Below are 72,089 nucleotides of genomic sequence, written 5' to 3'. Positions count from 1 at the left end.
ACTTCTTTTTGCCAAATATCTTTATTTACTGTAAACAACTCTTGATTTTATACTGTTTTCTTGCACATTTCCATGTCTTAAGTGCCCAAATTTTATATATTATATTTATATTTAATTTTATAGGGTTGCTGTATAACACCTAACAGCATTTGGATTTCAGGAAGGATTACTGATTGATTTTGTGCATTTGATATCTAACGAAGAGGTTAATTAATGTTTTCATATATTCACAAATTACATAAAAGCGCTATGATTAATCTACATTACATTCGGAACCGATTTTATAAACTCAAATTATCCATGATTTCCTTCTAAAGTTCAACAGGAACCAGAAATCCTTTGATTTTTTAACTCTGCTGAATTTTCACCGATCCCCAAATAAACATCAGTAACTCTACCCACAATGCCCTGCACCCAGAATGCCCTTCTGATTGAAACAGAACCAAAGCGATGTCAGGAGAATGAGAGGACAGTGTTCATGCATCACTTGTTGTTGGTGCAGTAGTTTGCGTAGTTACTGCAGGCCTTCTTCATGTCGGTGAGAAATGCAGGGACGCCCGTCTGAGGTGAAAACACACATTCATCAACACCGTTACACCAATAAATGCACATCAAATCAAATCAAGTATATTTGTATAGCGCTTTTCACAATACAGATTGTATCAAAGCAGCTTCACAGTATTAAAATAAAATAATACAACAAAGTTTGTTTCTAGTGGAATTTATTGATTGATAGAATAAAATTAAATATCCCCAAAATATCCCCAACTGAGCAAGCCAAAGGCAACAGTGGCAAGGAACCGAAAAAACTCCATCAAGCGGCCTAATGGTGTCCTAAAACTCCATCAGGTGACCTAATGGAGAAAAAAAAAACCTTGGGAGAACCCAGGCTCAGTCGGGGGCCAGTTCTCCTCTGGCATTTATGAACTAGAGGCCGGATTGTAGTTTGAAACTGTGAGATTAACAATATTATATGAATGCCTGGCTGAAAAGATGCGTCTTTAATCTAGTTTTAAACTGGGAGAGTGAGTCCGAGCAACGAACAGTATCAGGAAGGCTATTCCAGAGTTTTGGAGCCAAATGTGAAAATGCTCTCCCTCCTTTGGTTGATCTGGATATCCTAGGTATGACCAAAAGCCTTGAATTTATTGATCTTAAAGAGCGCGATGGATTATAGGGTGATAGAAGATCCGCTAAATAGACTGGAGCTAAGCCGTTTAGGGCTTTATAAGTCAGTAGCAATACCTTGTAATTAATACGGAACTTTATAGGTAGCCAATGTAGTGATGATAAAATCGGTGTTATATGATCATATTTTCTTGATCTAGTAAGAACTCTAGCGGCTGCATTTTGGACTAACTGTAGCTTGGTTATTGAGGATGCAGGACAACCGGCCAACAAAGCATTACAGTAATCTAGTCTTGAGGTCATGAATGCATGAACTAACTTTTCTGCATCAGAAACTGATAGCATATTACGTAGCTTAGCAATGTTTCTAAGGTGGAAAAAGGCTGTTTTTGTAACATACGAAAACATACGTAACATAGTTGCAGTCTAATATAACACCCAGGTCTTTTACTGTAGAGGATAAAGTAACAGGACATCCTACGATGTCAAAGTTGTATTGTGAGAGGTTCTGTGGGCGGTTTTTTGAACCGATAAGTATTACCTCTGTCTTGTCTGGATTTAATAATAGAAAATTACGCGTCATCCAATCTTTTATATCTTTAACACACTCTGTCAATTTGGATAATTTAGCGTTTTCATCCGGCCGTGATGAAATATATATTTGAGTGTCATCAGCATAACAATGGAAACTAATTCCATGTTTCCTTATAATATTTCCAAGTGGCAGCATATATATTGAGAATAACAGAGGGCCTAACACAGATCCCTGCGGCACTCCATAGTTTACTGGAGTTATGATCGATTTTTCTCCATTTAAATAGACAAAATGGTAGCGGTCAGATAAATATGATCTAAACCAGCTTAATGCTTGTCCTTGAACACCAGTATAATTTTGTAGTCGATCTAAGAGTATTGTGTGATTTATAGTATCGAACGCAGCACTTAGATCCAGTAAAACTAGTATTGAGATACAGCCTTGGTCAGAAGCTAATAGTAAATCATTTGTGATTTTAACGAGCGCAGTTTCAGTGCTGTGATGCGGCCTGAAACCAGACTGAAACTTTTCATAGATATCATTTTCTTGCAAGAAAGAGCCCAGTTGAGTGGACACAACTTTTTCTAGTATTTTAGACATAAAAGGTAGATTTGAAATGGGTCTATAATTTGCTAGATTATGCGGGTCTAATTGTGGTTTCTTAATGAGAGGTTTTATCACTGCCAGTTTAAATGTTCTTGGAACATGACCTAAAGATAAAGTTAATAATATTGAGGAGAGGCTCTTCCACTACAGGTAACACTTCCTTCAGTAGTTTAGTTGGTATAGGATCTAATAAACATGCTGTTGTTTTAGATGAAGTGATAAGTTTATTTAACTCTTTTTGTTCTATAGTTGTAAAGCACTGTAATTGTTCTTGCGGGGGGATAATTGAGGCTGAATTATAAGGTGCGATTGAGGATTGAACGTTTACAATTGTGGTTCTGATGTTTTCTATTTTCTCAGTGAAGAAGTTCATGAAATCATTACTACTAAACTGTAACGGGATATTTTGTTCGGGTGACGTCTGTTTATTTGTTAGTCTAGCCACGGTGTTAAATAAAAACCTAGGATTGTTTTGGTTGTTTTCTATTAGTTTGCGGAGGTGCTCAGCCCTGGCCGCTTTTAGGGCCTTTTTATAACGTGACATACTGTCTTTCCACGCGATTCTAAAGACCTCTAAATTAGTTTGTTTCCATTTACGCTCTAAATTACGGGTTTCTCTCTTTAGAACATGCGTAGTATTATTGTACCATGGTGCTTTAATTTTCTCTGTGACCTTTTTTAATCTAACGGGTGCAACAACATCCAATGTTCTAGAGAGAATGGTGCTCATAGTGCTAGTTAGTTCTTCTAGTTCATCTGTTTGTTTGGGTTCAGGCAGCAGCTGAGACAGATCAGACAAGCAACTCGAGAAATTATCTATGGTGGATGGAAGGATTGATCTGCCTGGTCGAAAACGTGGCGCCGCATGACATATTACAGCAGTACGTAATATGCAAGTTACCAAGTAATGATCAGTGACATCATCACTTTGTGGAATGATATCTATATCGGTTGGATCGGTTCCATATGATATAATTAAATCGAGTGTGTGATTAAGACGATGAGTTGGTCCGGTGACGTTTTGTTTGACCCCAAATGAATTTAATAAATCTATAAACGCAGTCCCTAACGCATCATTTGGATTATCTATGTGTATGTTAAAATCTCCAACAATTAATGCTTTATCTACATTGACCAATAGATCTGAGAGAAAATCTGCAAACTCTTTTAGGAAATCAGCGTAAGGCCCAGGCGGTCTATATACGGTAGCCAAGGCTAGAGATAATATGGATTTTTTTCTAACATCTAAGAGCGTAACATTTAGTACAAGTATTTCAAACGAAATAAACTTATAACCCGTTTTCTGAGTAACATTGAGAATATCTCTATAGACCGCTGCAACACCGCCGCCACGACCAATCAGACGGGGTTCGTGCTTATAGGAGTATCCAGATGGAGTAGACTCATTTAGACCGAAATAATCATTAGGTTTAAGCCAAGTTTCAGTAAGGCAAAGCACATCGAAGCTATTATCCGTGACTATTTCATTTACAATAACTGCCTTAGGTGTGAGTGATCTAATGTTTAGAAGACCTAGCTTTAGAAATTGTTTTTGGTTACTAATAGCAACATTTTCTGGTTTAATAACAATTAGATTTTTTCTAGATCCTGCAGTAGAATTATTATTTGATCTCACTAAACGAGGAATAGACACAGTTTCTATGCAATGTTCTACACTATTTATATCAGTTAATTTGGTGCAGCAGAGACTATGATTTGAACTTTTGGTTACTAGTCAAAAGGTATTTAACATTTTGGAGATGTTATCTGACAGAAGATCCGATCCGAATCTGCTTGGGTGTAAGCCATCAGCACGGTAAAGCCTAGGACGCTCCCAAAACAGATTCCAATTATTTACAAAGAGCAGTTTCTGCTCATTGCACCATGACATTAACCATTCATTTAGCGCGAATAATCTACTAAACTTTTCATGACCTAGTCGGTACGTGGGAAGCGGTCCTGACACAATGATCGTTATATCAGGCGATGTGCTGCGTACCGTATCGATCAGATTCCTGAAGTCTTTCTTCAGAACCTCTGTCTGTCGCAGCCTGATATCGGCCCCTCCCGCGTGCAGGACCACAGTTCCGACGCGCTCGTTCAGAATCTCGGGAACGTGAGCAGCGATTTCAGAAACACGAGCACCAGGAAAGCAGTGACTATGCACCTTACTTTTATTTAACGTAGCTTGTACGTGTCGAACGATGGAATCACCGATGATCACAGCATCGCGTTCTGTTTCGCGAAGAGGGGAGAAGCGGTTTTGTGTGGATATCTCGAAAACCGGGAGGGTCGGAGAGAGTCTTCTTGGTCTAGACCTGACTCGCGTCTTCCGCTGCGGAAATATCCAGGCTTCGTGGTGGCATGTTGGAGCCGGCGTAAACGAGACCATAGCTGATCGCGGCCTCGACGCTCGTGACCGATGCTGAGTAACGCACGGAGTAGACGAGGTCGGAGTCAGCGGGTTAGTAACGTTGATCACTGATTTGTGTGCATCGGCGCGTGATGTTTCAAGAGCTAACCGCCGGTCTATCAGCTCGGCTTTTCTCACTAAAAGGTCGTGGATCTGTTTCTCAACAGCTTCCAGCTCAGACTGCAACGCGTGTAGCTCAAATGTGTCCTCACCTGCACCAAAAGGTAGACTACTTACATCTGATATATTCGCCATTTTAACAGATGGACAGTAAGTTAAGTTAGCAACGACGCTACCAGTGATGCTATCAATATTAATACTAATTTATGACTGAAGTCTTGGATATAATCCGTCTTTTTAGTGGTACCGGTGTAGAGTAGACGCACGATAGGCGAAAAAATGTTTGTTTGTAAGTGAGTGTGGAGAAGACGCGTTCAGCCGTGATCCACAGGAGTAACCTATAAGAGTATCCGACGTTGGATCACTAATGACATGAATGAATGAATGTACAGCCGGCTCACCTTTGCTGCCCAGTTCACCAGCCACGTCGGGATCATTCCTCCGGGATTATCAAAGTAGTTCATGAACACTGGAATATGATTCAAACACACATAGTTGCAGGTGAGCAGGAGTATATTACGTGAGTGTGTGTCTGAGTGAATGTGAGTGTGTGTGTGTAAGTGACTGAGTGTGTGCGCGTGAGTGTGTGAGTGACTGAGTGAGTGAGCATTGAGTGTGTGAGTGAGTGAGTGAGAGAATGAGTGAGTGACAGTGAGTGAGTGAGTGAGTAAGTGACTGACTGAGTGAGTGAGTGACTGAGTGAGTGAGTGAGTGAGTGAGAGAATGAATGAGTGAGTGAGTAAGTGACTGACGGAGTGAGTGACTGACTGACTGACTGACTGACTGACTGAACGAACGAGTGTGTGCGTGAGTGTGAGTGAGCAAGTGAGTGTGTGAGTGACTGACTGACTGAACGAGTGTGTGCGTGAGTGTGAGTGAGTGACTGAGTGAGTGAGCAAGTGAGTGTGTGAGTGACTGACTGAGTGAGTGAGTGAGAGAATGAGTGAGTGACTGAGTGAGTGAGTGAGTGACTGAGTGAGTGACTGACTGAGTGAGTGAGTGAGTGACAGACTGACTGACTGAGTGAGTGAGTGACAGACTGACTGACTGACTGACTGATTGAGTGAGTGAGTGAGTGACTGACTGAGTGCCTGAGTGAGTGGGAGAATGAGTGTGTGTGTATGTGTGTGTGTGTGTGAGTGACTGACTGAGTGAGTGAGTGACAGTGACTGAGTGAGTGAGTGAGTGAGTGAGTGGGAGAATGAGTGTGAGTGAGTGAGTGAGTGAGTGAGTGCCTGAGTCACTGTGTGTGCGAGTGAGTGAGTGACTGAGTGAGTGGGAGAATGAGTGTGTGTGTGTGTGTGTGTGTGTGTGTGTGTGTGTGTGAGAGAGAGTGAGTGAGTGAGTGAGTGAGCAAGTGAGTGTGTGAGTGAGTAAGTGACTGACTGAGTGAGTGAGAATGAGTGAGAGAATGAGTGAGTGACTGAGTGAGTGAGTGAGTGAGTGAGTGAGTGACTGACTGACTGACTGAGTGAGTGAGTGACAGACTTACTGAGTGAGTGACAGACTGACTGACTGAGTGAGTGAGTGACTGAGTGCCTGAGTGAGTGGGAGAATGAGTGTGTGTGTGTGTGTGTGTGTGTGTGAGTGAGTGAGTGAGTGAGTGAGTGAGTGACAGTGACTGAGCGAGTGAGTGAGTGACAGACTGACTGACTGACTGACTGAGTGAGTGAGTGAGTGTGTGTGAGTGAGTGAGTGAGTGCCTGAGTCACTGTGTGTGCGAGTGAGTGAGTGACTGAGTGAGTGGGAATGTGTGTGTGTGTGTGTGAGACAGTGAGTGAGTGACAGACTGACTGACTGACTGACTGAGTGAGTGAGTGAGTGAGTGACTGAGTGCCTGAGTGAGTGGGAGAATGTGTGTGTGTGTGTGTGTGTGAGAGAGTGAGTGACTGACTGACTGAGTGAGTGACAGTGACAGTGACTGAGTGAGTGAGTGACAGACGTGACTGACTGACTGACTGACTGACTGAGTGAGTGACAGTGACTGAGTGACAGACTGACTGACTGACTGACTGAATGAGTGAGTGAGTGAGTGACTGAGTGAGTGGGAGAATGAGTGTGTGTGTGTGTGTGTGTGTGTATGTGAGTGAGTGAGTGAGTGAGTGAGTGAGTGACTGAGTGCCTGAGTGAGTGGGAGAATGAGTGTGTGTGTGTGTGTGTGTGTGTGTGTGTGTGTGAGAGTGAGTGACTGACTGAGTGAGTGAGTGAGTGACAGTGACTGAGTGAGTGAGTGACAGACGTGACTGACTGACTGAGTGAGTGACAGTGACTGAGTGAGTGAGTGAGTGACAGACTGACTGACTGACTGAGTGAGTGAGTGAGTGAGTGAGTGAGTGGGAGAATGAGTGTGTGAGTGAGTGAGTGAGTGAGAGTGTGTGTGAGCGCGTGTGTGCGCGCGCGTGTGTCTGTACCTTTGGTCCCGCCAGAGCCATCGCTCTCCATGGCCAGACTCTGTTTGTAATCTTTGACCCGGATCACGCCTCTCTTCTCTGCACACTGAGGCACACACGAGCTCTTGGCTAAAACCACCCAGATCTTCCGTCCTCCCGCGTCCAGATCCCGGCGCTCACGCACATACACATACTCAAGAGGGTTAAGGGCTCACCGAGAGAGAACTGCTGATTTATTTCAATCAAATATTATCATAAATGAAGAAATATTATTTTTCTGACACTGGTCAGCATGAATCTGTCCCGCACACACACACACACACTGTATTTTCCGAGCATTTGTCTGTAGGATACATCCCTGTTGGACAGAGTTAATGGATATTTCACCTCCCAGTATATGGCTTTCTGCCCGCTGTAGTCTTTCTCGTGCAGCTCTGAGGACGACACACACACACACACACACACACACTCAGTGTGAGTACTTGCACACTTACAGTAAGGTTTCATGTTGATGTTAACATTAGTTAACTAAATTATTTAACATTAACTAACAATGAACAATACTTCTACAGCATTTATTAATCTTAGTAAATGTTAATGTCAAGCTGTATCCATTAATATTAGTTAATAGTTTGTTTTTCTCCTAGAAACAAACTTTTTGTTGCATTATTTTCCTGTTATCACTGTAAAGCTGCTTTGAAACAATCTGCATTGTAAAAAGTGCTATATAAATAAAGGTGACGTGACGTAATATACTCGAAACTAAGGAGAACAACTGCTGCATTTGTAATGTGCAGAAAAATGCTGTAAATATGTGTAAACATATATATAGCTCACTGTCAGCTCATGATAGCCAATGCATTAACTAATCTTAACAAATGAGACCCAGTGTTACCCAGAACCTAAACTACATACATTTACACACAGTTCAAGAGCAAGTTATTATGAGAGGAATATGTTTCGGATGAGAAGAGTGAAAGATGAGTTATGAGACACAATCACAGAGATGGGTGATATGAACAAACTCTATCACTGTATCACATTCATTTCACATCAAGGTTAAGGGTTTACATCATGATATTAGTTAATTTTGTGAGAAATTAAACATGAAAAATGCTTTATATATTAATGAAATAACCTATATAACATAAACAGCCTAATTTTGATAAATATATTTTACAAATTAAAGCTACACTTATGCTAATCTTAATGCAACACTATTAAATGTCATTTTAGAGACTTCTTCTTGCTTCTGATTTAATGGCAATAGTTCAGGAGGACCGTTTTCAGTTCCAGCATGCCTCAAAGTGACATCCGCGTCAGGTGTGGAAGAACTAAAACCAGACCTGAACCTCTCCTGAACTCTAGATCTGGACACCGTCTGCGAGTCTGATCCCATCATGCAACCTCACTCTCACTGAGAGCAAATCCATGTCCAACATCTAACATCTTCCCAGAAGCCTGGAAGCGATCAGGAACGACGAGCGTTTCAGGGTTTGAATTCAAAGTCACGTAAAAACAGCTTCATATTATTAAACAGTTGAGTTCAAAACTGACTTGTATTATAAAACGGACGTTGAAAGCATGAGATCCCACCCTTCCTTCAGTGCGTCTCCAAAGCCACGCCACCTCAAAACACATGAACACACACAGCAGAGTCTGCAAAGCATTACGAGACTGCATTACATGACCTTTTGTCTCAAAGCACACATTACATAACAACATGAACATATACTTGTAGAGCTCTAGTTTTACCACCTGACTGCTGCAGATTCATTTCGGCATTGATAGTGTTGCCATAGAAACGCAAAATATATATGTACATGTTTTAATATTTAGACCACTTGTATTATTGATTGCTATCAGGATTTTTTTTTTGTTTGTTTATGAAAAAATGCCTACCCTACCTTTAATGTTAGTTAATAAAAAATATCCATGTTTGTGTTAGTTCACAGTGCATTAACTAATGTTTACAGATAGAACTTTTGATCTTAAAAATTTACTAGTAAGTGTTAACTAACTAAGATTATAAAATGCTGTAGAAGTTCAAATGTTAACAAATGAAATTGTAAAGTGTTGCCATAAACTTGAACTTAAAGATATATAGAAAACTTAAACTCATTTTATTTCAGCTGTTGCTTACACTTAATTTGGTAACACTTTATTTTACAGTGTCCTTGTTACATGTACTTACCATAGTAATAACCGTAAATTATGCATAATTACATGCAACTAACCCTCAACCAAATCCTACCCTAACCCTATAGTAAGTACATGTAGTTGCTTAATTACACTGTAACAATGACACCTTAAATAAAGTGTAACCCTTTAATTTAAGGTGACGTAGTTATTTTTTACTTACTCTAGTAAGTACTAAGTAATATTACTTAACTACATGTACTTGCTATAGAGTTACAGTTAAGGTTTGGTTTAGGGTTAGTTACTTGTAATTATGCATAATTTACAGTTATTACTATAGTAAGTGGATGTAGTAACGTGTAACTACGTCACCTTAATGTAAAGTGTTACCCAGACAGTTGCCAAGTTGAAATTTGGCATTTTCGTTTAGTTGAACTTGATGTACTAAAATAACCACAGCTTGAGATTAAAAAAAATATACAGACATGAAAAAAAAAAAAAACTAATAAAAATGATAAAATACAACAAATTTACTAAACCTTTCAAATGAAAATTACAACCGAAAATATAAAAATGGTTAAAAATGGTTAAAAACTATGCTACAAAAAAAAATAAAAAATGATTTAACACTGTTGAGCAGAAAAAGACTGGCAGGCGTGTTTTTTCCAGGTCTGAACGGGTCAATCTAGCGTTTCACAGATGATGTATTCAGCGAACAAGGGTGGAGGCTCGTGATTGTAATCAGAAGCGATTCATGACTGATTTAACCCAAACCACATTTCACTGCTCTGGTGGTCCGACACAAGATTCATACTAGTGATTGAAATTACACAACAATGTTCAGTGAAATTATACATGCGAACAAAGACATGGTGTTCAGATAAAAGAACAAAACAAGTCCTGTAGTTCGACAAACATTTATGATGATGACACTGCAGCGTGAAACAATAAGAACTGTAAACGCTTGTCTTGCAATCAAGATCTGGAGGTCAGTTTGTGCTATTGTGTGTGTACATCAGTGTTTGGATGGGCTTTCTCCAGTTATACCACAGGAAAGCACACAGGGGGACACTAGAGGACATACATCAGGACTTAAGCACAAACGCTGTCAGATGCATGAGGCTTTTCGTGAAAGATCAGCTCAAACACATGCGTACAGGGTCCGTCTGGAGCCAGAGATGTGCTTCCAATAAAACAGCACTCCACCCTCACACACACACAGCTATTCACGGTCTGTTTGTGTTTGCGGGAAATACACCACCCTGCCATGTCATGTTTCAAACATGAAGAAAACCAAATGGCTTCAAAAGCTAGTTTCTTGTCAAATGCACACTCGTGCAACTACACAAGAAGTCCAGGATAAGAAAAAAATAAAAAGATGTGTCAAAATAATAATGAATTATGAAATCGCCGGTGAAATCTTTTGGAGAGCAAAAACAGCTTTCATGTCCTAAACTCAAGCACAAAACAAAGTGATTTTTAAAGATGGTTTAATAGTTCCCAGATCCTGAGAGAACACAACATGTACACGTTTGTCGAATAAAACGAGCTCCGTATTGATGATTACCAATGTTAACATTGTTTAAATGGTCATTTTATTTAAAACACAATTTCCTGAGCTTTTTTCGAAATGCAATGCAATACTTCAACGCAAAAGTCTTTCCCTAGATCACTTAACTATATCCTGCAAAAAGGTTATGGCATCACAACTACGAGCTCATAAACATCACTCATTGACCTCCCACATTTACATATTAACAACCATGTAAAACAACTGATAAATGACCATGTGAACTACAGTACGTGGGCAAAGATCATTCAAGTCTTAAAGGCAAAGTATCAAAAACTGTAAGTTTAATTATAATGCATCCAGGTCATTTTTGACCTGGAATAGATTTCTAAAAAATGTCTAAGAAACACAGTTTTTAGTATGGGAACCAAACTTTGATGTGTCAAGACTATATAAACTGTGGCTTTAAACATGAAATTTTGCCACATTTTATGAGTTGAATTTGAAGTACTACAGTGAAATACATTTAGAATCTCACACTTTTTAGGAGTGAATTTTGAATTTCTGAAACATGAATCTGCACACAGACAGAAAAAAAAAAGTAGACATAAATAAACTACAAATAAACTTCAGCAAAAGTTAGTCTATAGTACATGTGGGAAAAGTCCACTTTCACTCTGTTGCCACCTATTGATCACCCATTGCAGCATGAGAAACTGATGATCTTTGTCATCATAAAAGTGAAAGTTTATTCAAGCAAACTGGGTGTACATTTGGAAAACATCCAAGTAATGTTATTTTGATATTGGTTTGCTGGAAAATTGAAAAATGTTTGCATCATAAGTGTCAGAGAGGGAGAAAATGGTCATAAATAACTCATTTATAACTGTTTTTAACTTCATAACTAGTCTTCAGTGGAACACTACATGCTATAATGCTATAAACTGCATGTAGGCCACATTAAACATGACATCACACCTCCTGGTTTCCTGAGCTTATTGGTGCTTTTCCATCTCATTTTTAACTATTAACACTTTTGATTAAACAGTAAACACGTACTGATTGAGATTTAATGTTGTTGCAAAAAAAGGAGATTCAAAGTACAAACCTGCTCAATGTACAGAAATCTGATCCAGGGTCAGTTTCTGCCTTTCACATGCTAACGGTTGAGCTTACTGTATATAGACTGCAGGATCTGATTCTGGACCAGTCCACTGAGAAACTCGATACATAAAGGCCTGTTCTGTATATAGGCCCCATTTACACTGCATGGTTCAAGTGACCCAATTCCGATTTTTTCCTCTCATGTGGCACAGATCGGATATGACCGGCGAACGTGTAAGCAGAAAAAGCACATGGATTCCCATATTCTCAGATCGGTTTCAGGCCTCACTCATATGTGGAAATAAATCGGATATGAATCGGATACGTGCATTTGCGTGTGCCATGTAAGCAGACAAATCGGATATTCCCCAGTAAATGGGGTCAACTCAGGTGGACACCAACTGTGATCACATGACTTATGAGGCTCAACACAGTGGAGTATTTTTTTCTCCGGCTTACGAGAACAATGTTTTGCTGACCTTTGAAAATAGTGCGGAAAGCAAAACCCTGGATAATTAGAGATGCGCAGTTGAGCTCCAACATCACCCGAATCCGCAGCCAAAAACAAATCATCCACCCGCCACTCACCCGCACCAATAATTTTCTGATTTAAGTATCCGCACCCGATGGTCAAAACACTATTATTCTTGTGTTGTTACGCGTGAGGATAAATGGATGATCATTACTCCCTTGAAACTTAAACTGGAATGGAACATGCTCATATTTTAGAGAATGTAATTAATATTTTCGTTAATAATGATTTACCATATCCACCCGCGACCCACCCAAAATTAATCAGAATGTTATTTTTAATTCTTGACCCGCCCGATCCGCGGATTATCCGCAGAGCCCCCGCGGATATAACCGTGATCCGCTCATCACTATAATCATTTTGTCTGCTTTTGCATCCATTGCATATCGAGCTGTTTTACAAATAGTTTTACTTGTTTTACTATTTTCCGGGTCAGAACATCTACATTGGGTTGTTTTCGGCAGTGTATAGTGTGAATGCAAATATCGGATACTGGTCACTTTTAAAAAGATGATGTAAGCGGGTCGTCAAAAAAAATCGGATATAGTCAGCAAATCAGAATTGGGCATCAAGACCTGCAGTGTAAATGCAGCCTAAGTCTCAAGCATGGACGTCTGATGCATATGGCACACTTAACTAGAAACACTTGAGGATTTTCAAAGTCGCCATCTGATTGGTTGAACCCTACAGGACTTCCGGGAGACGCGTGTGTCGCGTTCTTTAACGGTCCGCATGAAAACAAAGCAGTCGTGAAGCCAAACCCCCTCATGGAAAAAGAAAACTGTCATGTTTACAACTGTGACAATGAGCGCTTATTAGGATCAAATAAATGCAGGATTTTCAAAAGTATGTGAAGTTTGTAAAGTTCGCGGCATAGGCTCTTTAAAATACGTCCAAGAGTTTTACACATCTGTTATTGTAGGGACATCGAGGCTACATTCTCACGCCTTTAAACATGACACGGAACAAAACCAGCTGTGATTGGTTGCTTTACATGTCAGTCAGACGGCCTCTGGATGGTCCTTGGCCAATGAACGCTGCGATCGAGTCCAGATCTTCTGCCTACATGAGACTAGTACTGTATAAACCACATCACTATCAAACAACACAGCACGTTCAACACACACAACAATGACAGAACAAACACTGGGTCAGTCTACTGGGACACTACATGTACATGACGTACCAGTCCAGTTCCCTGCGTATGTGAACGGATCTGACCACCATCAAGAGGAGAAGCTTCAGAGTGTGGAAAAACATTAGAAAAAAATATAAAAAACAACCCATATGATGCATTTCAAGAGGGCGCCAGTTTATTTGAGCTACACAAGAGTAAGTTAACATAACTTTAAGACACTTAATACTCTGTAATATTATCAATATGGCTGAACACTGTCAGATGAGAACAAAGCGTGAGATGAATAATTAACCTATTGTCTTCTGTAGAGATGCTTTAGCCGAATTAGTTTCATAATTAACGCACTTTGCAACATGGACACAGTTATTGAACTGAAGTGAATAAACATTGAACTGACTTGAGCAAAACGACACTGTCATTTTAGAGCTGCTTTACAGCAGAATTTGAATTTGTGTCACATTTGATGAAGTTGCATCAATGATTCTGTATTTTTCCTGTTTATTACTGTAGAAAATGAATAAAGCTGACGTGACTTGACTAACGTTTTTTTACCCATAACAAAAGCTTGTTTGAGTTGTTCTGCTACAGAAATGGGTGTATCACCTATAATCTCTTCAATGATGATTCATGAGCGTAGGAATCTGTCTAAACCTGCTTTACGAGTAATACTGAGAGTCAAACTATCACGACACTGAGACTGAAGGGTGAATGCTAACGAAATAATGGTTTTCATGAAGATGTTTGATCGTGACTTCTGCAGTCCTGCTCATGATTACCTTTGGCATAGGAGTCCCAGTGTCTCCTGTAGTTGAGATCCATGTAAACATCTGCGAGGAGATCTGGAGAGCAGCTGGCCAGAGAACCGAACACTTTGTACTCGTACAAACCTGTTTCCTGTTCAACACGACATCAAAGACGAAAGCATCACAAACACATGCCACATCACAGCCAGAGCCTGTACTACTGAACAAGCGTCGTGAAATGTGAATGACTGATGTGATGTTTTACATGTCATGCACTAGATGGGAAACTGATCCTATAGTGCATGAAAACAGGATCTCTTGAATGAATCCGTCATGGTTACTTTTGCTTGTGGGTTTTGCTTATAAATCACTTAAAACATCTGGATCTTTTATGGGTGATTTTGGTCATTTCATCCACACAGAGCCAAATAGTGTTATAGAACTTTTAAATACTGTATATTACCAACCCAATGCAATGGGTGTGTTTATAATACATATTGTGTTAATTATTATATAACAGAAAGGTTCAGTTGTAAATCACTGCACTGCCACTAGATTCACCCATTCAATTAGGTTTTATATTATAGCATATACTCATTTTAAATAGTCACACTTTCAACTCAGAAAACATTTATCAGGGTTGTCTTATTTTGATGATACTGAAATGATAGTTAATTATAACAAAAATATTTAGGTGGATTAAATCAAAATGCACAACAACTGCTTTAGAAAACAAGCATGTCTGTGTTTTAACTTCCTATTCTAAATTGAACTTTTAAAATGCATGGATTATGACAACATATGTGACAACTAGCCCCGGTCTGCTGCTTTTACAGTGAGTTTGAAGCTTATGATTATGTTATCGTTATATATCATCAAGTACAGTATGTCCAATATTATATAGAACATTTACGTTGGACATTGTATTATGCTGTTATGCCTAAAATAATAATCAAACGCATGTTATATATATACTATTCCATGTTATGCATGATGTTACAGATCAGATTGCATTGCACTGGATTGTTTTGATTGTGCACAGGGCGCGTGCGCATTGAGTCATTCATCAAATATTCACCTTGTTATAAAGTCTGTATATTTTGACGTTCATGGTCTCGGTGAAGAACTCCCAGCCTCCGTCGAGCATCGGCTGGTCCAGCTCGGTCCAGGCCTGCTGAAACTCCTCATCGCTGAACAGCAGAGCCATGATGTTTCCGTGTTCAGCACAAGAGTCAGGAATCATGTGTGTGAACGCGGGCGCTGACGTCAGAGCGCAGCTGATCGCGCGCCACGTGCTCGCGCTCACGCTGTTCGGTACACGCTTACAAGAAAATTAAGAGTATATAAATGTATATATTAATATGATTATTATATATTAAGGCAGATAATTATATATATATATATATATTTTTTTTTTTTATTTTTTTTTTTTTTAGAAGAAGTCTCTTACATCAAGGCTGCATTTATTTGATTAAAAATACAATCTACAACAAAAAAACAGTAATATTGTGAAATATTCTTAAAATGTAAAATATCTGTTTTCTATGTGAATATATAGTAAAGTGTAATTTATTCCTGTGATCAAAGCTGAATTTTCAGCATCATTACTCCAGTCTTCAGTGTCACATGATCCTTCAGAAATCATTCTAATATGATGATTTGATGTTCAAGAAACATTTCTGATTATTATCAATGTTGGGCTGTGGGCAATGGGGGCTGAAAAAAATACATTTATTCAGCAAGGATGCATTAAATTGATCAAAAGTGACAGGAAAGACATTTATAATGATAAAAAGATTATATTTAAAATAAATGCTGTTCTTTTGAACTTTCTATTCGTTAAACAATCCAAAAAAAAAAAAAAATTACACAATTGTTTTCAACATTGATAATAATAAGTAATATGTCTTGATCATCAAATCATCATGTTAGAATGATTTCTGAAGGATCATGTGACACTGAAGACTGGAGTAATGATGCTGAAAATTCAGCTTTGATCACAGGAATAAATTACATTTAAAAATATATATTCAAATAGAAAACAGTTATTTTACATTTTAATAATATTTCCCAATATTACTGTTTTTTATATTTTTAATAAAATAAATGCAGCCTTGGTGAGCAGAAGAGACATTAAAAATTGTACCGATCAAAAACTTTTGACTGGCAGTGTACATTTATATATATATATATATATGATTTTTTTTTTTTTTTTGTGCCAGTCAGCCGTTCATTATCTCAAAATAAACTCTGGCCGGGTGGTCAGGAGCCTGACATGAGACATTCGTCTGAGAGCCTCTGTTAGTAACCCAATGCTGTAACCTTTGTTACCAGATGATACTCTATACCTACAGCCTGTTACAAGACAGACCAGCTCAAATATTTATACTCCACCATTCATAACAGGCCCATCAATTCATCAGAAATGGGCAGTGTGTCATAATAGTTGTGAAAGTGTAATAAAATAAAGGGTTAGATTCAAGCTGATAGGACAGAACCTGTAATGAAACATCGAAAAACATATATCAACTAAAAGATACATTGAAGAACCTTTATGTTTAGGAGTGTTTGTATAAAATCTGTTCATTAAAGAACGGTTTGGTGAGAATTGCATTGAATGAACTCAAATGAACTCAAGCAAGATACAAAACTGGAGCCGAATGACCAAACCCTCAGTGTCTCTGCTGTCAGTCAGAGACCCGAGCGATGTCCGTCAGCGCGTGCTGCATTTGAGGAAAGATTTCCTCCGGGAAGGAAGACTGTAGACAACACCCTGTATCGCATTACAAGAAAAGAAAAAAAAGCAGAAAAACACATTTGATGCTTGAGTCACACATAAGAGCAGAAGGCAAGAGCCAATTCAAACCACAAACGCATTCAAATTCACATTGACGCATATTCAAATGTATGTCAAAATACACACTCACAGAGGTTGTGCAGTGATTTACAGGCAACCTCTTCCAAATGAAAATACATATAAATGTAAATTTTATCAGTATTCATATCTAAACAATGAAAATGTGTAAGTGTGTATAGGTGTGAAACAAATGTTTTGTAAGATGTTGCAATAAATACATCCAGAACTAAATACACACATATTATTAAGACACACAACTTCCTCAAGGGATGCTTTTAAAACACTACTTGTGTGCTAGACATGCACATAAACACAATTCACTGTTCTGAAACTAATTTGAAGCATTTAAGTCTTTAAATCCAAAGTTTTTTTTTTGAGAAACAATTCAGAATATTTAAATATTAATATTAAATACATTTTTAGACCTATTATGCTTTTTTTTTTTTTTTTACATTTTCAGCATTCTTCAGCGTGTGATGTTGCTGTCTGAGCATGAAAAAGGTCTGCAAAGTCCACTTTTTTATGCCCTTCCCTCGCTAACTTCACTCCGTCTCATTCACTCGGATTGACGTCATTGCTTACGTTGCATGAGCGCCCACTACTGGCGGAAACATTGCGATGTGTTTAAATGGAGCGCACCAAGCCCTTGATCACTTGTGGGTAAATTCACAATCGTCACAATCGTGTTGCATTGTGGTCTATGGATCTGCCTGAAGTGTACATATTGATTAGATTTGCTCCCTCTGTCAAATTCAAGGGGTCGAGGGTCTGTCCAAATAAAATTGCCTCATCCACTTGACGCAACCCATGCCCCTCCAGCGGGAGTTATTCTCTATATGAGTGTCACTGTTTCTGAACTCCCTGAAACACCTCTATTGAGTCTTGAGTTTTCCTCTGGAAAAGAACACATCACAATTTTCCTCATTTAAAGTCCCCCTTTGGTGAAAATCAAGCTTTTTATGTTGTTTATATGTCTATTTGGTGTTTTTAATGTGCTTTAAGACAAACCATGTGTAAATTCATAAGTCGACACCATTGCTGAGTATTTTCTGCTTAAAACTGCAGTGAATCAAAGACAGTCTCAAAAACACGGTTTGAAATCGCTGGTGTTTCTGACGTCACAAACTACCTTGTAACCAATCAGATCAACGTGTGATCGTCAACCAGTGGATCTCTGAGCTGCTGTGAGTGAGTGGAGGCGGGGCTCATTTGCATATTCATTGAACCGTGTATACTAAATGAGGCAAGGGTGTCGAGTTACATTCAAGCTATTTTAAGGTATGAAGAATTTTTCAAGGATAAAACGTTTAACCCTCTGAGGTCTGAGCTGTTTTCTGGGCCCTGGAGGTGTTCTGACATGCTCTGACATTTCTGGTTATTTCTGTTACTTGTGACATTTTCATGGCTAAAGTCTAATTACACTGTATTCAGCACAAACTCTGCTACAATAATATATCAGCAGCATGTATGTAAAAGTTTGTAGTTTTGAGATAATGACATTTATGCGTGGTTTTTGAAAATACAAAAAAAAATTCTCACTGAAATAAGGCCATGAAACCCATACTGATTATTTCTTCACAAGACTTTTGAAAATTGTATGACGTAGCCTAGAATATTTGCTGCAAAACTATGTGAAAATCACCCTGACTGCTCATTCAGATAAGACAATATATTGATTTAAAAAATTTACGACGTGTTTTGTGTGAAAAAGCCTTATGCGAGAGCTCATTAATATGTAAGCTTTTCTCACCTGAGAAAGACAAAGAACCTCCCCTAACGGCCCTATTAGGAGCTATCAGGCCCCTATCATTCTGAGCAACCTTGCACAATACTGTAAATGAGGAGATTTAAAAAATAATGGCTTTTAAATTGTTTGGATTTATTTACAACACAACATAATCCAAAGATACACAACAAATGCCAAAAAAGCACTTCAAAGACAGAGACCTTTGTGCCATTCCTAAAAACATTGTACATACCTTTCATTTCCAAGATTTTCACTTTACCATGTTCACGTACTGAGACTCATGTGAATGTTGAAGTCCTCAGTGGCATCTGGGACCTGAAAAAAAAAAAAAGTGAACATACTGATATCAAGAGAAAGGCCTGCACGATTTTGGAAATAAATATTAGATTTTTCTGGTTAAAATTGCTTTTTAAAATTCCTTTTTAAAATTCACAGAATACACACACACACACACGTTTCCAACGATATATAATATAATGAACACCAGGTTTGTTGTGCCTTGTAGGCATAAGGTATATGCGCAGTGCGGATAAAATAATAATAACAATAAATAACCTATAGCAGCCTATAAATCTTCCAAAAGAAGCTAGAGAAAAATATATTGATTATCATGTTACTTCAAATGTTTCCATCCGTTATGATGATATGAAATGAGATAATAATAAAAACATGAAGCCGTTTGGTGCGTTTTGCTTTCATCCAAAATATGATACATTCAAACGCGATCGCTTGCAAAATATGATACATTCAAACGCGATCACTCTCAAATATAAAACATTATGGTTACCATAAACATATCTATGTTTGAGCAGATATCCACAAACACAGTAAACACATATGATACATTCAAACGCGATCGCTTGCAAAATATGATACATTCAAACGCGATCGCTTGCAAAATATGATACATTCAAACGCGATCGCTTGCAAAATATGATACATTCAAACGCGATCACTCTCAAATATAAAACATTATGGTTACCATAAACATATCTATGTTTGAGCAGATATCCACAAACACAGTAAACACGGGTCTAAATATTATAATATTCCCCATATATCTAGCAACAGTTCAGCTGCAACGTGACATTTATGCAACAATAACAAACTAATATGTAAGAATTTCTTACCTTATCTTTCTTGTCTTCAAATCGCGTTCTTCTTCTTCTGAGGTAGCCTAAATCCAATGTAAGCTCAGGCACGTCTTTCAAACTCGACGAAAAGTGAAGTGAAGTGTTTTGTTGTTGAGGTAACGAGCGCGTTCGCGTTCCATGTGGAGATTTGCATGTGAATATCTTTTGCGCGAGTAGGCGTGGCCAAATTAACTGTAATGAGCAAGCGTTTGAGAAGCTGGACATCTTGTTGGTTTTATACAAATTACTTAAACAGAGAATATTTGTTTTCGTTTTGAATCCGATCATTTAAAAGTACACACTTAAATGTTTATAAAGGTATATGGCTCATAAATGTGTGACAAGTATTCGCTGAGTTTTGTTTCAGTTTATAGACGTGCTCAAGAAAAAAAAGTTCACCGCGACGGAGAGGCAGAACGCACACCCTGTTTATTTTCTTTATTTTACAAAAGCACAATGTTTTGATTTGATTGTAAGTGGACACATACAAAAGGAGAAATATCACAGATTCTTTTTTTATATTTCTTTTTTCTGTATGACCATAAATGATGGAGTAATTTAAGTTTATAGTGCTACAATGTGGAGAAAATCCGGCAAAACGCGTCGGCGCGTTTGTCGACCTCAGAGGGTTTTAAATATGTCATTTTGGTGATCAAAGATGAGTTTTAAGGGTTAAAATGATTGACTACAGGGGGACTTTAAATAATTCCCGCAAAATAAAGAGGTGTGGCGGCCTGGTTGAGTTAGTAGTGTGTTGAAGCACGCAGTTATGGTAAGGGGCGTGACATTTCCTAAACACACACTTGAAGCACTTGACCAATCACAACACACTGATCCAGCCGGCCAATCAGAGCACAGTGTGCTTTTTAGAAGGAGGGGCGAGACAGGAACTAAACAGAGCGTTACTGACAGACAGGGAAGAGAGGTGCTGCAACAATGTCAAACATGAGAAAACAATATTTTTGGAACATTCATGCGTGAAAATCGATTCTAAAAGAACCAAAAAACAAAATCAAAACTTTGTAAAAGGGCAGAATATGCCATTTTTAAAGCTGCAAAGTTATACTGTCATTAATTATACCCAAACACACTGACAAAGTTCTATAGTTCCTCTCAATGAACTTTATTACATGACCATCACTGCAAACCACCAGCACATATCATGCAGCAGATGACATGGTTCACAAAGCTTACGCCCCTCCCCGTGTGTTCAGACTGAAGCAGCGTTAGTTCACATGGAGGAGGAGGAACTCAGACACACTTCTAGTGAATGAGACCTGCACACACAGTCAGTCTCCAACACGCTTCAAGAGAAGGAGATCTCTAGAAGCAGCCTGTGTTTGGACTATAACGGGACTTTAACGCCTTCGCTTTGCTGTACAGGATCTTCAGAGGGCAGGATGGAAAACACGTGCGAGGTGAATGACTTGACCCTGTCTCAGATTACCTTCATGCATGCTCCAAACTCATTATTTCACATTCATAAAATATTAGTGGATTACATTAGTGAATGTTTCTGCTGCCTTCATGCATGCAGTTTCTGATATATAGCTAGTGGAATACAAGACCTTTAATGTCGGTTTCTCAAAAACATTAAGTTTTAATGTAAATGCAATGATAATATAAAGATTATATGTTATTTTAAGTCACCAAAACAAAAGTTTTATCACTCACTATAATTCACTCACTATTATCACTTTATAATTCACTATAAATATAAAGCAATACATATACTGTATTTGCCATATTAAGTGCACAAATGCACTTATTTGAAAGATTTTAACACCCTTTAAAAGCTCAAAAACATTCAAGAGCATTAACGTATCATTTTATATTTTATGACTATATCTACTTTTATGACAACTGATTATAAACAAGATTTTAGCAGTTCTGAATGAAAATAATATTAACTTGGTTTAGTTTGGGCAAATGCAATTTTCTGTCTGCTACTCTATTCAGATTTGTTTTATTGTATTGTGTTTTTGCTATAAAGAAACAGTGTTACTACCCTCCATGACAGCCAATTTTTTATTAAATTTTGTCAAAAAAGTGTATGGTCAGTTTAGGGTAAAAACTAAAAATGCAACAATATCCACCAGTTTATATTGATTGTAAAGATCTCGTGTAAATGTAAAAGTATTGAGGTGAATCTGAAGCACATGAGGGTTAAAATCCAGGCTAAGTTGTGCAGCTGTAATGCGTAACAGTCAGAGAGAAGTGTCACGGGCGTTTGGCAGCTCTGTTGACCCTCTTAAGAAAAAGAAAAAGCCCCTTGAGAAATGACTGTTAATTTATACGGCACTCGTGTTTCATGGGCCGGTTTGTAATGTCATATTGTGAGCTCTCCAGGGAATGTGGCAGCTCTCTTTGCGTCATTCAGACGACGGTCAGCCTGCGTCTGTGGTCAGAAAGTGGATCTGGGGGCTCTTCCCGCTTGAAAACCAAAACAACTCTACAGACCTGCCCTGCGCTCGCATGTGTTTACTCCCTCAACCATCACTATTACTATTGCTCATACATCGAGTTAGGGCTTTGTTTAGATCATTAAGTATTGCACTTGAGTGTGTAACGCATTCTGCATCCTATAAACAAACAAACACCATTAGCAACCAACCTAGCAACACACAAAAACATTCAAAACACCCTAGCAACTACTTAGAACACCATAGCAATTGCAGAGCAATGCAATGACAACCAGACCAGGGGTGCGTTTCCCGAAAGCATCGATAGCCAACTATGGTCACAAGTTCTGTCGTCATCAGCATAGTTCAACGAGTCTGTGTTTCCCGAAAACATCGTTCTGACTAACGTACGCAAACAGCATCGCAAAGTTGTGTGGTTGGAACGACAGCTCTCGACCTGTGCTTAGATAGTTTTTTGTTTGCCTGACATGTGGACTTAATAAATCCTTATCTAGAGCAAAATAAGCAAGCTGACATTCAGTACAACCTGTCTCTTTCATTTAGAATACGTAAAAATGTAATTTACGTATTTTAGTTTGTCAAGAGATTTAAAGCGCTGTTTTTGAAGAGTGCGCATGTGTGAACATGCTCTAGAACGTAAGAACGAGCCTATGATTGAATCTAGAAATAAAGCAAAATTGCTGAGAAAAATTAGAAATAGTCCTCAGATGCCACGTCCGTAAATTTATAGCAAAACATCTATCGTTAATTCGATCTCAAACAGATTCATTAAAAGTAGTTATTACTCCACCACGTGTGTGACATCATTAACCAATGTGGTTGAACGACCAATTTGCGACAATATGGTTTCGGGAAACACATTGGAATTTGAAGGGTAATAGAAACACGGCTAGTGATGCAAACTTATTGTTCGGCCTCCAAAAATACAGCAGTGCTCTCTTGCTTATTCTTAGAAAGGTTTTAAAACCATTTTCACATTGTATAAAACCCTGTAACTAAACTCGCATTGCTTTTCCTACAGGTGTGGAAACGGTGAGAACAATAGAGAGTAGAGACGGCTCAGACTGCGGCTGATGCCTCGAAACACACTGACCCTTGACCCTGCGATGCCCACCGAGCTTGTGAAAGACACCATGACGATCCCCGGAGCTCCCGAACGAATCCTGGCCGAGAAAACCAACAACAACGAGCCACCGGCAGTCATCATTCCTCTGGTCAACGAGGTGCAGTTGACGGCGGCCACCGGGGGAGCCGAGCTGTCCTGCTACCGGTGCACCGTCCCGTTCGGCGTGGTGGTCCTGATCGCCGGGATCGTGGTAACCGCCGTGGCCTACAGCTTCAACTCTCACGGCTCCACCATATCCTACTTCGGACTGGTGCTGCTCTCGGCCGGGCTGGTGCTGCTCGCCTTGAGCGCCGTCTGCTGGAAGGTCCGGATGGAGAGAAAGAAGGAGAGAAGAAGAGAGAGTCAGACAGCCCTGATGGCCCATCAGAGGAGCATCTTCGCCTGATTTGGACACAAGCACGGACTCCAAAAACCTTCACGATGAATGAGTCAAACCATCGTTACACTCACATTTTGGGACAATGTCCAGATGTTTTGCCCCCAGTTCAGACCAACCGAGTGACGGGATTTCACGAATGGGTCTCAGAATGAGCGTTCGGAGCATTTAATCGAGACAGACTTGCAGCTGCATGCGTCCAGATGTCGAGACACAGCTGCACTGCAACAAAAAAAAAAAAGCAAAAAAAGCTTTTCTTACTCAGTATTTTCGTCTTGTTTTCCATTACAAATACCTTAGATCAAGGTACATTTACTTGAGATGCAAAATTACTCAAGATATTAAGTCAAAATGATTTATGCAGTTTATGCTTAAAACAAGAAAGGTCAGAAAAATGATCTAGTTTTCCATTTACTTTTCTCATCCAATTGACAAATATTTGATTTTGTGTCAAGGATAAACACTTAATTTTGATACATTTTTCAGAAAACAAGACTTACGGCCAGATTCAATAACAGCTTATGTCAGCGCTAACCCTCTTTGGCGCTAAAAAAAATACTGTTAGGTTTTACTAAATACACACAGTAAAAAGCTGAAAAGGCGTGGATAGTTATTTTTGACCTTATTGCATATGCATTTGTAGGAGTTTCCCTTTCAGATGCAATATTTATGGGAAGAGAGTATATAAGGTTTGCGCTCGTCAATTTACTGGTATTTGTGCCATTATTTACCACCCAAAAAAGCATGTCTTAAACCAGACGCTAATTTGCGCTGCTCTTGGTAGATTGTAGTCTTGAGTTATCGTCCACGAATGAACACGTCGCAATATTCCTCATTTAAATTATTCCCGCCAAAGGCATACGGTAAATAAAGAGTTGATGTCTGGTTGAGTTGTTGAAACTCGCGGTTATATGGGCGTGACATTTAAGAAACGCGCACAAAGCTGTTAGCCAATCACAACACACTGGTCCAGCCGACCAATCAGAGCACATTGAGCTTTTCAGAAGGAGGGGCTTCATAGAGACAGGAAGTAAACAGAGCGTTACTGACAGACTGGGAAAAGAGGAGCTGCAACAATGGAGAATATGTAAAAAATAATGTTTTTTGAACATTCAAGCATGAAAACCTATTCTATTAGAGCCCAAAAAGGGCAAAATATGCCCTTTTTAAGTCATTTTGCTTTTCAAGTAAATGTATCTTGATTTAGGAATGTTTAGATATTTGACTTGGAAAACAAGACAAATACTATGTACAGTAAGAAAATATTTTTTGGCAGAGTGGGACAACGGTTACGCTCGTTTTCACAACCTTACAGCTTCTGACGGGCCGCAGCGCTAGCCAACCTTTCAAGTGGTTTGTCAGCGCTTTCTTTCTTTTTGTTTTCTCCTCAGTCTCTTTTGCCTGTCAGGCAGGACCGTTCTGTTATCTGGGACGCGGGCCAAGGCAAAATTAAGACCAGTAACCGCTGTGCAAACCCAGAGACGGGAAGTGCCGTATTAATCCACGGCTGCTTCCTGTCCGGTCGGATTAATGGAAAGACGCACTTTGAGACATAAAGGAAAGGGAGGACAATGAGGAAATGAAGAACAATGATTTTTTTCTTCATTGAGAGCGTTTTTCTGACACCCAGCTACTTTATATGTCACTTTCGTGGACGTACGGTACTTATATCACTAGTGTTATGATGTATAAACAACAATGGGCTGGAAAACCAGATGCTATTAGTTTCTTTTATTGAGTTTATTTTGTTTATATTCTTGTGCTTCGGACTATGACGACAGACATATGACATGCTCTGACTTGAGCGGTATGTGAAGTAACTTAAAAAGACTGATAACCGCATTTAAGATGACAGTATTATGTGTATTTGAGCACTTTTGATAATTTTAACAAAATGAAAATCGTGAATCATTGATTTCAGGTGCTTATGTTTGATGGGAGAATGCAAAGAATGTGTCTTAATAACAATTCAGTTTCAAATTATTGTATGATTGTAATCGTCATAAGTGTCGTTGGAAATGTTATATCTGTAAGCTGTTGACAGAACTATTTTTAATAAACTCCTGTGCAAACAGAATATGTTATCTTGTGGTATCATGTGGAGTGAGTGATTTCAAAATCATCTGAATATACAAATATTCTGCCATCTAATATAGTTAATTAAACTGTAAACCTCATAGCAACTGTTGCATTAAAGTTGAATGTGTCAATATATTTGTGCATTTTACAGACTGCTGAAGCATCCATTTTAAAAGCCGAATGATAAAACAAACTGTTATGACTTTGAACTCTGACAGAATGCGCCGCACTGAAGTCTAGGCGACTGGCTTTAATTATTCCTCCAGTCACTCTTGCTGTTTCTTTGAAGTCTCAGTTAAAGAGCGCTTTGGGTCGGGTCGATTGTAACAAGCTTTCTCATGTGAGTAAAACTTTCAATAATGAATGGAAGGAAATGTTTTTTTCTTTTACAGTCCACATTGTGTTCCTGGATGATCCAGACTTCACTACACATATAGTTTATTGCTTTATTGTTTATTGATTTGAGTAGTGAATTTGAAAGGCAGATTTTTTTAGCAAGACTGTGTGGTTGTTTACAAGGTCAAGCATCACTATTGTGGTCTATGGTCAAATCCAATTAACATTTTAAGTTTGTTGTTTTGCAAACTGTTTGTTTTCAAATTCACCTTAGAAACGCCCTGGCAACTACCCTGAACACCCCAGCAACCGCATAGCAACGCTCTCTCAACCCACTCAAATCACTTTAAAAACAGTAATGCAATTATGCAACGCCCTGGCAACTACCCGGAACACCCTAGCAACCGCATATCAATGATCTCACAACCACGCAATTCACTTTAGAAACAGTAAAGCAACGCCCTGGCAACTACCCTGAACACCCCAGAAACCGCATAGCAACACTCTCTCAACCCACTCAAATCACTTTAGAAACAGTAATGCAATTATGCAACGCCCTGGCAACTACCCGGAACACCCTAGCAACCGCATATCAATGATCTCACAACCACGCAATTCACTTTAAAAACAGTAAAGCAACGCCCTGGCAACTACCCTGAACACCCCAGCAACTGCATAGCAATGCTCTCTCAACTGGCGCACATTTCTTTAGAAACAGAAAAGCAACACCCTGGCAACTACCCTGAACACCCTAGCAACCGCATAGCAATGCTCTCTCAACCCACTCAGATAACTTAGAAACATTAATAGAAACGCCCTGACAACTACCCTGAACAACCTAGCAACCGCATAGCAATATTCTAACCACTGAGAACACCATAGCAACACCTTGGAAACAACCTACAATGCTTTGGCAGATTTTGGCAAGCAAAATGTAAAAGAAAGACAAATACACATTACATAGCACATGTAGCTCACTAAACATAAAACACACAGATTTCGTATTTCCGTCATGAACTGACAAACAGAAATGTTCTATTTGTGTAAAAGCACAAAACAACAACAGTCCATTAGAGCAGTACAGCTGTAGTCCCCAGACTCGACCAGCTCTATAGGTGATGGGTTGTGGCCTTGAACTGCTCGCTTCGACATGGCGGTTTAAAATAGCCAGACTTAAGAGACGTATTTATAGGCAGCATTTGCGTTGCTATGCGTTTCCCTGACACCAGACACTACAACTCAATGGTTTGCTTGCGTCAGAGCAGCATCCACGACACACTTCGTCAGATTCGATAGCCAGCGTCCCTCACGACCTGGTGAACACACAGCACAGAAGAGATGGGCTGACACCCGACACATACAGTAGATCAGATGTTTGACGCCCAGGACCAGGTCTTCTTCTCTCCACGGGAAGGTCTGGAAAGACCTTTGGAGAAATAAAAATAAACACAAATGAGACCAGTGTTATTTCATACTACTGTATTATTTATTCAGATTTTGAAGTAGCTATTATTTTTATGTTTTCAGTTTTTATTCTAACTTAAGTTTTGGTCATTTTGTTGTACTTTTGTCATTTGTATTGGTTTTTAGAATTTCGGTTTAGATTTAATTATATATTTTTTCTATATTTTTTAGTTTTTGTGAATTTAGGATTTCAAGTGCTAAAGTACAAAAGTACAACCACTTAACCACCCTGAATACCCTAGCAACTGGTTAATACCACCAAGCCACCACCCATAGCAACTGTTTAACAACCACACAGAACACTCTAGCAACTGCTTAAAAACCAACCAGAACACTCTAGCAACCACTTAACCATAGATAACACCTTAGCAACTGCATAGCAACCATACAGAACACCCAAGCAACCACTTAACCACCCAGAACCCCCTAGCAACCACTTAACCACCCTAAAAACAATAGCAACCACTTAACCACTCTGAACACCCTATCAACCAGTTAACCATCACCCAGAACACCCTAGCAACCAATTAGCCACCACCCAGAACACCCTAGTAAACACTTAACCACCTCAAACACCCTAGCAACTACTTCACCACCACCCTGAACACCCTAGCAACTGTTTAACAACCATCCAGAACATTCTAGCAACCACCTAACCACCCAGCACACTCTAGCAAACACTTAACCACACTTAAAACCTTGGTTAACAACCACCCAGGACACTCTAGCAACTGATAAAAACCAGCCAGAACACCCTAGCAACCAGTTAACCACACAATAGCAACCAGTTAACCACACAATAGCAACCGCTTAACCACCCTGAACACCCTAGCAACTGGTTAACACCACCAAGCACACCCATAGCAACTGCTTAAAAACCAACCAGAACACTCAAGCAACCACTTAACCATAGATAACACCTTAGCAACTGCATAGCAACCATACAGAACACCCAAGCAACCACTTAACCACCCTGAAACCCCTAGCAACTGCTTAACAACCAGGCAGAACACTCTAGCAACCACTTAACCACCCCAAACACCCTAGCAACTGGTTAACAACAACCCAGAACACTCTAGCAACCACTTAACCACCCCAAACTCCCTAGCAACTGGTTAAAAACAACACAGAACACTCTAGCAACCACTTAACCACTCCAAACTCCCTAGCAACTGGTTAACAACAACCCAGAACACTCTAGCAAGTGCTTAAAAACCAGCCAGCAGACTCAAGCAACCACTTAACCATAGATAACACCTTAGAAACTGCATAGCAACCATATGGAACACCCAAGCAACCACTTAACCACCCTGAAACCCCTAGCAACTGCTTAACAACCAGGCAGAACACTCTAGCAACCACTTAACCATCCCAAACTCCCTAGCAACTGGTTAACAACAACCCAGAACACTCTAGCAAGTGCTTAAAAACCAGCCAGAAGACTCAAGCAACCACTTAACCACAGATAACACCTTAGCAACTGCATAGCAACCATACAGAACACCCAAGCAACCACTTAACCACCCTGAAACCCCTAGCAACTGCTTAACAACCAGGCAGAACAATCTAGCAACCACTTAACCACCCCAAACACCCTAGCAACTGGTTAACAACAACCCAGAACACTCTAGCAACCACTTAACCACCCAGCCAGAACATTCTAGCAACCAATTAAACACCCTAAATACCCTAGAAACTGGTTAACAACCACCCAGAACACCCTAGCAACCGTTTAACAACCAGGCGGAACACTCTAGCACCCACTTAACCACCATGAACACTCTAGCAACTGCTTAATAAACACCCTGAATACTCTAGTAACCACTTTAACACCCTAGCAACCACCTAACCACCCAGGAAGAACAAAAAAACAAGAACTGGAAAATTTTTCTGACTGAACTTTTCAAGTGGAATATTTGTGAATTAAAGAATATTACATCTGTGATATTTCATTCCTCATGCTGTGTAGCCAAACCCTCAAGACATTTAATAAGCAAAAGGCTGAGGGAAACATGTGGTTTAACTCTAGCATCTCTCTGTCTTTGAGTTTCATTTGATTAAATGGACTCATGCAACTTATAGAAGCACCAGGGGGTTCCTGAACACAACCCAAGATCTCTGTCTGTTGAAAGATCACTGCTGTGGCCCCGGGGACAGGTCTCACAGTGAGGGGTGGCTCAGCGTTTGGGCCTCAGCACGACATCACTTCCCCCAGCCGTTTCTTCACCTGACTTTGAGAAATCAGAAGGTCGAACGAGCTCATCCGGTCCTGCCAGCAAACAATAAACCACAGCAATTTACTTTGGAACAAAATAACCCAGGGCTACATTAACCCAGGGTTAAATGCTCAGTACTATGTCAACGAACAACCATGCAAAGAATCCCCTGTTTTCCTTCTCTGAGCTCCATCAGCTTGTATTCGTCTCTGCTTTGGGCTCTTGTCTAACCTTTGACATCCTCTAAATAAGAGCAGAGTGAACTAGAGTAAATGGTTTCTGTGTTAATGCAGTGAGAAAGACCTTTAAAAGGAGTTTCTATTCATGAATGAAATACACTGTGCTTCACCTCCTACAGCGGCTCCGCTCTTTAAACACGAGAATGAGAAGCTGTTCCTTGCAGGAATTCTTTTGCTTTGCCCATAAAAGTTGGCGAAACACTAAAACGTTATCTGTCATCCTGCAGTATTGTGTTTCTAAGAGAGCGAAGCATCACTCCTGCTGTTCTGAGCTTCAATTCAACACATTGCAAGCAAAAAAAAAAAAAAAACTGAACTGAGGAGTTTAGAAAGCTATAGATCTGCTTAAGTGTCTCGTAGAGAGACAGGACGGCCAATTAATGCTCTGAAAACTCTGTCATGGTTTCAGGGATGGAAGATCTCAGCGTGGGATCACTGCACTTCCCGTGCCAGACAGTTCCTGGCAGTGACATGACTTTGAACCGGCATGCATTCAGGAGGAAGACTGAATAAAACACATCTGATCTCACCGATCTGAGCGATTCATCTCAGTTAAAAACAAAAGTTACTGTCATCCATTTCACTTTATTCACTTTGACAGGGTGACTCCCTAGTTCTCTTCCTTTATTTGATTGTGAATAAAAGCCAAAGAACAGGAAGGAAGGAATAAGAGAATGTGAGGTTTTCATTATAGCCTTGAAAATAAACTCAAGGCCTTTGACTTTGCAGCATTTTGAACTCTGAAATGCACTTACGGTGTTGCAACAGAGATCTTCATTTCAAAAGAAAGAGCTGGCAGACCTTTTTGTCTCTGGTTGAAAGTTGAGAAATCGAGTGAAACTCAAGGGAAATAAATATGACCGAAATATCTATTTAATGTCTCAATTGTATTGCCATGAGACTAAATGCATCCTGCTTCTCAGATGCTTCTCCTGGGTAAAAAGTCCCCAATCTCACATGCATCCTGTCAGAACAGATCTCAAAACAGTCTCAAACCGCTCAGATTTGCCAAGAAACCAAAGACAACGATCTCAATATTAAGTCAAACATTTCAAATAATCTGAACTGCTCTTCGACATAACTTGTATGCAGTATCTATCTAAACTCTTTATGTTTTAGGAGGAACATCGGCAACAGCATTGATACTTAATATGTAACTGGGAAGAACATAGAAGGAGGCATGTTTGAGCTAAACAGAACAATTACTAATTTAAATGACAAAAAGATACCAAAGAGACCATTTTTTTGCGTTTAAATACAAAAGATTGGCACAACTGTTCAGTGAAATTCACAATGTCATAATCCACAGTGAATACACAGTGATTTCTCAACTTTCATCAGGAAAATTTCTTTGGAAGCAAAGTTCACAAAGAAAGATTGTTTTGCTCAAATGTTATGTTAACTAGGCTCATTATACATGTGTTTTGTTCATGTTCATTTTGTTTTGCCTTTCCATCAAATCCTTTAAGATTCAGCTTTGCAACCTCCTGGAACCCAAAGACTTGTGGTTTCCTGCACACTGCCTGGCGGGTCATGGCAATAACGGCCCCCCTCTGACCCACTCGGCATCCCAGGGAGGATGCACAGTCCCGGGCAGGATTCAGTTTTGAAGGTCCTTGCACACTGAGTCCGAAATTCTCATCCAAAATTTCTGCACGTTAAAAAATACATACAATCTCACGTTGTGTCAATCACATTAACCAATTAAGCCTCCGAAACCTTTATCCGTCATAAAAAAATTCGGATCAGGTTGAATTTTCGTTGTTTTTGCATCCGTAGCAAGCATTTTGAGAGGTGTTTTGACAACTCAGAGCCATCAAATGATGAATACGGAAAAAAAAACGTAAATTTCGGACTCACTGTAAATGGACCTTGAGTCTGGTTCTCAGGCGGTTGTGTGATGGACTGTACTCAGGTTTTGAACCATTTCAAACACAGACCTCTAGAGAAGCAAACCAGTGCATAGTTTGCTGCTGGCAGCCCAGAGAAGTGCACCTTAGCAGGCTTGAATGTAGGAATTGATGGCCGGCTAAAGAACAAAGTGCGGGCTCGGGGGAGACTTCAACCCCCTCTGACCCACTCAGGCATCCCAGAGTTCAGGCAATCCACGATTCAGTGTCAGGAATTCCTTCACAGAAAATGTGTCAAGCGCAGGCTTGGCCTAAACATCCAGCCTCTCTGACCTACCCTGGCCAGTTGGAGCAGAGGCTGTCTGAGGGAACGGTTTATTCCGGCTGGATGATGGAATCTATGGGTGTATTTTGTTTACTCTTTTTGTCACTTTTGATCAATTTAATGGATCCTTGCTGAATAAAAGTATTTCTTTTCTTTTTTTTTTAAACTTACTGACTCCAAATTTCAGAACTAGTGAGCATTTAGAACAACATTTTTCAATATATAGGTAAATGACTTCACTCAACATACCTCAAACATGAATTTTGACTTTGTAGTTTTTTCAAACGTGCGGAAGAAATTTCCGCACGTTAAAAAAATAAATACGACCTCATGTTGTGTCAATCACGTTTACACACTGCCTCCGAAATCTGCGTCCTTCATAAAAAAATCCGGATCGGGTTTGATTTTCTGCTTTTTTGCATTTTGAGAGGTGTTTTGACAATTCAGAGCCATCGAAAAAACTAATACAAAAATTTTGCATACGAAAAGGCGGTTGTGTGATGGACTGTACTCAGGTTTTGAACCATTTCAGACACAGACCTTCAGAGAAGCAAACCAGTGCATAGTTTGCTGCTGGCAACCCAGAGAAGTGCACATAGCAGGCTTGACTGTAGAAATTGATGGTCGGATGAAAAACAAAGTATGGCCTCAGGGCAAACTTCAACACCCTCTGACCCCTCTCGGGCATTGCAGGGAGGGTGCACCGTCCTGGGCACGATTCAGTGTCAGACACCCTGGAGGAATTCCTTCCCAGGAAATATGTCAAGTGCAGGCTTGGCCTAAACATCCAGCCTCTCTGACCTACTGGCCAGCCCAGGGAGGGTGACTCAGTTCTGGGCGCATTCGCCCGCCACTCTGGAAAGTGGCGGTTGGAGCAGAGGCTGTCCGTTCGCCTCCTCTGGCTCGATTGCTGGAATCGATGGGTGTCACTTTTGGGTGTCACTTTAATTTAATGCATCCTTGCTGAAAAAAAGTTTTTATTTTTTTTATTTTTTTTAAACTTACTGACTCCAAACTTCAGAATTAGTGAGCATTTAGAACAACAGTTTTCAACGTATATGTAAATGACTTCACTCAACATACCTCAAATTTCCGTCTACAACACAGATTGCACACATTCATACCTCAAACTTGAATTTTGACTTTGTAGTTTGAAATGTAATTTGCTAAACAAGAACCACAAATATGGTATTTAGACAAATCGGACAACCACTGTAGACTAATAGCAACGTTCAATATTATACATTTACCTGTTCTGCATAATTCCTTTAATGAATTTAAAGGTACAGTCTGTAAGATTGACAGCTAGTGGTTGAAATAGGTACTGCAGTCCAAATTCAAAATATTGGAGAGTTGTTTCCCCCGCCGCTCCTCCTCAGACTCGACGCTCACACGGGTTGCCAGTCTGAGGACACGCAACAGGAACGAGCGCAATTGACAGTGAAAGTAGAGGAGACTTACTTGATGAGTTGATTTATTGACTCATGATGAGTGGATATCACATTTTAATATATGCTCCCATTCATAGAGACTTTAGATGGGTGCGGAGACATTTTTAGGTTGGGCAGAATCTGCAATCTCTGTTCGCTGGTTTCCATTGCTGCAATATGTTGTGTTTTTCGCCAACTGGCAACCTGTGGTGTCGAAATAATATTGGGTTAAGTTGCAACATGCGATATCCCACAGACCAATACAAAAACAGACATTCTGACACGAAACGCATATTTCAAACTAAAATAACTGGCTGTATGTGAACTCAGCATGTTTCCTAAATATCTGCAAACTTAACATATTATGGTATTTTTATGCTTTAATACAGTCAAAAACGTACATACAGCACCTTTAAGTGCCTAAACATCAAATATAAAGCATGCACAATTCATTCTTAGTCAATTTCCCTGTGTGTGTTTTATGGAGACGGATACACATTATAGAGTCATTGTGTGCTGGGCTGGAAGGTGGTAAAGCTTTTATGAAACAATGGCTTTTTGTTTTTGAATGATTTCCATCAATTCTGCCTCCACGTTGACCAGCACTATTCCCGCGAGGCAAAACAATCGTCTGAATGGAGCAGTGCGTGAGTGATGATAACCACAGACTGTTGTCCTCTGTGACGCAAAAGTCTGGCTCGCACTGATCGATCGGCGTGTACTCTTTTCCCCACTGTTGCTGCAATAGTCCCACCCTGCTCCTTACACACACACACACACACACACTTCCTAATTAAACCCAGGAGTGCGGTGCTCAGGCCGGTCAGCCTTTGTTCAACTTTCCCTCATCAAGAGCTCTTGCAGATATCAAGCAGAGCTGCGTCCATCGGCCTCAGACAGACGTATCCCACAATGCCCCAAAGAAGGAAAGACGTCAAGCCTCCCACACGGGAAACCGCAGAGCAATGTTTGATAGAAATCTGTACGAGAAAACATTATCCTCTGTGAGTAATTCATTCGCTCGTGACTGTTCGAGTGAAAGCAAACATAATAAAGCTATACTACCGTTCAAAGGTTTTCACCAAGGATGCATTAAACTAAAATCAAAAGTGACAGTAAAGGCATTTATAGTGTTAGAAAAGATTTATGTATCAAATAAATGCTTTTCTTTTCAACTTTATATTCATCTAAGGATCCTGGGGGGAAAAAATACATCACATTACATTTGTTTTCAACATTGATAATAATTAGAAATGTTTCTTGAGCATCAAATCAGCATATTAGAATGATTTCTGAAGGATCATGTCATTTTTAATGACTATTTACCACACTTGCACTGTTTATCATTCTCAGTGTGTAAATAAACTCTGTGATTAGTTTTGTTATTCATTTGTAAACACTGCCTGTTTTATTACTGTGTACTAATGCGCTGTATACTGTGTGTTTCAAGAAAGTTTTGTGACCAAAGTTTTGATGAAATCTCAAAGGAAGCGGCCCAATGTCGCTGTCAATCGGGTTGTGTTGTTTCTTGACGTGTGAGATCGGTTGACCTTTGAACAACCTCTTTAGACAATGATCTCAGAGCTGGGATTCAGGAAAGCACTATGACATCAGCACTAGTATCAATGAGTCTCAGGACACACACACACACACACACACACACACGGAAACACAAACACACACACTCACACTCACACACACACACACACACACACACACACGGAAACACAAACACACACACTCACACACACACACACACACACACACACATCTAATCTGCTCATATAAATTTTAATGGGGAAAAAAAGAACAATTCAAGCTTGTCATAGTTACTCACATTGCTGCAATGTGAATGTGTGTAGTTCACATTAACACTTTCTACCACAAGGGCCAATTTCTGAAGAAAAGGTAGTTCTAGGCAAGAAATATTATGACCCTTGAGGGAAAAATCCAGTCAACAGCAATTGTTGCAAAATGTTGATTACCACAACCACACACACAAAATCTCAACTCATGTTTTAACTAAGAAAAATCAAAATGGAAGTATTGTGTCGGCATCCACATGGTTTGAAATGTATCCTATTTTCTAAATGCATGTTATTGATCTCATTGTGAACGATTTATTCATGAAATGGCGGCTCGTCCGAATTTTCACCTAAAATTACACGATGTTAGTTTGAACTGCTACCGCTGATAATGCACCAAATACCTTAATAATGGAGAGCAGAGATACTGTATATTTTATTACCCAACAAATTTACCAAGCCACCGTTCCAACAGCAGCTACGAGTTAAAGATGAAGGAAGACCTGATGTTGGATATAGCAGTCAGCTTCACTAAACGGATGAATGTGCTCTTTTGACACAGACATTTAAAGGGACAAAACGATGGATTTTTGCTTCAAGCGATTTAGGTTTGTGAAATTATATTATAGATGAGTTTTTAACAACTTCTTGAAACTGTGGGAGCATCTCTAACAATAAGAGGAAGTGCATTGCATAACCTGGGTGAAGGAACAGAGAAAGCTCTCTCCCCCATAGATGTTAATCTACAGAGAGGCTGCTGAAGAGAATCAGTAGACCGAAGGGAAGATATAACAGATATAAGAAGGGGCTATTCATGCATAGCTTAGCTTTGTATGTTAATGTGAGAGTTTTAAAAGCAATACGTGACTGAACAGGAAGCCATATGCATCCCTAATATATGCACACCAAATGTTTATGTTCTTCCCAATGGATGCCACACTGTAACAGCAAAATATCCAGCAAACAACAACTTTAAATTTCGCTCTACACCTCACAAAAAGCTATCACTAATAATACAGCACATAGTCGTATTGACTACTTGAGTTATAAGCAGTATTTCTGAATAAATCATCTATTATATCCACTCACAATGCATCAGTGTTGGGACGCACTATTAAAACCAGATCAAAGGTCATTTTATTAGGCTTTTGTGCACCTATGAAATAACATGGGGTTTTTGTGCATGCTGGCACCGAGGCGTTTTTCCCAGGGTAACTGAAGTGAATTGTTGAGACGCTGAGTGCAGGAAGCATGAGGGTGTGTGTCGCACAGCAGCTGTGGAGGTCGGGAAGCGTTTAACGCTGATGTCATGAGAGGTACGGTCTTCACACCGCAAACTTTCCTTTTATCTCACCTCGGCCCTGCTGTGAGAAAAGCTCACAGTTCATCCGTCATCCTCCAGAGACGCATTAAAGCGCCGTGACACGATGGCTGTGGGTTTAGTCACAGGGACGCACATCTAACAGATCATTTTCTTGGTTAGTTGATTAGTTAATCTATTGAACATATTGAAGTTGATTTAAAAAAATTGAACAGCATTTTGAACGACCACATCACAATTTTGTCCCCAGGCCTGTGTCGCCCATTTTCATGATAAATACAACACTTAATATGCATGATGTTTTTCCAACTTTTTTACATTCTTGGGTATATCAGTAATGATTCTCTCTAATGTATATATATTTTTTCAATTATCCCTCAATTGATTGTCCACCCTGTTATTTTGACTACTTTCCCTTTAAATGAAAGTTGGAAACATTAAATGACACCATATTATAAAGCAGTTTTTTAAGAGTTAATCTCTTTTAAACTCCATGACTTCTCCGTTTGGGGTCTCAGAGACTTTTTTCATGGCAAGTGTTTTATTCTAATAGTAATGTGAAATTTCAAGATGTGAGCAGGTTACTGTTGGCCACTGCAGGAGTGTGTGTTTATGAGATCGCAGGGCGTTATTATTATCTGTGAAGTGTGAACATTCCTGCCTCCTCCTCCGCCGAGGGACGAGCATGAAAAGGGTTTTTCGTGGAGCTTTTTAAGAGAGGCCGAATCCGGGGCAAAGTGTGTGACCCACCGAGGGGAAACTAAAATACACAGATGACGCCTTTAGAAAACTGCAGATTTGTTTCACGCCAGATAAACCACTCATATAAATCTCAATTGTTTTTAGATTAAATGGAAATAGCTCTTTTTGCTCAAGTCTCCAGTTGTTCCCTAGTAAAAACCTCTAGTCTCCTCTAGAGATTCAGTAGAGATCTCAAAAACATCTATATAGCTTTATGGCTCTTGACTCTTATGGATGACAACTAGTAAATCATTTCTATTCATATTCTATTTTTTTATTGATTAGAGCATCTGAACAGCACAGATGGGTAATTTATGATATTCTGTGCATTTTGATCATCATAAAAAGTAGGAAATCAAACTCAGTTTTTAATACATTTTAAAAAATGTTTGTGTAGTTGTGATAGGGTGATGTAAAACACTTTAAAAAAAAGCAGAGTGGACAAATTGATAACAGGGTGGACAAATTAATAACAAGTGATGGACAAGTGGTATAAAGAATGGATGGATGGATGATTTCCTATCGCTCACAAACAACCAGTTACAATTTTACTTTATTTTGAACTGGATTTAGATGGGAAACAATATCTAAAACATCGCAAACAGACTTTAAATGCCCTACTTCTTCAACTTTAAACATAAATTACTTTTACAATCACTATGCTCACTCTCGGTGTCCACTCTGTTAGCTCTTCAGATATAACAGGGTGGACATTCTGACCTACAATCAGCCAATGAGCAAAAACAAGCTAACATACAAGGTTTATCAAATAAAGAATTGCATGGCCTTTAAAAACTGTAATTTTAAAAATATGATTTTTCTACTAACTTTTTTCATATTTCCCTTAACAGGGTGAACGTTCTAAGGTTGATCACATTTAATTTTAAAGATAAAATAGGTTAAAAAATCGAGGATCTCACTCACTTGTGCAAGTAACTAATTTAAAGGGAAAGAAGTCAAGATAACAGGGTGGACAATAAATTGAGGGACAAGCTAAAAAAAATTGATCATAACTGTTCAAATATATGTAATAATTGAAAACAAATATATATACATTAGAGAGAATCATTAATGATATACCCTAACCCAACAATGTAAAAAAGTTGGGACAAATCATGTAGAAGTGTGATTTATCATGAAAATGGGCGACACGTACAGACCTGGGGACAAAATTTTGATGTGGTCATTCAAAAAACTGTAAATTATTATTATTATTATTATTATTATCAATTTCAATATGCTTAGAGTTCAAATGGTGTTATTTATGACAAAAAAAAAGTTTAAATCTGATATTGTTCAACATTTTCCCATGAATGACCCAATCAGAAAACTATAACTTACCTTACCTCCAAACAAAGTCTTCTGTCTAAATGAAATGTTATTTGTGAACATATGGTTAGCCTATGTATTTCTTCTGTATGATGTGTAAAATGTGTGTTGTTCTTACACATGCGCGTTGAATGTAACGGCTCAGATCGGCCTGGGCTTCGGCCGCTCAGTCCTTGACTAGAGGAAATGTAGAGTCCAGGGAGGAGTCGGTTCCCACACCCAGAAGAAGGGCTTTCGGCTGGTCTAATACAAACACTGCAGCCCTCAGGAAGGAAAGGGTTCCCAGACACCCCACAGACTGACCCAACGCCAGCCGAGGCGCGATCGATGATCTGAGTCGAGGGACTCGCGCACGAACGCAGGTTTGCGTTGGCCTAACGTTACACGCACAAAGCGAGAAGAAATACGCTCGTTTACAGTTCCGTGGAGTTTTGTCAAGTCAGATATAGCTTATAATTAATATATAAAATAAAAATAAAAACAGGTTAAGCTTACCTGTCTCCCATTGTGTTTTATCCGAGGAACTGTAGGTTTTGGTTCGCGAGTCGTTCAGACCGATTTGGCTGATTCACTGAAATGAATAACTAGAATGACTGAACGATTCTTTTGCGATTCACGAAACGTTTCGTTCAGACCGCTTTGTGAACCGAGCCGACCGATTCATTAAAATTTATTTACTAGAGTCGGATCCCGTTACTTTTAGCGAAACGAGTAGTTCGGGCCACTGTGTGAACCATATCGATTCATTAAAATGAATTTACTAGAATGATCCCGTTACGATTCGCGAAAGGAGTCGTTTGGGTCATTTGCAAAGCGATCTGACCTAATCATTCAAATTAATCGACTAAAATAACTGGTTCTTTTGAGGGCAGTGAACGATAATTTGGCAAATCGCAAAAGAATCGTTCGTTCCTGTCGATTTTTTTTCAGCAGGGAAATCCCAAAGAGCAAAGAGCTCTGCATTCTTTCGCAAATCACAAAATAATTGATGAGACCGCTTTACTATCCAATTTGACCTCATTGAAAAGAATCGACTATGAAAGATTCTTTTCCGATATGCGAAACCATCTTTCAGATGGCTTAGCAAACCCATTTTACATGTTTAATAAAACCAAATGATTCATATGAATCAGAAATCACTATTAGTTTAATGCACCTGTGTAATATTTTTAGGTTTTCAGTCATATAGACAAGTAATGAAACTGTCTATCTGAATAAAGTTGTTTTCTCTGCAAAGTGTTGGCCTACAAAGTAAAAATAAAATTCAACAAAAACATTTATTCTTGTAGAAATATAATTTTTGGTGAATTGTCCCTGTAAGTACAGTATGAAGTAATTTCTGATTAAGACAAAACTGAGAGATTTGGATATGAGCTTATAGGCTTGCAATTGGTCTCATAAAACTAAAAAAAAAAACCTAAAAACTATTGCACTGGTGTTGCAAAACACTCAATCAAATATGCCCTGTTCATTCATAAACACACACTCATGTACTGGCAGGGGCGTGAAGTTCATTCTCCATATGCGTGTGAGTGTCTCTCTCTGTCATAATCAAATTAGTTTTGCTGTCCATGTCTAATGGACCTCAGCAGTTCAGGATAAATAGGCTCAGTCTCAGAGCAGTTCACACACACACACACACACACACACACACACACACACACGCAACATCTTCTGTCTTACAGCCATGCCTCACAGCGCAGGAAACACACTCATTTCAACATGAGATTCAATATGAGAGTTCACGCAGCATAAAGTTCATTTGGAAATCTCTGGCAGTTCACGTGTGTCTTTAAACTGAACAGAACTTTACAAGTAAATTAGTATGCGCTTGTGTTAATTCTTCCAACAAGGCTTCCAAATGTTCATTTTTATTAGTGTGAAATTGGATTAAACTATATAATTTCTGTCTGGCAAACCCTTCATATGATTATTCTTGGTTTATCGTTCCAATTACAGAATCATCCAGCGCAAACCTCAGCACTGCTTTCAAAGACATCGAGACAGTCCGTCTCTGAACTCCGCTGGTTGTTCAGGGAAATAAAATGCTGTGGTTCTCAAGACTCTTTGTCGATGTTCCCCACCCATTAAACTCTGGGGAGAAAAAAGCGTCAAGCTAGAGCTTTAACCGGCGCCACATGCATTGCATGTCAAATGTTGCAATGAATAGCACAATTTCAATTTTGCCCCCATTTGCAGCGAGTCTTTCTGAGCACAGCCAATGATTATTGTTTTTTGCATGGGAAATGTCATCATATTATACATATTTAATGCAAATGAATAATTGTAAACTAGAATGAAAATTGTTTTGGGGAATCACATATTTGGGGAATCACATTCCGATCTGATTTAACTGATTAATTGAAAAGAAAATAGACTAAAAATGAATGATTCTTTTGAGATTCACAAAGCAATCATTCAAACCACTTTGCAATCCGGTTTAACTGATTCACTGAAAAGAACTAACTAGAATGAACAATTATTTTGGTATTCACAAAACAATCATTCAGACTGCTTTGCAAACTGATTTAACTGATTCATTGAAAAGAATTGACTAAAATGAATGATTCTTTTGGGATTCACAAAGCAATCATTCAAAACTTTTTGCGATCGGATTTAACTGATTCATTGAAAATAACTGACTAAAATGAATGATTCTTTTGAGATTCACAAAGCCATAATTTCAAACAGCTTTGAGATCCGTTTTAACTGATTCATTGAAAATAATTGAGTGAAATTAATTATTCTTTTGGGATTCACAAAGCAACAATTCAAACCGCTTTGCAAACCGATTTAACCAATTCATTGCAAAGAATTGACTTGGATGAACTTGGCCTATTTAGTTGCGATTCACAAAACAATCATTCAGACCATTTGCGATCCAATTTGACGGATTCATTGAAAAGAACTGACTAGAATGAACTATTCTTTTGCGATTCGCAAATTGCTTTGCAAAACTATTCTACAATTAAAAAAATTTAAATTGCCAGAAAATCTTTAATGAGAACAATTCTGGGAATGGCAAGAGAGAGAAAATGTATTTGCATCTAGTGTAAACGCAACAGTGACACATGGATGCAGGAACAGGAATAAACTTTGTTTATGCACGTCAGTCAAACATGACGTCGGAATTCTGACGTTATCAAACATGATCCTGGAACCGGGAGGTAAAATGTTTGGCGTCTCTCTCTCTCTCTGGCACCACTTCTGTATTCACACACAGAGACAGGACAGACTCCACCCGCACCTCTCAATACACACACTGATAATGCAGAAAACATTTCATTCCTGCTTATATAAAAGTCTGACTGGCTGAAAAACAGCTTGCGCTTTTAAAAGTGCTGCACAGATGTTGTGGTGCCGCTTTATCTCCGAGTTTTTCACTTATCAGTTTCATAATGTCAGCAGAATGAATGATGCCAACAATCTGTTCCTCAAGCTGAGAGAGATCAGGGCTTCTCTAATTATTGCCATTTTATTTTTTAATCACTCACTATTAAATGTATTTTTCTTTTTTTAAACTGATTAAACCTTTATCACTAAGTATTAAAGTTCAGCATGTGTGTCATCCAGCTGTGTTTGAGTAATTCCTCTAATCATCTTACATTTAATAACTCTCTCTGTGCGGTTACTTTACTAAGCAGTTAAAAATGTCATGTGGATTTTGCATCCAAAAATCTGAATGTGTTCATTTCATAAATGCAGTTTTCACTGCAGCAACAAGAATAATATAAAATCATTATTCAGATTCAGATGAGTCAAAGTCCACGTGTTCTTCAAGAATGAGGCCTGTTTTCAGTCCTGAGCACTTCTGCCCTCTGCTGTTTAGAAGAGACACTGCACTGAATATTGCTGAACAGACCTGCTGTCACGGTGAAAGATCCGCTGTAGGAATGACTCGAGGGAATTATTCATGCCTTGCATACATACTTTATGGGTACATCCTGATAGAAAGTTGATCTGTAGATTCATGTTTCTCTCTTGCTTTCTGTCAGATCTGATTTCAGATTCGGTCTGCTAAAAGGTCTTGATTTGCTAATATGCACCATTTATGCTCCACTTGTTTTCCCCTGAGGTAATTACCAATGACTGACAGAATACTGAACTTTGAAATGATTCTCAAATAGGCCTACCTACGTATATATATATATATATATAGGTAGCCTATCATTGTTACTTTTTTGTTATAAATGAGCAAAATTTAAATTATGAGTATATTGTCAATCCTTCTTCCAAAACGTATTTTTGTCTTACATCGAAAAGTGTTTATATTTTAGACCTGACAGGATGGCTTTTGCGGGAAATTGCATACATGCATGTCGTGAATAGAGAGAAGTTGCTCCGCCTACTTTGCCACGTGTCTGGTGTGGAAGTGGCAGAGGTAAGTTGTGTGTGTGTGTGTGCAGGGCCGTTTCTAGGCATAGGCAAACTAGGCGGTCGCCTAGGGCGCCAACAGCTGGGGGGCGCCAGTGAGAGCCCCCGCCCCACCATGGTGAAGATGGTGAACTCTTGCAAGAGTTTTTATTTTTTTATATATATATATATATATATATATATATATATATATATATATATATATATATATATATATATATATATATATAATACATATTATTATTATTATTATTTAAAGGTCATATTATATTTTCATACTTTTGCTATTTAGAAGCATTATGATTACTTGCGATTATCTGAGTAAGTCTCATTGGTGGTGGCCGCTGCCGTTAGAGACATTTTAAAGTCGTGCATGCGCAATACAACGCCAGAGAGCCGTTGCCTTTCAACGTCGTCATCCGTGCTTACTGGAAGTAAATGTTTAAGTTTCATCATCATGAAAAGGTCAAAGCCATCAGGGGCTCAGTATCGTAAGAAGAAAAAAGAAGATGAGAAAAAGAAAGCAAAATATACAGGTATGTTACAAATTGTTCTACTACTAGCAAAGCATGACACTGTGACTGCATTATTTGCACCACGGGACGGATTTACGTCATGCTCATTTCAGCAGCGGAATATTATAGCAGGGGTTTTCCTGCATTGCAATTTATTTGGCAGCCGCAAAAAAAGCGTATTTTTGTCCCACCAAAAGCCAAGCCTTAAGTTATTTGATCGGTGAGTGAATCTCAGGGATGCAAACAGCGCGCTTTTCGGCGCCTCCCGCTTTTTTCACGTCAGTTTGGGTGACTTGGGTCTGAGTCTGATTATAATTTCACAAAGTCATCTGAAGCCATTCCATAGATTAATGTGAGGGACAGAATACTATTTACATCATTAAATTAAAGTTTACGGAAACCTCGTTTTCCCTCCTCCACGGCTGTCAATCATTCTCCATTCAGTATTCAAACAGCGCGCGCGCCTCCTCCGGTTACAGCAGGATGCACGGTAAAACTCTCTCCAATATGATATATTCACATTATAATGCTTGATCTGTAGATTAAAGGCTGTGAATTTGCATAAAATGACTTTATTTTGTGTATTTGTATTTTATGTTTGTTGCCGTTTTTAAACGACTCGCTGCGTGTGCCTGTTAGATCACACACATCACAAGGACTATGAATCGGCATCAAACGCACAATAACTGGAATTTAAAACTATGAAGAAACAAATGATCAATAAACTGTTGGACAGATATACTGTAGGATTTATGCGCTCGACATTTCTTCGCTTTGTGCCGTGCCGTGAACTTTTAGGCTAAATGCACAGCGCAGCACACTGTGACTCCATGTTGCTTTGAGCACATCATTCTGCACCCGTGATGCGCATACGCGCTCTGTTTTGAAGCGTTTCATATTATCATGGTTTTGCAAGAATCAACATCGGCTTGGCTTTTCAGAGATGGAGAACTGAGGGATTTTAAATGTTGTAAAAGCGACACGCAGATGGTGTTTTTTAGTTTCTAATTTCAATAAGTTCGTATTATAGATTGAGTGTTTTTAGTGTTTGTTCATTTATTTATTTTGTGTGCATTTTGGAGCCTTTAGTTGCATTTTAGTTTAGGCTCAGTTTTTCCATTTCTGTCTTATTGAATTTTTTATATTTTTCATTTAGGATAACATTGACTTGTCTCAGTGTTGTGTGTCTCTGTCTCACATAATGTGATGGATTATAGTGAACGCTGCTAAAACAGATGGTTCAATCCCTCCTCACAATCAAGATTAGGATTACACAGGAGCCCTGCGCCGTACACACACACACACACACACACACACACACACATCAGTGTGTCTTAAAGAAATGAAACACAAAGAACAATAGAGACAAATACAATGACTTCATTCTAGATTTCAAACTGCAGTAATGTATGGAGTCACCACCAGTCAGTGATAGAAAAACAATGACATTCATTCATGAATCTATGCATGCACTCTTAAAGGGATCCTCCACCGTTTTTTCATATTAAACTATGTTATTCCCTTAACTAAGACGAGTTGATACATACCTCTCTCGTCTCAGTGCGTGCACTCAATCGCTCTGTCTTGCGGTGAAACTTTGTTAGCACTTAGCTTAGCCCAGTTAATTCAATATGGGCCAAGCAGAGAAGCTACCAAACACCTCCACGTTTTCCCTATTTAAATACAGTTACTCGCGTAGTGTAACTCGACCTAGGACGGTGACACAAAACAAAACGTTGAGTTACACTACGCGAGTAACTGTATTTAAATAGGGAAAACGTGGAGGTGCTTGGTAGCTTCTCTGCTTGGCCCATATTGAATGAACTGGGCTAAGCTAAGTGCTAACAAAGTTTCACCGCAAGACAGAGCGATTGAGTGCACGCACTGAGACGAGAGAGGTATGTATCAACTCGTCTTAGTTAAGGGAATAACATAGTTTAATATGAAAAAACGGTGGAGTATCCCTTTAAAAATAAAGGATCCAATAGGGGTTTTCGTAGTGATGTCAGGAACCATTTTTGGCTTCTTATGAGTTTTAGTTTTTAAAGTTTTTAAGTTTTTAACCGTTATATCATCTCTGTGTGAACTACAAAAACACAAATTTGTGAATATGGTGAAGTCATGTGCATGAGTATTACGTATTACAAAAAGGACATCGCCATCTACTGGCCTGGCAAGAAATAATACAGCGTTTTCCGTTTTCGCAGATCCGTGTGAACGTGGATCGTTTTGACAACGTTATCATCTGTACGCGAAAAACGCAAAGGAATTTATTTTTGTTTTGTCTTGTGTAAATGAGCCCTTAGTGCACATATGAAGTCAGTTCTCTTCAAGCTCACACACAGGAACCAAAGGTGTTCAACATTAACTAATTAATTAACATGAACACGTTTGACAAACATTTTTTTACTTAATTTTTTTTTGCACTATATCTATTGTTTTAGCATTTCCTGACAAACTTATCAGATATTTTTCCTGAACATTTCGCTTTAATATTTTATCTAATCAATGCAATGACATTCAGACATTTTAAATGTGACTTACATCCATTCAAAACTTTGGGGTCAGTAAGTTTTTTTGAAAGAAATGAACACTTATATTCAGCAAGGATGCATTAAATGGGTGAAAAGCGACAGTAAATACATTTATAATGTTGCAAAAGATTCCCACACAAATCTGAATCAGCACAACTGTTTTCAACTCTGATAATAAGACATGTTTCTTGAGCATCAAATCATCATATTAGAATGATTTCTGAAGGATCATGTGACACTGAAGACTGGAGTAATGATGATGAAAATTCAATAGTTATAGTCAAATAGTAATAATATTTCACAATATTACTGTTTTTACTCTATTTTGATCAAATAAATGCAGACTTGGTGAGCAGAAGAGACATCTTACTGACTTGTACACAATGTTTTATTTTGCCCTTGGAAACTCATCTGCAAATGCTCTGGCAGTACAAATGTGTTTGTGGTGCCAACAAAATGCATTAAAACTGAGTGATTGACAGACAGAGGATATAAGCCGTAAATGCTCCGGCGATACAGATGTACAATTATTAGTCATGCCAATAAAGCACATTAGACTGAAACTGAGAGACAGACAGTGTGTGTGTGTGAGTGTGAGAGAGAGAGAGAGAGAGAGAGAGAGAGAGTGTGTGTGTGTGTGTGTGTGTGTGTGTGTGTGTGTGTGTGTGTTTAGGGTTAGAGGATAGATATACACTTTTTACAGTATAAAATCATTGTCTATGGAAAGTCCCCATAAAACATGAATACACAACATGTGTGTGTGTGTGAGTGTGTGTGTGTGAGAGTGCGAGAGAGATAGACAGGCAGAATGAGAGAGGGATTTGTGTGAACTAATCCCTCTCAGGTCTCTATGTCCTGAGACAGCGCTCAGGGTCCGACTCAGTCCTTCAGGTTCTCAGTCCTCCACCACCGTCACCATGAGGTTCATCGCAGACGATGTGGAGATCGACCCGGTCACCCTCAACCTCATCATACTGATCGCCAGCTATGTCATCCTCCTCCTCGTCTTCCTCATCTCCTGCATCCTCTACGACTGCCAGGGCAAAGACCCCACCAAGGAGTACGCGCCCGACCCCGTGCCCAACGCCAACGCCGCTCCCATCCGGCTGATGGTCATGCAGAGCTCGCCCGCCAACGCCCGGTGGGACCAGAACAAGATGGTGACCACCTACGAACCGCCGGCCACTGAGAAAAAGAGTACTTTGGTCTGAGACGGACTGATAACAGCTCAATTTATAACAGCACATTATCTTTTTTTATCTACTGTACATAACTATGCAAGGACTGTATCTCTCGTTTGATGTTTTGTGTAAAGCGTCTTTTTTTAAACAATTCAGAACTTCTGTGCCGAGATTGAATAATGTCCAGATTGGATTATCTGAAGAAACGGTGAGTAAAAAAACAAAAACACAAATGGCACTTTAATGGCTTAGTTGTTTCTTAGAATTATAATGGAGAACGAATGGTGATTTGTTGTGGTTCTCTGGGAAAAAAAGGTCTAAAAATAATGGTTCCAAAAGCGGTTTTCCATTGAAGAAACATTTTTGGTTCCCCAAAGAACCTTTCAGTGATCAGTTCTTAAAATAGCTTTTTTTCTTAGTATGAAGAACATTTTAATAATTGAAATAACATTTTTCCACTATAAAGAACCTTTTGTGGAATGGAAAGATTCTATGGATGTTAAAGGTTCTTCATGGAACCATTGATTCCAATAAAGAACCTTTATTTTGGTAAACAAAAAACATGGTAGCAACATTTTAGGTTTTACGGGGCTGAACTTAAATTTACTATAAAAAAAAAAAAAACCTGTAAGCGTTATTTCTTATTACTCTGTTTTGTTTTGTTTAAATTATTGATATATAGGTACTGTAATTATGCAGGCAGTTAAAAAAAAAACTATTAATAAACTGTTAATCTATTAATAAATAGCTTTTCCACAAGCTGCAAAATTAAAATACAGATTGCACACAGTGTCATGCACACAAATACCAAACACCATCATGGTAACACACTTAACACTGGAATAATGCAGTAAACATTAATTAAACAATACAGTAAGTGACACAAAACCCAAATGTACATACTTTATAACAAAACTATCAAGAAACATTATTGTTTAAACATAATCATGCGTAAAGTCTCACACAGGCAATTGTAGGAATATCAGATTAGAGTTTTTTACTGTAAATCTTTCAAAGTCTGAACATTTAACAGTATTTTACTGTAAAATTGTTTAAACTGTCCTTGTAGATCTATTGCCGTTTTTTTTAACTTAATATTAACTAATTAGCAAGATTTTTTACCATAATTTTTACTGTAAAAATGCTACAGTAAAAATCTTTTAATTGGTTAACAGTAAGTTATTTTATTATATACAGGGGAAACATAGATCTAATCTTATATGTCATTTAATTTTACAGTAAAATACTATTAAATGTACCTTTTTGGAAGTAAAAATTAACAAATCATCTTATAATTTACTGTGAAAAGCATCTGTCATTACCAGAATTCCCTGTGTGACACTTCACATATGTTATTGATGAAGTTTCTTATTATAATGTTTTGTTATCAATTAGGGTGTTACAACTTAAATTAATGTTTAGCATTATTTTAGTGTCATGTGTGTTACCATGATGTTTTATTTTATTTTAATTTTTTTATTTGTTTTCATGACAAATGTCACTTTAATGGCTCAGTTGTTTCTCCTGGACAGAATTAAAATGGAGAACAAATGGTGATTTGTTGTGGTTCTCTGGAAAAAAAGGTCTAACAATCTAAAAAATAATGTATCCAAAAGGGGATTTTCCATTGAAGAAACATTTTTGGTTCCCCAAATAACCTTTCAGTGATCAGTTCTTAAAATAACTTTTTTTCTTAGTATGAAGAACATTTTAATAATTTAAAGAACCTTTTTTCCACTATAAAGAACCTTTTGTGGAACTGAAAGATTATATGGATGTTAAAAACCATCAATGACAATAATCGTGAGTATTGAGAGTGGAAGAGAGCGCTGTTCATTCACTCCCCCACCGGTACTGAGAATCAAACTTTCGGGTTATTAATCTGACTCTCTAACCATTAGGCCACAATTTTTTTTACAGTGTATTGACTGCTCTTGTAGAAACATCTGAGACGTGTAGAGCTGATACTTAAATGTGACATAACTGGCAACGGCATTAATTCTCCAGAGCTGTAGAAGAGCAACTCCTGAGCAACACAGATTTTCCTTGGAGTCTTTTTCTGGACCCTGTTTGATCCATGAATCAGGCAAATGGAGCTCAGGAGCTTCCGGGGAGTTTCCACGGTGCCGTGATTGGTTTAAAAACAATTGTCTATGACAACATACTGCATCTATTCTGAGTTGACGGGTTACACGCATTAATCTCATTGGCTTGTGAATTATATTACCCATAAGCTGAAGTTGTTTAGAGGATAAACTGATTTTACATAAAATGCATCAATGTTTTTGTTTGTGAGGGTTTGAATCGCTTGCATAGAGCTGTTTTGAGCCCATTAGCCGCTAAGCTCTACGTCATGCTACTTCTTACTTAGGCTATTTTTACACTTCAGTTTCTCAGAGCGAGAACAGTATATTTTTGTGCATACTATGGCTACCATTAAGACTATAGACAGACAGAAACTTGTGAACTGCAGTGGCCAGAAAGCCATTTAAAGTTCCTGCACTGAATTTGTTCAGTTTGCACATTTGTATTGTACACTCATTACTGTCTTCCAACGAATAATGCATAATTTATACAAATAAAGCATCATAAAAAGGATTGACAGCTCACTGCGGTGGTGATTAGATATGATAATTTGACACAATAATATCTGTGGAAGAAGTTTATCGTTGTCAGACCATCGTTTCAAAGGTTGAGTGACTCGTAGCACAGAGTAAATGTTTAACGTAAAGATAACAGAAGATAGTGCTGTGTCACAGTAAAATGCGTATGAAGAGCACTTATTCAAAAGTAGACACATGTACTTTTGGTTTCAGTTCCATCATTAAAACAAACTCTGACTTTCTTAGCATTAGCATTAGATTTTTGCTTGATGTTGTTGTTTAAAGTCCCCCTGCATGTAGTCAATAATTTTATCCCTTAAAGCTCATCGTTAATAACCAAAATTACAAAAAAAATTCTTCATGCCTTGAAATAGCTTGAATGTAACTCCACACCCTTGCCTCATTTAGTATACGCGGTTCTATGAATATGCAAATGAGCCCCACCTCCACTCACTCACAGCAGCTCAGAGATCCACTGGTTGACGATCACACGTTGATCTGATTGGTTACAAGGTAGTTTGTGACGTCAGAAACACCAGCGATTACAAACCGTGTTTTTGAGACTGTCTTTGATTCACTGTTGAGTTTTAGGGAGAAAACTATTAAAGCATATTAAAAACAACGCATAGACATATAAACAACATTAAAAGCTGGATTTTAACCACAGGGGGACTTAAATGCAAAAGAAAAACATAACTGGCGTCTTGACAAGGATAAATGCATCTGGGATAGACAGAGAGGATTGTGGGAGCTCAGCGATGTGTTCGGTCTGGCAGCGCGTTTGTACTGGGATATTATTTCAGCTTTCTCCTCTCAGGTGGCCCATTTTGTTATGTCACTGTGGTTCCTACTCTTACAGTCTATGAAAGAGTAATGAGAGGTCTTTTCCTAAAGGCAACACGCTCTGCACAAGAACTATCTGGGTGTAATTTCATAGAGTCCCTCCGGACCTTTAGAGACAAGGTGAAGAATGTTATTCGTTTAGTGACCTGGATCTATTTATCTAGAATAGATATTTCTTTTAGAAGATCTGACAGCATATATATATATATATATATATATATATATATATATATATATATATATATTGTCTTTATATATAAAGACAATTAAAAAAAACAAGTAAAGCATAGTATTTACAATTCAAAGAAAAAAAACATAAGTAAAGCTGAGGTGAACTACAGTATGAACACCTCATATATATATATATATGAGGTGTTCATAGTTCACCTCAGCTTTACTTATGTTTTTTTTCTTTGAATTGTAAATACTATGGTACAGGCTGCAGTAAATATGGTGATCATACAATTGTCACTTAACGGTGGTTGTAATGAGCGGACAACGATAAAGAATCAAACAAATACTCTTTTTTAGATCAACAATGAAAATCAGGAGATAAATGTAGAAAACACAACTACTAAAAAGACGAGATCGGACAAAGAACTTGAAAACACAGGCTATAACCAGACTAAGTGGCTGTTTACACAACACCGTTTTCAACTAAAAACGTAAAACTTTGTATGCGTTTTGGCCTTTTGTTTACACGACAACGGCGTTTTGGGTGCCTGAAAACGCAAACTTTTGAAAACAGTTTTCAAAGTGCACTTTTTAAAAAAACTTTTAGCATATTACGTGTTCAGTTTATAGTGTTTCCTCGCCATCTAATGGCCTGGCAGCAGAATACAGCGTTTTTAGTCGTTTTCGCGGATCCGTGTAAATGGGGATCGTTTTGACAATGGTGTCGTCATACGCGGAAAAGGAAAAACTTCTCCATTTTTAAGCATATTGTTGTCGTGTAAACGTACCTAGGATCTAATGATTTAATTAATTAAAAAACAGGCCAACAAATTATGTTAATCCAGGAACACGTCCTACTTGGCTAATCCACATTGTGTGTACAACCGTGGTACTGACATTTCTCTTTTTCTAAGGATCTAGACGACCTTAAATCCTTCTGGACCAACGTCAGACCAAGCCAAGCCACCAAAAGATCCTTTAGGCATTACAGGTCACTTGTGATTGTGAAAGGAGAAACAAAACCACTAATCAACTAATCGGTGCCAAACACTAATCAAATTAACTTGAATGTTGGTCTGTAGATAAACTGAAAAGGTGAGGTGTGATAAATCTAGCTGACCTTAATATCGATTGGCGGTTTCTGGCAGATGAAAACATCCAAAACTTGTCATCAACCTCAAATGGATATCTAATATCCACTATAAGATATATGATAAAAGTAAATGACATAATTCAGAAACGTGTTTTCTTGTGTGTTCCAATCAGTATTCCGATGTAGAGTTCCGAGTTCCATAGTGAACATTTGAAATTGATGTTCTATCACTGATGCATTTTTTTTAAGTGTGGTTTAGAATGTTTTTTTTTAAACATTCCATTTGCAGATCCAAATAGAGTTGTCTGTTGAGCACCACATCACAATGTACGGCATACATTAATGTTAACAGATAGGATCAGAAGATTTGATTGTAGAGAAATACGTCATGAAAGATTATAAGGAGGAAGGGAAGGATCAGCCTTCCTGTTAGTGTCTTAGTGTAAATCCCCCGGTTAATTTAGCCGTCTCTACTTCCTCTACCAGCTGAACTCTGTTTCTATAGCATTAAGAGCCGGTGCAAAGGCTTCAAATGATTGCAATTTCCATGAACGCATCTGGTTATAAAGGCCTCTGTCACTGTTTCTTTGTATGTGTTACAGAAGAAGTTCATCTGAAGAAGTAGGGATTTATCTTCAGAGATTAAAGGGGTAGTTCACCCAAAAATGAAAATTCTGTCAGTAATTACTCTCCCTCATGTTGTTCCAACCCTGTAAGACTTTCGTTCATCTTGGAACACAAATTAAGAGAGCTGTCTCACTCCTACATAGGCTGCTGGGTAATCGATATCTGCCGGCCCAGAAAAGTTAGTAAAGACATAGTGGAAGAAATAGTCCAAGTGATTACAGTGGCTGAACCCTAAGTTTATCAAGCGATGGGAATACTTTTTATGCGCAAAACCCCCCCAAAATAATGACTTTATTCAACTATTCATTTTGTGTGGGCCTCTGAGTAAGTTCACGTAGTGTAACAGCGCAGCGCTTCTGGGTTGTACGCCAGAACGTAGGCTCACTATTGGCCAACATCACACACATGACCAGCGTCGGCCAATAGTGAGCCTACGTTCTGGCGTACAACCCAGAACGGGTTTACACTACGTCAACAGCTTAGGAGAATGACATGGAAGTCAAAGTCAAAAAAGTATTCTCGTCGCTTGATAAACTTCAGGTTGAGCCACTGTAGTCTCTTGGACTATTGTAATGATGTCTTTACTAACTTTTCTGGGATGGCAGATATCAATTACCTAGCAGCATATGAAGGAGTGAGCCAGCTCTCAGATTTCATAAAAAATATCTTAATTTGTGTTATGAAGATGAACGAAAGACTTACAGGGTTGGAACAACATGAGGGTGAGTAATTACTGACAGAATTTTCATTTTTGTGTGAACTAACCTATTAAAGCACACATTGTCCAAATGCATTCTCTCACATTTACTAGTGGTTAAGTTGGTGCAGTTTTAAACTTCTTACACTGCAAATAAAAATCACAGGTCCTTCGGGTGCTGTTTAATACATCAAATTTAACAGCCTGTACTATGCAGTGAGGCTGCTTAATGATGCCCTTTCCCCCTCTCCTCCCCCCTCCCATGGACAGTAAACCATACCCTTTTCTGTAATAACTGTGAATTGGACTTTGCATTGTTGCATTAACTACATCTATATCCAACTCTGACCATACTCTCTGTTTTGAATGCCTATTAAGTTGTTTTGTTAAGCCTCTTGCTGCTACTAAGAGTGAATGTCACTGGTTCTGTGTCTTAACAACCATATACTTTGATGTGCATGTTTACACAGGGGGTATTTATTATTATCATCATTATTATTATTATTATTATTTGAAGGGGATCTGCACTGGTGTTAGTGCACTTTAATATATACCATGTACTGTTGTTGTATGCTCCAACATAATTTCGTTGCTGTTCCCTGTGAATGACAATGACAATAAACGTGAACTTGAACTTGAACTTGAAATTAATATCAAAATGTCGTCTAATACCATGACTGTTCCACTTTTTTTGTAACATGCTGAAATACAGGCAGGTTTTAGTCTCGCTATCATCCCATTATGAGCTCTGTGCATAATCTGATGACCTGACAAACATTTAGAGTCTGAGACGATGAGACCTGCAGTCAGACGGATAAATCCTGTCTGTATCCAGTCAAAAATACAGTCAAAACAGTAATATGTGCTACAATTTAAAATAGCTGTTTTCTATCTGAATATATTTTAAACTGTAGCTCATTCCTGAGATCAAAGCTGAATATTCAGCATCACTACTCAAGTCTTCAGTGTCACATGATCAAGAGTTTTTGATTAAATAAATGCAGCCTTGTTAAGCATGAAGTATGATTAGATGTTTTTTTCCTGGAAAACACGAATAGCATGACCCTGACTTCTTCTTAATTCAGTTAACAGCCTTACATAAATGTTCAGTGACATCTAATGCCGTTGCTGCTGGTTTATGTAATGTTGCTTCTGGTCACAGAATCTCTTAGCCACGGCTGCTCTTCACCCAAACACAGTTTCACATTGATATTGTGCAAGTTCGCCTTCAGCATTAGTTGCGACATGGGTATGCATTTTATGCTTCTGTGTTCATGAACAAAATGAATTGGTTCACCCCCAAGGGGAAATTCAGCTACAAAACAGGAGCACAAGTGCATAAGTGCACAATTGCACAACTTCACTCTTAAAAATAAAGGTTACCAAAGGGGGTTTTCACAGAAATAGAATAGAAGAACCATCAGCGAACAGTCCTAAAAAATAACCTTTTAACCTTTTTTTTTTTTTTTTTCACTATAAAGAACCTTTTGTGCATTGAAACGTTTTCATGGATGTTAAAAGTTCTTCAAGGAAACAGAGACGCCGATATATATCCTTTATTTTAATACAAACACACAATGCAATCAAACTGAGAGAAAAACATGGAATGGCACTTTGATCATGTGTTTTTAATGAAATATCATTAATAAAATATCAGGCTTACGCTTTAAATAAGGAAGTTGCTACCATGGTTTTCAAGTATGTGGTAACACCACTCACTTAAGAAGTATAACTGAACTGAAGTGGGCCTTTTGTAGCCTGGTAATACCAAACTTGTCTGAAGGGGCGCTTGTCTGAAGTTTAAAATCATTGGTTACCCGTAAGCCAATCACATAACGTTTGGTTATGGCGTGTGTTATGCGCATGCTCAGCTGCATCTAACTTCCACTGTAAACACATGTATGATGCGAAAACAAAACCATTGAGCGAAATACCGGAGTGAACATGGCTGTGAACGACTTTTGCAGATTATGTGAAGTAAATCTACGCATCCACGGTACAATCAGCGTCTACGTCACGGCTCTCAGCCCGCCCTCTGTTCGTTGATTGGCCGGCTGTTTTCAGGCCGGAGGAAAACGGAAAGCTATGACGCTGTCTCAGACTGAGTACAGAAGCTAAATGAAATTGAGCGGAAGTACGAAGTCTGACGTAGTCAGGCTAGGCCTTTTGTCTACTAAAATGGTAATTTGATTACACATAGTGATTACATGCATACCATGGTATTTAGTCTACTTATTTATACTACTCAGTATTTTAAAGTCCTCCTGTGATGAAAATCAAGCTTTTAATGTTGTAAATGTCTATGTGGTGTTTTTAATATGCAAATTCATAAGTCGACACCATTGCTGAGTATTTTCTCCTTAAAACTGCAGTGAATCAAAGACAGTCTCAACAACACGGTTTGAAATCGTTGGTGTTTCTGACGTCACAAACTACCTTGTAACCAATCAGATCAATCAGATCAACGTGTGATCGTCAACGAGTGGATCTCTGAGCTGCTGTGAGTGAGTGGAGGCGGGGCTCATTTGCATATTCATAGAACCGCGTATAGCCTACTAAATGAGGCACGGGTGTAGAGTTACATTCAAGCTATTTTAAGGCATGATTTTTTTCAAGGAAAAAACTTTTAAATAGGCTATGTCATTTTGGTGATCAAAAATGAGTTTTAAGGGATACAATTATTGACTAGCCTACGAGGACTTTAAAGAAGGGGCTTGCATGTCCATAAACATGGTAGAGCACGTTTTATTGCACAATTGTAATTCAGCACAAAAAGTGATAATATACAGAACAATGAATAAGAACATGTAGCCATACAAAGAAAAAGAAAAGAAAAAAATGGTAGATGACATTTGTCACAGAAATAAGGAAAACATGTTTTTGCTGCTCACCACATTATGTTTAAATTACAGTTGCACTTAATAATTAGCGTTTTAAATTTCAACTGAATGACAAAAGAGAATCGTCATGTTTCTATTCAATGTCACTTTTGAACACAGGTCATCATGATTCAAACAGGTATGGCAACTCTCGCTCGCCACCATACGCCCCGCCCTCCTTTGTTGCGTCAAACAAAGCACTGTCATTCTCGCCGATGATTGGTCGAACTCATCAACCGCCTCACTCCAACCGCGGTCCCATTGGCTGAAGTCCCCGTCAATCATGTCTGCCGAAACCAAAAAAAATTGTTAAAATGTACAACTCTGTCTCCGGGCTTTTGGTAGTCACAGAAAGAGGGAGAAAGGCAGAGAAAGAGAGAGAGAGGGACCCGACACAAGATGGAATGATGTGACAGACGGTCTCTTATGGATGATTTAGGGTGTGTTTGAGCCGTTATGGTGGCACGGACGCGTTTTGTTTCGGTCTGGGATTGATTGTTTTGTGAATGGGGATTTTGCCGCAGGCCTTGGACATCTGATTCATTTTCATAACCCGATTCATTGACTGATCTCAGCTCTGTTTTTGATTTGTGTATTCGCGAGATGAAGAGGGTGAATAGTCTCCAGAGGTGAGTATGGAGGCTAGCCAGACAGCTAACGGGTCCTATTACAATTACAACGCATTGTCTGATCTGTCTGTTATGGTTATTGCTAATTAATTGTGTCTGTTTGTTCAAAAATCTGAATATGTCGTGCATCCTCATGCATTTGTGCTGTATTGAGATCAGACATACAGGCTCATCCTGACATGATGCTTTTATTGATGTATTCAGATCATGCATAGATGGTAGAGCATGTGCTTTTTTTGATTCTATACCATGCATTCCCTATTCAGAGATCAGACTTTATTTATTTAATGCAGAGATCAGATCATGCACATTTCCAGCTCATCTTGTGGTCTGATCATGCATGCATTACAGTTTTTGTTGACTATAGTCTCTAATCAGAGATCAGACCAAGTCAAGTCACTTGTATTTTTCTATAGTGCTTCATACACTACAGATTATTTTCAAGCAGCTTCACAGAGATGATCAGATTGTGTCATTTCTGTTCATGCTTTTGTTTCATTGCATGTTCTGATCTCTTTTAAATAGATTTGTTATTCTCTTGTAGATGCATCATGTTTATGGACATGCATTGAACTAAAAGCCTGTCCTGTGACTGATCCTGCCAGGAAAGAGGTTTATTGACTTCGCTCCCTCCGTTCAGAGATCAGATTTTGCACAGATATCAGTGCATCATGTCTATTTATTGACTCAATACTGACTCCTTGACTCACTTGTGCTGGTGGGTTTATCTCAGTTCATGGTGTGATATCCCCTCTCCAAACATCAGCAGTGTCAGGATTCATCCGCATGGGTGTAGGGATGGAGGGGAATGCAGTATGGATACGGATATCTGTGTGTGTGTGTGTGTGTGTGTGTGTGTGTGTGTGTGTGTGAGCACGCACCACTGCATCAGACGCCACCATGTTTGACATCATTGCTGCATCCGTTGAGGAGTTTAGCATTTAAACACACAGGCCTGACAAAAACAACACATCTCTATAAGTCACTCTGCAGGTTATGAGTTTGCTTTACACATCATCGGTAGAGAACGATCTGGCAGAAAGAGTCACAGGCTGGTGTCTGCATTATTTCTATATTTCTTAGACAGATACAGAAGTATAAAAGAGTTTTTCTTCCCTCTTTACAAGCATTTCATTATTTAAGCTTAATTTGTTATCTTAAACTTTTTATTTAAAGAAATCTTATTCTTTTTTTTCTTTTTTTTGACAAAAAGTTTAACATCCTTGGTCACTCACTGAAAAAAAAAATCCCATTCTTCCATTTGTGTCCATCCAGATTTTTTTTTTATACTGGTGTGTCCTATCCAGTGCTATTTTAGTATAATTAATATAGTATTTATTTATTTTTTTCCTCCTGAATTATTATTATTATTATTATTATTATTATTATTTGTATATTTTCCATTTTCAGGTAAAATTTAGTTAGTAATTTTGTTGTGTATTTTGACAGTTTGTATTTGTTTTTGTTTTTTTTAAATATGTCTATTTTAATTTTTTTTTTTTTTTTTTTTTTCAGTTTTAGTAATTTTAGTACTTTGACTTTGTTTTAGTTTAAGATAATAACACCGGTCCAAACGTATAGATGGAAGCAGTCTGTTATACATCTTTATTGCCATCATATTCAAATCACTTAGCTATTTTTTTGTTGTTAAAGTATAACAAAGTTTTTTATATATTTTATTTGGTTAACATTCATTTTATTTAAATGAACATAAGTTATGAGTTATAGTTCCCGATAATAACACCGGTCCAAACTTACATCAGAAGTAAGCAGTGTGTTTTTTCCGCTCCATTCATTGTGTAAAATAAAGGCAACGGTTTGTTGTGTTTCAGGTTTATGAACACCCGGGCGGCTGCAAACTGCCGTTACCAGCCCACATGTTACGAGCACGCGGCCAACTGCTACACCCATGCGGTAACCGACATTCATTCTTTAACTAACACAAGTAAATAAATTCACCCATGCGTTCATTTTGAATAATGAAGATGTCATTCAGGGCTCCAGACTAACACTTAAGAGCAGGAGTGCCGGTGCCACTAACAGTGTGTTCACACTCGACAGGTTTGGTTGGATTAAAACAAACTCTGGTTGGATTAAAACAAACTCTGGTTTGATTGCTCTGTTAGTGCGGTTCATTTGAATAAGTGTGACATCTGAACTCTGGTGCCACCAAACAAGCGGACCGAGACGCTGAAAAGAGGGGTCTCAGTCCATTTCCAAACAAACTCTGGTGAAATATGAACACAACACGTACCAAAGTCATGTAAACGAACCAAGAACAGGACATGATGTCACAAAGATGTGACCCTAAACAGGACAGAAATCTCAAGCATACCTATTTTTTCTCATAGTCGTGATGTTGCCCATCACGGTTCAGGACAGGACCAGAACCGCGTCTCCTCGCAGCAGATCTTGGTTTGTGTGACGGAGGGATTCCTGACGCTGTTTTGACTCATTCACACATTTATAAGCTCTTCACGAGTTCTCAGCTGGTCAAAATACCATCATATGAAGCTACGCACAAACAACGAGTGCATTTATCCCAGAACACAGCATTGCTTTAGATGTTTGGTAAGTTCTGTCGTGAAATAGACGTAATAAAAGCCTACCAGTCAGGTTGTGAACATATCCCTATGCTTTTAGGTTCGGTGTTAAAAATGCTAATGTGAACGCTAAGCGGACCACGACTAATTTATTTTTTTTGGTCCGAACCAAGCAAACTAAACTACAAGTGTGAACACACCCTAAGTTCAGATGGTGGCACCAGCACTTGATTTGGTGGGGTGCGGGGATTTTTAATCATAAAGGTAATTCAATCATAAAACTACTATTGTTTTGCATAAAAAAATGCAGTAACTAATAATATTACATTTAATTCTTGGAAATGCACATTTGACATGTACAAACCTAATTTGTATATTTTTGGTCATCACATTAAAAAGAACATTTAAATGGGATAATATTAAGAACTTTAAAGTGCTAAAAAAAGTGCTTTAATTTAACTCTCAAAAGGTTGTACGAACTCTGAGATGAATGATATAAAAACACTCGGCTATTTCTGCCACAGTATCAGCTCAAAAGCTCACCAAAACCCGCCCACTCCAAGAAAAACTCATTAACCGATGACTTTAACTCTCGGAAAAACACATGCATCATTCTCAATGTCAACAGTAAGGATGAGCCAATTTAAGAACAAAAAGTGATTTTATTAGCGGGCATTTCACACACGTTTATGCACACACCATGATATCCAAAAACGTGTCATTTATTGATGCACAGACCTCCTGTAGTACGATAATCCAACAACAACAAAATTAACAGCAATAATGCTCGTGCCTTTGTGTTGCACTTTGACTTCGGACAAAACTACAGTACATCTTTCCTTAAGTACATGAAACATAATGCAGAACTCTGCACAGTAAAAACTGATCATGTCCAGCAGCAGCTGTCAAGGACGAGTGTATTGGTCTGGACGCTTTAAAATATATCCTGATGCTGGACAGGAGTAGTGTAGTCCCGTATTCAGTTTCATTCAGTTGTGCTCTGATTTCTGATTTCGCGTCCTCTCTCACGACAGGTGTAATTCACATTTTGAGAGTTCCCCACTCTTTATCGTGCAACTTATGTTTAGGCCACTCTGGCATTGCGATCGCTTGAATATAAAGCTACAGGTTCAAAGTCTGCTCCTTTATCATACTAAAACCCCCTCGCTCATGAGTCGTCACGTCTCACCAACATCAAAGACGGCAAATTCATTGACAGGTCTTAAACTGAACCAATAAGCATTGTTAAGGAAAAAAAAAAATGTATTGATGTTGGCCTTCACTACTCATTATTTATTTTTCTGTGATGCTTTCCTCATTATACTCGTGTTCGAACGTTAAATTAGCACGACTAAACCGCCAGTTAAAAAAAAAAAAAAAAACACCCAATGGCTTCTCCGATCCAACCCGATCAAAAGAAACAAATTTTCCATCATTTATGACACAGTGGTTCCCTGCCATTGACAGAATTTTCCGTCTTTCTGTGTTTTCACTGTTATACCGTACACTATAAAGAAAAAAAGTTTCTGCCATGCATTAAGTACAATCACCTTGGATATTTAAGTCAATTCAACTTAAAATACATTGAACTGACTTTTTAAAAAATGAGTTGAATCTTGTATAACTTTGTAAATTGACTTATTTCGATGAGTTAAAGCAATGTAAAAATGTATGTTGTCAGTTCAATGTATTTTAAGTTGAATTGACTTAAATATTAAGTTGAATTGACTTAAATATTGGCTTAACTTAAAGTAAGTTACCTGGTTGCCTTAAATTTTAAGTTAATTTGAAAATAAAAAAAATGTAGTTAATACAACGAAGAAGATTGGTTTAATAAATAGAAAGTCAAAATATTATGTTATTTGAACCACATTATATTACAAATAGCAGCCGCTAATGAGGTATATGTATATGTGTGTATGTAGTAAGACCATCCAGATGTAGTTTTTGACACAAACCTGATTCTTCTCTTTTTGTTCAAAATGTTGCTTTTTTATTTTTTATTAAACCTACCCACATTCAAGTGTTGATAAAATAATGCATAAAGCTAGAATAAAATGTGTTAGTTTAAAAGCAGAGGGTCTGTTCTTTCTTTTGATATATTGCATGTTCAGATTTTCTCACAACAAAATATTCTGTGGCTCTTGAAAGTTGTCAAAATGATCAGAAACGTTGGTGTTGGCAACTTCTTTTTTTGAAAGAACGCTGGCAGGTAAAGAGTTAAATGCTGTTGTTGATCTTCAACCCCCTGCAGTTCCTGATCGTGCCAGCGTTCGTGGGAATGGCCCTGTTACACCGGCTGTCAGACGACCGCTGGGAGCGGATCACGGCCTGGGTCTACGGCATGGGTCTGATCGCACTCTTCCTCGTCTCCACCGTCTTTCACATCATCTCCTGGAAAAAGAGCCACATGAGGTTTGTCTGCCGGTTAACATCACGCTGACGCTCACCACAGAATCACTGCTTTTGATTTTTGGGAGTCATTTAAATGCAGGAGCGAACGCCTTAAATGTGTAAATGGAGTACGAGAGTAACATCTCAACCTGTAGTTGTGCAACTCCGATCCCATGACATTGCAAACCATTTGACTTTTGAAGTTTGCATTCTTCTAAGTTTGCTTTTCCTGAAGTCTTTGTTACGGGACACAAACTCTATGACTGTACTTTAGTTTCCTGTGTGTTTTCTCTTTCAGGAACATGGAGCACTGCTTCCACATGTGTGATCGAGTCGTCATTTACTTCTTCATCGCTGCCTCTTACACACCATGGTAACGCTTTTGTTTATGCATATTTACTGATATCATATTTTAGATCACTCATCTACATTTAAAAAAGACCAGGTTTATATTCATATTTTATTTTAGTTCTATGTGTCTGAAAGAAGTCTCTTATTCTCACATACACATATTCCTGTGTGATGAGCGCAGCACTAATGTATGTGTGTGTGTGTGTGTGTGTGTGTGTGTGTGTGTGTGTGTGTGTGTGTGTGTGTGTGTGTGTGTGTGTGTGTGTGTGTGTGTGTGTGTGTGTGTGTGTTCCTGCAGGCTGAATCTGCGTGAGCTCGGGCCGCTCGCTGCTCACATGCGCTGGTTTGTTTGGTTGATGGCGGCCGCTGGAACCATCTACGTGTTTAACTACCACGAAAAGTACGTTCGACTTCAACTCAATGTCTCAGACTGTATCTGACATCGTATCTTCATTATGGCCTAGGGCAGTGGTTCTCAAACCTGTCCTGGAGGACCACCAACACTGCACGTTTTCTTTGTCTCCCTAATCAAACACACCTGATTCAACTCATCAGCTCATTATCACATGTATCCTCCAGGACAGGTTTGAGAACCACTGGCCTAGGGTAATAATTGACATGCGCAACGTGTTAAATTATATTTTGTTGAATGCAGAACTCGGTTGTGATTATTTGAGATCACAATCATATACAGCATTTTAAATAAAATATTTTAATATTCTTAAAAGTGGTTTAAAGATCCTTCAAGGAAATTTTACACCGTATTCATTTATATTTCCACACTCAAAAAAAGATTTAACTGTGTAATTCAAATGAGTTTAAATTGTGTATACATAGTTAAATATAGGCCTAAATATTTTTTTTAAATAAATAAATAAGGTGTATTAAGCGTGACAAGATTGATAATGTAACATGCACAAGCTAGACAATTAAAGCAATTAACAATAGAGAGATGTTTGATGTTCTCATGTGTTTTTATTATTTGTTCATGTTCTTGAATGCGTGTCTGATGATAAACTCTGTGTGTTTTGTGCAGGTATAAGTTAGTGGAGTTGGCGTTTTACTTGACCATGGGCTTCTTTCCTGCGCTGGTGGTGACATCAATGGTGAGTGTGTGACATCATTTCCTGTTGAGCTCATTAGGATAATGGCTGCGTCTGAAATCGCTTAGGAAATTACTTCACGACCACTTAAAAAAAAAAAAGCACATTCTGTATAGTATGAATTTAATCTGGACGTACTACAATCGCCATGTTGTCATGATCATGTGACCTTCCAGCGAATCCTCTCCCTTGGCATCATGGGATAGTAAAGTGTCCATCGTATGCGCACTTCAGAAGTAGTGGGTCATCCAGTGAATTTTTGCAGACTCTTATGAGAACTGAGAATTCAGACACACTACTTTTGTCACACACTGTTTTTCGCCTACTATAGAGTAAAGAAGTGTGTGATTTCAGACACAGCCGATCTGCGTTCTACATGTGCTTGTAAAGGCTAAGCACTAATTATCAGACCTTTAATTAACCTGAAGACTTAAAGAGCGTGTAGGAGGAATCACTGCAGCGGAAGCAGAACAGATTATAGGCCTAAATGTTATATATATATATATATATATATATATACATATATATATACATATACATACACACACACACACACATAGATAGATAGATAGATAGATAGATAGACAGAAGTCCTAATATACACTTAATTTTCTTAATAACTGATATAACAATCCAGCCATGGTTTGACCGGTTGTGTGTCTCTTTTGCATAAAGTATAAACACAGCACCTGTGTACATTATACAGTACAATAGAGACTTGTGCACAGCTGTTCTGTATAGTAAATATTATATGTTTACATTTATCCAGAGCAACTTACAAAAGAGGAACAAAAGATCCAACAATATTCATAATATACAATGCCAGGTTATTAGACAACTAGATTAAGAAGCAAGCCGCTAGTGTGTGTGTATGTGTGTGATACGAGTAATTCAAACCCTGGTGAACTATACACAACCTTTGCTTTAGGCCCATGTGTTATTTGAGTCATGGACAGCAGCAGAACTGTGTCCATGTAAATATACAGATGTGACCGCTAATCGGCACGGACTCTGACGCCACCTTGTGGTCGAGGGGCTTTGCATGCAGGGAGATTTATTTGGCGCCTAAGAATTTGGAAATTAACAACATAAACTTTTATTAAGAGCTAAATGTATTATGTTCATTCACTGTTCACCACACCTTATCTCAGGCATTTAACCAAAAACTCATTCAGAAAACCCATTGAAGTGCTGAACCACAGAACCGTTTAATTACAGTTAAAGGGATACTTCACCGATTAGCATTAAGCTTTGTATCAGTAGAAACCCGGTAGTATTTTCGAACGACCGTGCTTCCTTCCGTCATGTCCCCCTGAGACGAGAGATTTATGTTTTGTGTGTCTGGAAAAAAACCTCAGATGACGCAAAAATCGTCATTTATCGTCATCGGAGGCTGACTCCAGCCAGTAGGAGGAGCTCGTTCCGCATGTGTTCAACCTGCCCATAGGGGGATCTCAAGATAAAATGGCGTCTTTTCAGTGTCGAGTCGACTAGTAGCCTGGTTGTATAATTTCTTCCGACACTGCCCTCTGTAACCGGTAGGCGTGGCTTGGGAGTGGCCTCGTAGGGCAGCGAAGCAAGTGCATTCTGGGAGTTGGATAGGATACTAGGATATTCGACTAGGATATTTGGACACTTAAATGTGTAAAAACCAAGCTTGATTTCCATGTCCATGACTGTGTGTCGTCCTTGTTTTGATCAGAGTAACACGGACGGGCTGTACGAGCTGGCGTTCGGGGGCTTCGTCTACTGCCTGGGCGTCGTCTTCTTCAAATCCGACGGCGTGATTCCCTTCGCTCACGCCATCTGGCACGTGTTCGTGGCGCTGGCAGCCGCCATCCACTACTACGCCATCTGGAAGTACCTGTACCGAAGCCCCACGCTGGAGGACATCAGGGACGTGTGAGCTTTATCACCAAAACACCACGACCGTCTCGTCCCGATGCTCCAAACACCATCGTTTACCAGTACGACCATGCAATGTTTACTGTTTTCTAACCGATTGCGATCAGCGAAGCGCGTGTGTGTGTCGCAGTATCGAGTGCTCACAGCTGCACAACATGTTCGTCAGTATTATGTAAACGTATTCCACTGAAAGCAGAAGAATTGTGATGATTTTTTCCATGCATTCGTTTCTGACACACACACACTCAGTGGTTGATTCATATCATCTGTAGTGAATTAGTTTGCTTTATTCTTGCGACTTTCTGTATCAGATCTATTTTTGCATCTCAACTTACTTCAGACGTACAGCTAGTTTGTTTTCTACGAAGTGCTGGTGGTTTTCTACGCTCTCGCCGTGTTTCTGCTCTTTCAGCAGGATTTGAAAGTGCAGCACCGAGCTTTTTTTTTTTCTATGCGGCACTTTTTCTAACTGGAAGAACCACTTCTGTTTGATATTCCGTCATCACACCTGAAATATTTCACCGCCTGAACCTCCTGAAAGATGTTTCTCAGATTCAGCACAGTTTTAAATGGAGATTTGATGGAGAGACGGTAACCGAGGACAAGTCGAATTGATCCCTGCTGGTTGTGACTTTGAAGATAGAATGATATCCACTGTCTGTTATGATGAATCTGACAGAAACGGTCATATTTCACCCCAAAATCAGAAGAAAAAATGCATAAAGAAACTGAAGCCTATACTATTTTTAGGACCAATATGTTTTTTTGCATTGTGATATTTTACATCATATTACTATAATCTCATTACTATTGTCTTTTTTCTTCTTTTTTATATATATAATTCCTGGTCATTGTCATTTGTCGTCTTTATTTTTATATATATATATATATATATATATATATATATATATATATAATTAAATTAAATATATATATATATATATATATATATATATATATATAATTAAATAATATATACATGTATTGCATTATAGTCAATTAAATTTGGGTGAATTTAAAACGTGCTTAATTGTCACGAAACTGCCACTTTTTTTTTCAATACCTGGTCATCGTCATTCGTCCTTTTTGTCGTCTTTATTTTTAATTATTTTTATTTAAATTACTGTAATAGATTCTCTCTCTCTCTCTCTCTTTCTCTCTCTCTCTCTCTATATATATATATACATATATAACGTATAAATCTATTGCATTATAGTCGATTGAATTTGGGGGATAATGTACTTAATTGTCATGAAACTTTTAAATTTTCTTTTTCTTTTTTTTTTTTTAAATCTTTGTAGTGAAATATGACTATTTTTGGCAAGTTTGGTGAGGTTCACTTATTAACCACACGAGAGATCGAGATATCGACAGATGATCTTCGTCCCATCATGCACATCACTACCTATATCCAGAGACTGGAGTGAGTTTCCGAGGATCATGGGAAATCGTGTTCTTCATCCCAAGGGGCCTCGTTGGTTTCTGACACTGTGAATGCGTTCAGCTGCGCTCTTTAGCAGTCACTGTTCAGTTGAAGCACTGATCTGTTGGGATTCAGGAATCGCTGCGATCCGCTGGGTGGAAACTCAGATGTTTTTTAAGTGCTAAACCCGGAGGTCTGGATCGCAGCTATCTCGCATATTGAAGTGTTTTGCTCTACAGCTAAAGCTTTTGTTTTGTAATATTTTCACTAGACTGCAACATAGTGTCGGCCCAGATCCGGCCCACATCCGGTACACATGGATTTCACACGGCCCAGATGTGGGCCGGATCTGGGCCGACACTATGTTGCGGTCTGGGGTCGATAAACACGTGCTTATTCTTCTGGTGCGTTCACGTCATGTTGGAATATCCATAGAATATCATGGAATATCCTTTTGTTTTGTTTTTTTCTGGAAGCTTATGGAACTTCTCACATCTTTCTTCATTTATTTCTCTTTTTTTTTTTTTTTTGCAGTAGCAAATAGAGGTGAATTATTGTCCTCCTTGTAGTAGTTCTGACATGACGAGAACGCACCATGTCATGGTTATGATTTCGGGTGTTTGTGAGATGTGTTCGGACTGCAGAGAGAGTCGTTGGCTCTTGTACTCTGGGACAGACTTTTGTAAAATCTTTCTACGTCCTGTTTTGGCACATGATTCTGCACTGGCCTTTTCTCAAATCTTACTATGAAACCTCTTCTAAAGCTTCTGATGTCTTCATCATACATCATTCTGGTGTTTTGGTGCTGGTGTTACTATAAAGACTAAATGTGTCCAATATTGAAGAAGTTTCTAAAGTGTTAATAAATGAAAGCAGTAACTACCTCTTGTGTATGTGTTTTGTTTCATCCAAGTCCTTATTCCAAGTTTCACACATGGCAAGATGAAGACTTTCAAATGTTCACTACTGTACTGTACTTTACTTGTCTTTTCTTTTAAATGTATTATTTTGCTCAAGATTTGCTTTCAAATATATATTTTATGCAGGATATACTTTTTAAAGAAATTACACTCTGAAAATGCTAGAAAAATTCACAAATAATTACAAATAAACAAGTTACTCCCACACCCATATATGTTTTTATATCTTATATTAAAGGTATATGTATAGAAGCTTGTTTCCACCACAGAATAACAAAAAAAAAGTTAATTGTGACTTTTTATCTCACAATTCTGACTTTTTCCCCCTCACAATTCCGAGTTTACATCTCGCAATTTTTATCTCAGAATTGAGTTACAAAAAAAACAAAAAAAGCCAGTCTTGAAAAAAAGTGGGGGAAAAAAATTATAAGAAAATCTGTCAGAATTGCGAGATATAAACTCTTTTGTGACTCAATTGTGAGTTAACGTCGCAATTATCTTTTAAAATGTTTTTAAAAGCTTGAATCCAAAACAGGATTTGAAATTGTGTTTTCATTACTCAACAGGTGAGTACGGTATTTTAACACATAAACAGCCATATCTATCCACCTCTCTAACAGAGTTCATTGTAAAGCATTATCTATTATGAAGATCATTTCATTATGGGTTGTTGTAGCGCTGTGCTGGAATTTATTTTCAATACAGTACACGCTACAGTAACGTCTTCAGATAGTCCGCTTGAGATCCTCCATCTAAACTGGTTATATCTCTTAAGCCTAGTAGTGAATGTTTTATGAGCAGAATGATAACCATATTCATCCGCACAGTCACGCAGAGCCGAAGCACAACCAAAACAATGTTCCTCCGCAAAATGCATGCAGTTTTGTTTTTTAATCACTAGAGGGCCAAAAGGTAAATAGAGTAACATAAGTAAACAACATTAAGACTTTTCAATTGGGTCTCATTTGTTAACAACTAACAATGAGCAATACTTCCATCATTTATTAATATTAATTTGATTTATTCAACATTTACCAATTAATTTTTAAAATCACAATGTTACTGTTCTCATTTCATATTCAATATAAATGTGATTTTTAAATCAAAATGTAATAACTTGCTTCCAACCCCGGAATTGTCTAATTCTGCATTTTTATTTTCTTGATGAATATGTACTTTCACTTGGAAACATCACATTACAGACATAGAACAGGTTATAGAGTACTTAATGCTATGTTACCAGTGATGTTTTCAAGTAGATAAAGGCCTTTTGAATTTTATTAAAGCATGGAACAAATAATAGCTTCAAGGCCTCCCATTCAGACAAACTAAGAGTTATGAAAAAGACAGAAAAGCACATGTTGAGAGAAAACTGAAGACTTTATTGGACACTTAATGTACAGAGAGAGATAAGGGGTCAGAAGGTGGCAGCAGAGAGCAAAAGGTTTGGGTTTCTGCTTCCATTGCAATGACACACAAGATTAAACATCTCCAGCTTTGACATCTCTCTCAGGTGTTGCCTTCAATACGGCGGTTCCCTTGAGAATGTGTAAAGTAAGGGGTGGCATTTTCAGCGTGGGGAGCCCTTTCTGTGCAGGTCCGATCCGGTCCAAGAAATTTAAGCTTTAAAATGAGTGTGGAATCGTCTCAAGGCACTCGACTAAACAAGTTCAATATGGTTCTAGGTTCCTTTCAGGACTGAGGTAGTGAATTTAGTGCCAGCCTGTTTTCCACAATCTCACTGATGTGTCCTTCTCCTTCCCTGTCCTTGTGAGATTATGGACGCCAGAAAAGTATGAATACAAGATTATCTGGTCGTGCAATCTATTGCTAAACAGTCTAGACTGAGTTGGCCATGCGTTTGTATGTTTCTCTTTTCTAATGCTGCCTTCACATGCTATCAGAAATGTCCTACACTATTAAAAATACAGGTTTTCTATTGGCAAAGAAACCTTTCCACTGCACAAAAGGTTCTTTCGTGGAAAATGGTTCTTTAGATTATTAAATTGTTCTTCACACTAAGACCAAAACGTAGTTAGGCTATTTTAAGAACTCTTCACTGAAAGGTTCTCATGAAAACCCAACATGGTTCTTCAATGGCATTGCTACAAAACACCCCCTTTGTAACCTTTTCATTTTTAAGAGTCCACTTCCCACATCTGAAGTGCCCTGCTCTGAAGTGCTTTGTTGTCGGAAAGAAAATGAATCATGGAGACCAGGATTGTGCCTATTTTGGGGGGAATTCAAATTAAAGCCAAAATGTATTTAAGGTATTTAATCAATAACCAATAGATTTTTATTAAAATAGCAATGATGACAACCATACATTTACACAATCCATTTTTGTAAAAGACATAATATCAAATGATACATATGTATTTTACAGAGTGAAAAAAACACAACAACAACAAAAAAAAAACATTTGACCAAAACCTGTATATGGTAAAAAACGTTTGGTTGTTTGTTTTTTAACCAATATAAACATATTTTATACATATTAGGTCACTATGCTGGGTTATTTCCCAAAAAAATGTTGGGTCATTTTTTAACATCATTGGGTTATATTAGTTATTACCCAGCAGTTGGGTCAAATATGGTTCCGCAGTATTTTGAATTTAATATGTACACAATGTATATTTAGCCTACTTTAAATGCTATAGACTCCCCAATATTCAGTTTGTAATTTAAAAATGTACTTGTGGAAAACAGATAGTCAATCTGTCCTATTTGGAAACCAATAGTATATTTTATCTTTTAAAATAATGTCATGAATAAAAATAAATAAGCTCAAATGTTGGGTTAGGCTACTGTTAACCCAATTCATTGTGTTAAAATAACCCACAGTTGTGAAGGTGCTATGCTATAACGTTACCAATCCACAGTTGGATTGGGTTAGTTTTAACCCACCATTATTAAGTTTTAACGTGACTGTAACGGCAAGAGAAAGCAATGTAAATGTTGTGGGTAAAGATGCGGTCACTGTTTACCGTTTCTCGGTGAAATCGCCATTGGAATCCGCTTGTTCTGGAGTTTCACTAGCCTGACGTCGTCATACTCAGATTCTAGTCAGAATGTTCTTCTTCAGAACGAACTTCCCGACCTAAAAATTTTGTGGGCGGGGCTAAGTTCGGCTGGCATCCAGGATAGAGTTTCACGTGAGGGTGAAAAGATTTCACACGCAGATTTCACTCGCGTTCACGTTGGTCACAACAAAACGCGCTTGTTTTGTAAGTAAGTGACTTCTCTGTGAGCTGAATACGCTATTGACAATAGACAACAGACCTTTTATGTCCGCGAAATTTCGCTAATAAGACGATAGTCACAATAATTCTCTCCTCCGCCATTTTTAAAATGTATGGTCCGCCTACTAGATACATTTCCGGTATCAAAATCATCTCCAAATTTCACTCGACTTAAGAGTTAATTCATGTCTAATTTTCGACTAGGACGTCCATATGGAAAGTCTGATAACACATCAAGGCAGGATTATTTGGATTTTCAAGGTGGTCTAGGACTAAAACCATTTGACCTAATACTTTTCCCATCTAACAAGGAGAGGAACACATTGGTGAAATGCTGAAAACTCGGCTGGGCCTTCCTCTTGCCCTCAGGGAGGCGTTTTCACGGGGCATTATTCACGAGAAGCGGTTTGGCTTAATCCTGGATTTATTTAAGTTTTGTACATTTGGACACAGTCTACACAGGGCTTTATACATGTGTCTCACATCTGCATTTATACCACACACACACAAAATAAGAAACAAACAGACATGAAAAAATAAAAGGGAAATTAAAAGAAACAAGAAAGTGCCATTTCTGCCCTCAATCGATCCTCAACTATATGCACATCTGAATTTTGGCCTAAACTGGGGCAGACGGGGACTTTTACTGTCGACAATGAAGTCACCAGCAGGAACAGCAATCAAACCTGACCTGAGATCAGTCGTCTCGGGTTTAAACCCCGCGTCATCTATTAGAAGAACTGATCTCACACCAGAAAAAATTCTACAGGACACATGCCTTACAAAAGCCTGGTACGCTCCAGAATTAACTTCTACTTTCACATACTGTGCACATACACACTATATACCGCAGAAATAGTAGTATAGTCCGAACGTACCCAGTTACTCCATTGACAAGACTTTA

The 72,089-nt window shown here is 38.5% G+C and overlaps 5 protein-coding genes across 9 annotated transcripts in view; 3 read left to right on the top strand and 2 right to left on the bottom strand.

The window, feature by feature from the left end:
• pctp (phosphatidylcholine transfer protein) overlaps window positions 1-15,615 on the bottom strand; it is a 16,731-nt gene extending 1,116 nt beyond the window's left edge. Inside the window, exons 1-6 of the mRNA XM_084117177.1 lie at window positions 15,437-15,615; window positions 14,392-14,509; window positions 7,547-7,626; window positions 7,214-7,385; window positions 5,204-5,271; window positions 1-561 (exon numbers count right to left, since the gene is read on the bottom strand). The exon at window positions 1-561 is cut by the window's left edge and continues 1,116 nt beyond it. Coding sequence (XP_083973303.1) covers window positions 484-561; window positions 5,204-5,271; window positions 7,214-7,385; window positions 7,547-7,626; window positions 14,392-14,509; window positions 15,437-15,601 — 681 coding nt within the window. The 5' untranslated portion in view covers window positions 15,602-15,615 and the 3' untranslated portion in view covers window positions 1-483. The remainder of the gene's footprint in view (window positions 562-5,203; window positions 5,272-7,213; window positions 7,386-7,546; window positions 7,627-14,391; window positions 14,510-15,436) is intronic.
• Window positions 15,616-21,352: 5,737 nt separating this feature from the next.
• tmem100a (transmembrane protein 100a) lies at window positions 21,353-26,104 on the top strand. Its single transcript, XM_084118424.1, has 2 exons — window positions 21,353-21,513; window positions 23,540-26,104. The coding sequence occupies exon 2, from the start codon at window positions 23,592-23,594 to the stop codon at window positions 24,027-24,029; it is 438 nt and encodes a 145-aa protein (XP_083974550.1). The 5' UTR covers window positions 21,353-21,513; window positions 23,540-23,591; the 3' UTR covers window positions 24,030-26,104.
• Window positions 26,105-47,495: 21,391 nt separating this feature from the next.
• On the top strand, window positions 47,496-47,789 carry LOC311085601 (small integral membrane protein 36-like; the record flags this gene model as incomplete). The annotated part of the gene is made up of 1 exon (XM_084118138.1): window positions 47,496-47,789. One exon carries the CDS (start codon window positions 47,496-47,498, stop codon window positions 47,787-47,789), a length of 294 nt encoding a protein of 97 aa, XP_083974264.1.
• A 40-nt stretch (window positions 47,790-47,829) lies between these two features.
• mmd (monocyte to macrophage differentiation-associated) lies at window positions 47,830-66,337 on the top strand. 4 transcript variants are annotated; one of them, XM_084118107.1, is made up of 7 exons: window positions 47,830-47,967; window positions 59,137-59,218; window positions 62,102-62,262; window positions 62,540-62,614; window positions 62,891-62,992; window positions 63,629-63,698; window positions 65,398-66,299. In XM_084118107.1, the coding sequence occupies exons 1-7, from the start codon at window positions 47,939-47,941 to the stop codon at window positions 65,599-65,601; spliced, it is 723 nt and encodes a 240-aa protein (XP_083974233.1). In that variant the 5' UTR covers window positions 47,830-47,938; the 3' UTR covers window positions 65,602-66,299. The 4 variants fall into 4 exon arrangements, with proteins under 4 accessions (XP_083974233.1, XP_083974232.1, XP_083974234.1 ...); XM_084118108.1 differs by lacking the exon at window positions 47,830-47,967 and adding an exon at window positions 56,961-57,304 and having other exon boundaries at window positions 65,398-66,337; XM_084118109.1 differs by lacking the exon at window positions 47,830-47,967 and adding an exon at window positions 58,515-58,596.
• A 2,967-nt stretch (window positions 66,338-69,304) lies between these two features.
• Window positions 69,305-72,089, bottom strand: part of hlfa (HLF transcription factor, PAR bZIP family member a) — a 16,325-nt gene continuing 13,540 nt past the window's right edge. For both annotated transcript variants that reach the window (XM_084136716.1, XM_084136717.1), the window contains exon 4: window positions 69,305-72,089. This exon is cut by the window's right edge. The gene's annotated coding sequence lies outside the window, so the exon portion shown is untranslated.

Source organism: Abramis brama (assembly GCF_963993115.1).
Source record: "Abramis brama genome assembly, chromosome: 1".
NCBI lineage: Eukaryota > Metazoa > Chordata > Actinopteri > Cypriniformes > Leuciscidae > Abramis > Abramis brama.
The sequence above is the reverse complement of the archived record's forward strand: the minus strand, read 5'-3'. Positions and strand labels throughout refer to the sequence as shown.

Excerpts from the sequence above, each read along its gene's own strand:
- tmem100a (XM_084118424.1), top strand. The coding sequence starts at position 23,592 with ATGCCTCGAAACACACTGACCCTTGACCCTGCGATGCCCACCGAGCTT.
- mmd (XM_084118106.1), top strand. The coding sequence starts at position 47,854 with ATGCAAGGACTGTATCTCTCGTTTGATGTTTTGTGTAAAGCGTCTTTT. Across the intron at positions 47,968-62,101 it reads TTGGATTATCTGAAGAAACG|TTCCTGATCGTGCCAGCGTT; the intron begins GTGAGTAAAAAA and ends AACCCCCTGCAG. Across the intron at positions 63,699-65,397 it reads CGCTGGTGGTGACATCAATG|AGTAACACGGACGGGCTGTA; the intron begins GTGAGTGTGTGA and ends TGTTTTGATCAG.